At 38.4% G+C, this 72,089-nt stretch overlaps 1 protein-coding gene, 1 long non-coding RNA gene and 1 pseudogene across 2 annotated transcripts; 1 reads left to right on the forward strand and 2 right to left on the reverse strand.

Moving 5' to 3' along the window:
- Nucleotides 1-1,182: 1,182 nt before the first annotated feature.
- Nucleotides 1,183-21,946, reverse strand: Tra2b (transformer 2 beta homolog). Its single transcript, XM_027951455.3, has 9 exons — nucleotides 21,748-21,946; nucleotides 10,590-10,723; nucleotides 9,439-9,601; nucleotides 7,605-7,793; nucleotides 6,093-6,208; nucleotides 5,014-5,097; nucleotides 2,894-2,953; nucleotides 2,205-2,278; nucleotides 1,183-1,588 (listed from the first exon to the last, which is right to left on the reverse strand). The coding sequence occupies exons 1-9, from the start codon at nucleotides 21,781-21,783 to the stop codon at nucleotides 1,578-1,580; spliced, it is 867 nt and encodes a 288-aa protein (XP_027807256.1). The 5' UTR covers nucleotides 21,784-21,946; the 3' UTR covers nucleotides 1,183-1,577.
- Nucleotides 18,105-21,741, reverse strand: LOC139706704 (uncharacterized). The gene is made up of 2 exons (XR_011708320.1): nucleotides 19,590-21,741; nucleotides 18,105-19,540 (listed from the first exon to the last, which is right to left on the reverse strand). It is a non-coding gene; the product is annotated as an uncharacterized lncRNA (long non-coding RNA).
- Nucleotides 21,947-44,429: 22,483 nt separating the features above from the next.
- LOC114105153 (nmrA-like family domain-containing protein 1) lies at nucleotides 44,430-64,473 on the forward strand (annotated as a pseudogene).
- The last annotated feature ends 7,616 nt before the right edge of the window (nucleotides 64,474-72,089 follow it).

Genomic DNA, 72,089 nt, shown 5'->3' on the forward strand with positions numbered 1-72,089 from the left:
TTTGTATTATTAACAGATCAACCCAAATACTTTTGTAGGATACATCAATGAGACATGGTTATTCCCAAGGATGCTGTATACCCTAGGCCAATAAATAGGCTGGTAAATTTTTTGTCCTACCAACAAAAAACAAACAAACAAAAAAGAAGAGCTGGATTGAGACCACCTAGGCCCAAATGCCACCTTAGCAGCCTTTTGATCTGTTACTTTACATCATGATTGTTAAGTGAAATTAATGCAAAACACATACATACTGGAACATACTGAATTATATCTAAGTGCTATAAAAGCCAGTAGCATAACACCATTACCTATGACATTCTCAGAATTGGTTGTAAGAATAAATTAAATGTAAAAGAACTGATACCAAGGTATTCTAGGTAACCCTCAGGATGTGTGTGGAGGGTAAAGTTATATAACTTCACCCCCAAATCTACTTATCCACTCTAAATGTACTTCTGAGAAACAATCTTAAAACAACAAAAAAACAAAGTATAAATCTCAGCCCAAGAAGCATACATCAGGGCCTAAACAACTAACCTAATTACCACAAGATCAAAAGAAAACCAACACTTCTTTGTAAACTGAGTTGCACCAGTATTTTTGTCTCTTCATTTGCATTTATTTAACACAGTTCTCAAAACATTTGAGTGAAATTGGGCCTCCTTTGGTAAGCAAAGGACCTGAAAATATTTAAAAAATGAACAGGCAATGTCTTCAGTTCATCCATGACACAGGTGTAGTGTTCCCTTCTCTTACCCCACATTCTGAAGCACCCAGTTTTCTCATATAGTCTAAAAACTATAACAAGAGTACATTTGTGGTGGAATGTATTGTTACTTGCTGATAACTAGATGACATACCATTATCCCCTTGTAACAGCTTTTAAGAAACAGCCTTAAGGGATACAATGTGTAACTCTTCTTATTCCTCTGCTATGATACAGATTACATAAAAGCTGACAAATCCACATTTATAAGCATTAAGCGCTTGCTGTATTGAAAGATTTTTAGTTCTAATACTAGCAGTACAGAGTTACAGAGCATATTTTTAACATTTATTTGCAAGTATATTAAATATGGTTTATGTTTCATGGATTGGAGTAAAATGGGCAGTTTTGTCTTTAAATTTACTACTGACAAATTGGAATAGTTCTAAGCACTGATATGTTAGAAAGAAAAGTAAAAATCAAATTGTTTATTGTTGCTTTTTGCCATTTGGTAGCATTTTACACACAGGCTTCGATCTTCAGAATACCCTGGATTCAGTAGAAAAACCTTTTAAATGAAGTTTTGTACAATAGAAACTTCTCAGCAGTCAAAATTTGGACTGTAAAAAAATACATGCAAAACATACTTTTCTGAAAACACTTAACTTTGAACAAAGCACCGAACTACACAAATGCAGAATGAAAACAGCATTTCAACTCCACCAAAAGTAGTCATCATAAAAGGTGTAAAAGTCACCTAACTTCACTAGGCACTGTTCACTTTTTAAACATGAGACAATAAAAAATATTGTCCACAAACAATATCCCAGCTCTATGGCAGGTTTCAGAAAATCTTCAACTTCATGCTTTAATAGCGACCTGGAAAGAAAATGAAAAATAAACATGCTTTAATGCTAAGGGAGCAGTATATCAAGCTTATTTGAATGCTAAGAACTTTATTAGACTATTCTACGATTAGGAAATTTCTAGCAGATTCCCTTTGTGGGAATAACAGGCATGTGTGTACAAAAAATAGAAATGAGATGTTAAATACTAGATATGAGAGATTAAGAGTCTAAAAACCCGAACTGGGAGGGAGGGGATGAGTGTTGGGGAATGATACAGGCCAACTTATGTTGTCATACTGCATACATGACTATGTAACAATGAATCCCATCATTAGGCACAGCTATGAGGTACCAATAAAAAAATGTGGAAAGCAAAAAAGTAGATGCAAGAACATATAAAGGACACAATTCCAGTTGTACAAAATTTGTAATAGTTCCCAAAGCAGAAAAAACAAAATGGTGACAGATTATGTTAGGCTTATTTAACAAATAAATGGATCCTAACGTGGATATAATAGATATACAATGATAATACGTGGATCAACCCATTATTTGCAAAACGATCACTCAACTACCTGTAGATGCCAAGTCAGAAGAAGTCATAATATTATAATATATAAACAATATCATAAAGATAAAAAACTTACGAGGTGAGTAGGATCGAGATCTGGAACGTGACCTGTATCCTCCACGACTGTAGTAAGGAGAAGGTGACCGCCTTCTGTAAACAAATGTCAAGGATGTCTAAGTCTCTACAAATTACGATTATACGAAAAAAACTAGAAGGACCTAATAAACCTCTAATTTTTTTTCATTAGTTAGGCTTCAAAGGCTAAATTTTCAGAATGAACATCATACTGGGCCCTAGTGTACTGGAATCCATAAGCATCTCCAAAAAACTATCAGGTCAAATACTCCTTGTTATATTCCATCAATAAACAATGTGCTTAGTTTTGAATATAATTAATTATTAATTATACCATTAATTACAACCACTTGTATGGAATAACACCATAAACAAAATTGACTAGTGTTTCAAGTAGGTTGTACTTATTTAAGAAAGAAAAACTGAGAAATTAAGACTCATAAGCAAATGACTACAAATCTGCATCCATATCCATGACTTAATTGCTTCCCTCATTATTTATGAAATGACACCAATTACTTATTATAAGTCAAATTAACTTTTATGAACACTACAAAGCCCTTTTTATTGTTAAAGAGTATTTTAAAACTAAAAGAAATCCAATTTTGTGAATACACTTAAAACTACCTATATATATCACTATCTAATGTTTTCTGGTTTTGTCCAGATTTAAATTCTTTCCTGACATACCTGTAAATCTGATCCCTGTCTTGAGCAGCTCTCCATCCACCTCCTCCTCCACCTCCTCCTCTGTGAAGACAGAAAAGCAACATTTAGTTTTAAGGTAAAACGAAAACGAAAACGAAGTGCAGCAGTTCACATCTCTAACCTCAGTGTTTCAAGGGGCTGAGGCATGATGGCAAATTTATAAGGCCAGCCCCAGCAACTTAGGAGGGATCCCCTCCCCCCAAAAAAAGAAAAAAAGTGTTTGTGTGGGGTCAGGTATGGCTCCACAATCCCCAGTACCCCACAAAAAAACCTCATGAACCTTGAGTGAAACTAGTTGGGGGTGGGGGCACAATACTGGAAATAGAACCCAGAAGTATTCAACCACTGTGAGCTATATTCCTAGCTCTTTTTACTTTTTGAGTAAAGTCTTGCTAAGTTCTCCTGGTTGGCCTTGAAATTTGAAATTCTGCCTTAGCCTTCTGAGTCACGAGGGATTACAGGTGTTTGGCACTGTGCCCAGTGAATACTAGTGTTGTATAATAAATAGTCCATTTTGCCATCCTTTTTAGAAAATTGCACAGTGCTCTCTCTGGTGGCTAAAATGAGTATTAACACTACAGAACATTTCCAAGTAAATGCTACCAAGTGAATGAAAAATGAAGACTATAATCTTAGCCTCTACTTTTAAGTGTTATTTAACATGTATTTCTTGCTTAGAAAGAACAAATTTTTTTTTTTTGAGTTTGTGTGGGTTAAATGTTGGCAATGTCAAAAGCATACTTAAACTCACTCCTACAGACAGCGATATATAAACAATTTAATCGCTTTTTCTTTTTTGGGTACTGGGGATTGAACTCAGAGTTAAATCCCAAGACAGGTCTCAATCTGTGAACTCTGCCATCTTCTGAATCACTGGGATTACAGGAATGTGCAAATAAACCTGGCTAGGACAACTTCCAATTTCTTAAAATTTATCGAAGTACCATGCAAAAAGACATCCATACCTCAAAGCCACAAACCCATCAAGGTTAACTGTTATAGTTCATATCTAATCATCACATAAATTTACATTTTTTACTTGATAGCTAAATTACCCAACCACTGCCAAAATGGAAACACATGCCAACTTTCAGGGAATTCAGCTGATTCATATACAATGTTTAAAATAAAGTTTTATTATTATTTTTATTATTTTATTTATTATTTATTAACTCTTGGTAAAGCTCCCTTTAATATTTTAGAATAATCATTCAACAAAAATGCAAATACAGATACCAAATTAAAGACACATAAACCTAAAATTTGATTTAAACTCCAGCTTTTACAGTTCACAATAGCAAGACTGTGGAACCAACCTAGATGCCCTTCAGTAGACGAATGGATAAAAAAAATGTGGCATTTATACACAATGGAGTATTACTCTGCATTAAAAAATGACAAAATCATAGAATTTACAGGGAAATGGATGGCATTAGAGCAGATTATGCTAAGTGAAGCTAGCCAATCCCTAAAAAACAAATGCCAAATGTCTTCTTTGATATAAGGAGAGTAACTAAGAACAGAGTAGGGACGAAGAGCAGGAGAAGAAGATTAACATTTAACAGGGATGAAGAGGTGGGAGGGAAAGGGAGAGAGAAGGGAAATTGCATGGTAATGGAAGGAGACCCTCAGGGTTATACAGTGGAGGAGGTAGAGAGAGAGGAGGGGAGGGGAGGGGAGAGGTGGGGAGAGGAGAGGGGGGAGGATGGGAAAGGCAGCAGAGCACAATAGACACTAGTATGGCAATTTGTAAATCAATGGATGTGTAACTGATGTGATTCTGCAATCTGTGTATGGGGTGAAGGTGGGAGTTCATAACCCACTTGAATCAAAGTGTGGAATATGATATGTCAAGAAATTTGTAATGTTTTGAACAACCCACAATAAAAAATTAAAAAATAAAAAAATATAAAAAAAATAAACTCCAGCTTTTATTTCTTTTTGGCACTGAGGTCAAAATCAAGACCGTGAGCATGCAAGCACTCTGACACCGAGATATGGCCCCAACAGTAAAGCCTTTACTAAAAACTAAGCTTTGTGTTGCTTTAAATAATACCTTACAATTGAGACTCAGAAGGGTAATGGCCTTCCATATAACATACCTGTATGATCTGCTATAGTAGTCCCGATCATCATAGCCTCGATCATATCCTCTGTCATAATAATCCCGACGGCGTGAGCTGCCACTGTGAATAATAATACACATTTTAAAAAATTCAAGTAGTCTTTTCTATCTTCCCAGATAAGACTTATGCTATTAAAAATCAGTACACATATATAGCAAAATACTATGCAGTGTTCTGGGTTTTTTAGTCAAGATCTATGTACACAACTGGATCTTTTTCTCCTGTACAAAAATAGTGGTATCTACAATATGTAGGTCTTCTCTGATGTTAAAATATAAAATGAATTTTATTATAATCCTCACCAATATCTGCCTTTCCCTTTTCTCATCCCTTGTAACAATATTTCATCTCTTTTGGTTAAGGAGGCTCACAGGTCCTAATCACTCATTTATTAAGCCAACTCATTGGGCTGGAGTTATGGCTCAGTGCTCAGTGGTAGAGCGCTCGCCGGTATATGTGAGGCACTGGGTTTGATCCTTAGCATCACATAAAAAAATGAACAAAATAAAGGTATTGTGTCCATCCACAACTAAAAAATACTTTATAAAGTTAATTCACTAGTTCACATTTCTAAGGAAAAATAAAATTTTATTTTTCTGAGTAGGCTAAGGTTTAGCTGGTCAGGAGAATATGGCAACCATAGAACATAGTCATAATTCTCTATTATATGGAACATTATATTTAGACTTAAATGAATAAGTTTTCTGTCAATATGGTACACAGCTGGTGAGTCATGGTAAGTATTTTATACTTCAGTGCAGTAACTGGAGCCCATGTATTATATTCTAAAAAAAAAAAACAACAAACTTGATTTTATCTACAACGGTTTGAGATTCCTATTATAGGAAATGATTTAATGATGGCAAACAAAATTTGTGATACAAATAGAATGTTTCCATCACATACAATCTACCTAGTTTTAGCTAGTTAAGAGATAAGAAAAATGATTTACGAGGTCACAGGATTTTATGTAGGTGTCACTTCATCAAGTGTTTTCAGGAAGAAATTAACAAACTTCACTGTCAATCACACTTTTATCTTCAAAGTAAACTTACTAGGTTGGTCTCCCCATGTAAATTCCTGGTGTTGGGGTATGTGGTCTTTTTGTTATAGAGAAATCAACTCTGATTCTACGTCCATCAAGCTCCATTCCATTGGCACGTTCTTTAGCCTTCAAAAGATAAATAAACTGGTGTATGCATTTTAGACAAAAATACTAAATTATCCTATAGCTTTAAAAATAATAACCTAGTGGACGCTTTCAGTTAGTGTCAAACATTTAACACAGGCTAGAACATGAAATCTTAAAAACAAAGCTGGTCGTAGAAACTTTTACTACAATTTAATAATATTTCCAGCTCTAAAGTGATGCATGGTTGATAAACTACATTATCTGAGAGCCAAATATGGCCAGATGCCTGACTCTTAATGATCCATAAACTAACAATCTAAGTGGCTAGGAATCAAATGAAATCCATAAATGATTGAACACAGTGCCACACTTTCCTTTACATATGGATGCTTTTGGTTGTAAAAGCAGAACTGAGATCCTATGATTTTACAAAGTTTTATTCACATATCCTCCTATCCAGAGTATACACCAACTGAAAAACTCTGCATTTAAAAACAAAAATACCCCATTTCAAAGTCTTAGAAGTTTGATAATTTGAGGAAACAGCCTTTAACCTAAGCAGAATTTAAGTTTCTAGTTCCAATGTTACTACTTTAGCACAGATTTTCAAGCCAGTGTTCATATAGCTGTAGCAAGTGAATCAGAAAATTCAGAAGCCTACTACACTGTCAGTGAGATTGGGCCAAATTGTATAACTTTTGGCACCTACAACTAAAACAAATAAATAAAAAACATTAACCAGTAGGTCTGTATTGCTTCTGATTTTCTTGTTCCTTCCCCCTTAAGATGATGTCACAGCTACCACACCTTTTCATCTAAAGTCTGAAATGTAAATGCTGTTTGAATCTCACACATGAAAGTTCCACTACATCCTGCCTCAAGTCAAATAAAAATCCAAATAAACCACTCACTTGCCAATATACTTCTAAAAAATTAAAACATTAAGTTATAACCATCTCTTCAGATTATTTTCCACCTTAGAAAACAGCTCAATGTAAACACTGATACTCTAAATCACAGAATTATTAATATTCCTGTATTTTACTTATACATGCCAAAACAGTAATACGTATTTACAGAAATAAGCGACATGTTGCAATCATCTCAAAATTATATGGAAAGAACAGATTTGCAGCACAGCTAGCCATAGCTGAGAACTATTCAAACTAGGTGATAGAACCAAATGTCTTAAATCATTTTTCTGTTAATCCACATGGATTTGAAATTTCCCCACAATGAAAGTTTGAAAAAAGAATTCAATGTATAATTTGATATCTGAGGCTAGAAGGATTTACCTAAAACTGTAGTTACATATCTCCTATTTATACCATAAATAGCAAAAACTGTCCTTGTCTAAGCACTTGTCCATTAGTACTTGGGAGTTAAACAGAAATCCTTTTTTTTTTTTTTAATACAAAGGTAAATGTTTACTTACTTCCTTGGCATCATCTACATTTTCAAAATACACAAAGGCAAATCCTCTTGAACGTCTAGACTGCTGGTCATATACAATAGACACATCAGCAATGGGGCCATATTTAGAGAATACTTCTCTCAGATCTCTTTCTGTGGTATATAAGCTCAACCCAAATACTCCAAGACAACAGTTGGGGTCAGGATTTGCCTAGAAATAGAAAAAAGGGTATTAAACTTAGAAAACCTCTTTAGAAATAATGTGAAGGAACCCGTAAGATATATAATTAGACCAAATATCATTTAAAAATTACAAAGCACTGCAAATATTTTAAAGAATGGGCAGAAAGACCACAGAAGAACTTGTTGAGACCCTGTTTCAAAAGGGAGGAAAAAAGAAAAACAAACAAACAAACAAAAAAACAGGGCTGTAACTTAGTGGTAATGCAACCTGGATTTAATTCTCTAACAAAAACCAAAAAAGTAAAAAAACATTCAGGCTTTCACAAGAACACACATACCCATGCTATAGTTATCACTTTGTCCATAGGCATTATTTCTATTGGCCCTGCCCAGATACTAAAGCTGGATGTTCAAATTGCTAGCACATATTGCTCCTACTATGAAAAACTGTTTGCACATAACCTTCTTGTATACTTTAAATCATTACTACAAGGGCTGGGGCTCAATTCCCAGCACCAAAAACAGTATCAAAAAACACCACTATATTTCTTAATTGCCTACTAAAATGTGTGTCATGATGAAAAAATGGCACTAAAAAAAATTATAAGTCAGCCCTCATTCATCGGTAGGTAAAATTTACAACTGTAGGGCCGGGGTGGTTGGTGGCTCAGTGGTAGAGTGCTTGCCTCACAAGTGTTAAGCACTGGGCTCAATCCTCAACACCACATAAAAATAAAGTTTCGTGTTCATCTTCAACTTTAAAAAAAAAAAAAAAAAAAAAAAAAAGTTTTTTTTTTTTTAATTACACCTGTACTAAAACAGACTTTTCTATTATTATACCTTAAACAATTCAGTTATGTGCCTATGAAAAAACTTGACTTACAAAATAGGCACAGTAACAGTAATTATATGAATATGGTCTCAGCTGCTTTCAGATGGCTAAGTGAGTAATGGTGGGGGTAGCATATGCGGTGTAAACATGTTATACAAAGGGATGGCTCACGCCTTGCCTAGGAAACAGCACAGCACCTGATTTCATCATACTAGTGATGGAGTGGAAAGTTATTATGTCCAGACATTCCATTTAGTATTTTCTGGAAATCAGCAAATAAATGCAACCCAAGAAGATGTATACCAAACCATTTTTAACACGTATTAAGCAATCAGCATTGATACAACAAAAGGACCATGTTATTAACTTTCCAGTTTCCACAATGAAGTTACCAGGTTTCACTTTTATATCACAATTTACTAGGGAAATTACATTCCATTTTAAAAACAAACTCCTTATACCAAAAATAAGTTTAAAATAAGTTTGAAAAAACTTAGGAGAGCACCTTTTAAAATTTATAAACCACACCCCAGAATTATGAGTAACATCAGTATGGAGCTGTATGTTATACTGCTAATAGCTCCACTGTCCTGTTAGTTTTTTATTGGGCAGTGATAAGGTACTGGGGACTGAACCCAAGAGTACTTTTACTAGAGTACTTGTTTTTATTGAGACAGGTTGCCTTAAACCTGGGGATCCTCCCACCTCATCTCAAAGTCACTGGGATTATGATTATAGGCAGGTGTCACAGGCCAGCTATAAAAACCAGTTCTTGGTTGGGGGAGGGAATGAGATGGGAATAAATTTAGGCAGTACTGCTTAAAAAAGTTTTTCATCTTACCCGATTGCCAACATGGCGCCTTCGAGTAGACATGGGAGAATGACTGTGGCTGTGTCGTCTGCGATAATCTCTACTGTAAGACCTGCTACGGGAACGTCTATGGGAGCGAGATCGGGATCGGGACCTTGTATAATGCCTCCGAGAGCTTCTTCTGGATCTAGACCTGTTAAGACAAAGGCTTAAAGGTTATAATAAATAACTGAAATAGATATGACTTTCAATGCTTTTATTACTGGAGGTTAAACTCCCAAAGAGGGATACAATCTGGATGTTAACATGATCATCAATTTAAGCGGAGTCCATTTTTTCTTCTCTCATTTCAACTTTGCTAGAAGTGTTGTCAAAACCACAAGCTATACCAACATTTCTTCAAATTAACAAAAGATGAAATCAAATTTATACTCATCTTCTGAAAAATCAAGGCATGCAGCACTCTACTTGCTTAGTTTATGCACATCTTTTGCTTTTAATACCACTCTATTTCTGTCTCCCACTACTCATTTTAACATAATTATAAAATCACCACCACAGGCAGTTTTTTCACCGGTAGTTTATTTTTTAAAAGATCAATAAGTGGCTCTCGACTAGCATTACCACTCGATCCAGGACACATTTGAGAAAAGAGGTGCTGTTAATTATGCCTGAAGAGGCATTAATAACTTGCGACTGTTCCAAGCAAAGCAGGATGCACAGCCTTCTCTTAACACACACAAAAAAGCTCCCAAACCCCTCCAACACTGTGGTAAGTTTTTTAATCCACACTGGACTACACCTATTTAAAAGAACTGCAATTAATGAAAACTAATGTTTTAATATTTGCCAAACTAACAGTTTGCTTATAGTGAATCCTCACAACTTCAAAAAAAGCTAATATAACTTGCCTTTTATAGATAATAAGCTAACGTTGAAAAGGTTAAGTAAGTAATCTGCCCAAGCCAGCAAAAATAGAGGTAAGATTTGAACCCTGACTCCAAAAGCCCAGGCTCTTAACCACTTAAAGTCTCTCTTCCACAACTTAGGTTCGTTTCTAGTACCAATATTAAATAAGCCAACAAAAGATCTAACCCTCTCTATCTTCCTAGTTTAACAAAGCACACACCAATTTCAGAGCTAAGAGAAACAGAAGAAAATCTCAAGATTGTCTTTCTTACCTAGATTCAGATCTGGACCTGGACTTTGATCTGGAACGCCTGGAATCTTCCTTGGAGCGAGACCTTGCAGGGGTATGCCTTGCAGATTTCCCAGATCCGTGAGCACTTCCACTTCTGGAAGCAGAACGGGATTCCTACACGTAGATGTCAAAAGTTTAATTTGTATACTTTCTGGGCAACTTCAAAAACAAACAAGCTGCTGTGAGGTAAATGGTGAGGAGAGCAATCCTCTTCCACAGATAAGAAAACATAGGTAAGGGCAGGAATTGCATATACCTGGTATAATAGTTTCATTCCTCCAACTGACATAAGTCAATTAATTTGTCCTTTCTTCCACCTTTCTGGAGCAGGGATAAGAGTTACCTGATCCCACTCCCTGAAGAAAGGGTGGTTAAGGGAACTGTCCAAGGATTGTATTTTGGGAATGTTACTCCATAAAGACCAGGGTGAGAAAGAATCTTATTAACTATGAAATCTATAACTTATAACTTTCAGTTAAGTTACAATCAATTTAAAAACCCTACAAAATTTGCAAAACTTACTTTTAGAATGCTTCTGATAGTTTTCATTAAGACTTCAAATTTTCAAGAGTTGTATTTATTGTTGAATGCGGAAAGATACAAGGACAATGATCTCATTTAAGTCCTAAAGGTGGAAACCTAGTGGAAGGCAAGGACCAGCCATATAGACATTAAATAAATTCTATAAGACCCTAGGTTCATCTAATGGTGGGAGGCTCCTAAGAAATTCAACGTAATCAGATGGAGCTTAAGTAGAAAGGCAATGGCCTGTTAAGACCTAGATTTCTCAGCTACGTGGAGACAGGTCAGGGTAAACTTATAAGAAACTGAGAATAAGTAAACTAGAAATGTTATATAAAAAATACATATTGAAACCAAGACAGATTAAATCATCAACTACTAATCTAGGGTCCAGGAAGGAAAGGTGATCAGGAACTACAAGCAAAAACTGAAGTCTAGATAATCTGTGTACTCTAAGCTTTCTCAATCAAAATTCAAGTAGCTGGCAGGCGAGTAGCACAAAAAAGATCTCAAAAAGAAACCAGCAAAGCATAATGTCTCAATAGGATATTTAATTCAATGAGTTAACGACACATGTCAAACAGCAGAAGAGGCATGTGCAATATAGCTAGTAACAGAATTAGGGAAAAGTTCTGCAAATGGTACCAAGAAGATAAGAGACTCCAAGTCTTTGATAACTAAGCTCTCACCAAGCAAGACAGCATTCATTGTAGGTTTTCCAATTTAAGACCTAGAAATCCAAAATGAAACTCTACCTGAGACACAGCACAAATGGCCAGGTTGAAAATGAAGCAATTTTACAGTATCAAGTCACTGTAAAGTCTGAATCCAAATATAAGTTATCACAAGAGATCGCCCCTCTGCCAAACTTCAGAATATTCTGGCATCTCTAAAAGGCTTAATTAATTACAGTTTAAAAACCTTTTAGAATATAAACTTTTTTTACAGGATAGTGGAAAACACTCAGAAGATCCTTTCTATGATGTCTTGGGGGAGGGGGGAATCAGGGGGGTAAGGGGTGTAGATAGCACCAAACAGATAAGATCAAGTTTAAGTTCAAAAATAAGAAAAGTCTAACAAAGAAAACGAATTTGGGTCTCTATACCACAAACAACTTTTTGAAATGCTACACAGGCTTTCCTGTCTACCAATCCTCCTCTTCAATAAATGACTGCAAAGACAAGAAAAAAGAACCTCAGATTGTTTTTGAGAAATAGATACCCTCAACGGAAAGAATGGTTTAAAGATGTATTGCTATACTGGAAACCACAATTTACAAGCCCTTAGATTTCTGTATTCAATGTTCCAACAAACATTTAGAAAGACACTTTTATCTCTACTCTCAATACGCCTCAAAAATATGAGTGCAAATTTTACCATCTTCACTACAAGCAAAAGCTAATCTAGAAGATGAGGAACAAGTTATCTAAATGCTTCTATTCCAGTGCTAGAAATATAACTTAATGGAATAATTATAAGCTTTAATAGAAACCAAATAGAACTACTTGCTCATGAAGGAGAGCAGAACACCAATGCCTTACAGTTAACAGTTAAAATCTCTAATGTTATAGCTAACAAATTTTTAACACTGGAACTTGAATATAAAGGAAGATCAGGTATAGAGAGGCAAGAACCCTTTTCACAAATTTCTCGGCTTCAATCAACAGAAAAGCTTTATTCCAAGCTGAGATGCTTTAGTCTATTTCACAAGCACTAGTCTAGGAAATAAGTCTTTATTTATTTATTCATGAAATCAGAGCAGACCAAGAGCCAGACAGTGTATTTATAAAATCAGAGTTCACTCAGCCTCAGAATCTAACAGGCTATGCAAAATTTCATATACCAAGAATAAGGGGAATACCCTGTCTACTGCCATCTGGTTAACACCTAAATAGTACCTCTACTTTCTTTCCTATGAGGGATATTTTCTTAGGAAAATTAAAGCCTTCTGCCACTTAGCTGGTTGGGAAGATATATGTAAGGAATTTAGTTTGCTTAAAAGAAATGAGACCTAAAAGATTAGCCAAATCCAAAGCATAAATTAAGTCTTAATACACAGGCAAATCTATAAAACCAGTTGGGGAAAAGCCCCTACACAGGATACTTCAAATTCCACACCCAGGGCAGACAAAGTAATAGTAGTAGTAAAACCCTACCAAAAAGAACTGCTAAGGACACATGCCTTTAGCATCAATACAATAAAGCCAAAAATTCCCTGAAAAATGCTCAGAGAATCCTGGTTCTTATTGATTGGCTCTTAGTCATATGTTAATATACAACCTACAAGGAATACAAATTTAAAAAAAATAATTTAAAAAATAAGCCTTCCAACAAAATATGATGACATCTCCCTATTGAGAACAGTGATAATCTCAGAAATTATTTGAAAGAGATGATAAAAGCAGAAATAACCATCCAATCCCTATATTATTCAAAAAACTAGATGCAGTATATTAGAACAGAGGTATCCACTAAACCTCTTTAATACTTAATAAGTCTGGAGTTGGGCACCCACTCATTAACTTAAAATCAAAGTACACTTGAGTATGATGCTTGATTAGTCTTACTGACTCAATTTCAGAAGTTATAAGCTTTCTATTTGATCCCCCCGCCCTCCTGGAACCATGTTTCTATCCATCCCTAACATTTACCAACACTCTTGATTATTTTTGTCTTCCTTATACTGCCTGTCCCAGGACAAAGGCCTGTAACTTCCCTTGTCTCCCCAATGGCCCAGGGAGAAGCCACCCTAATACCCAAAGATGACTTGGCCAAGAAGGAATGGATGTTGACAATCCACCAGCATTCAGCATCAACATTTTTACCTTAAGTCTTTCCAGTTTGGGCCACATAATTAAATTTCATACTGGTTCCGATAGATTATGGGGCTAAAAGGCCCTTTTCTCTAGACCTTTCAGGTCTCTTGATAAAAGAATCCAAGGGCTTGAACAGAAATATTCATAATTTTTACCTCTGCTATGTGCAAAATCAGCATTATTCATGTCGTTATACTGGTTTATTTATAGCAAGTTTTACAAAGCAACAATTAAGGCAAAATGAATACAAAAACTTTATAAATGGGAATATTTTTCTTCTGTTTACAAAATGCAATAATAATATAAAAAGTACAACTTTCACACTGTGATAATAGGCCCCAAGTATCAAAAAATGGATCCTGTAAGTTTCAGGGGTAAATTACTTTCTCCAAGAGCTTTAAGACCTACACCTGAGAGAAAGTTTTAAAGCTGCCTTCAGTTTACAAAAAAAAAAAAAAGGTATATTAAGATGATACCCTTGGCATTCTAAATTGGGTAGAAGACAACTGTTGGGGGTTACTAGTTATTTTGATATGTGTACTTGTCCCATCCAACCAGGGGCAACAACATCACACCATCATCTGACTCTTCTTGGCTACAATGAAACACAGAAAGAGAAAAGACAGAACTCTGAGTTGGTATCCTCAGGAAGTGATAGGGATAGCAGTCTAGAAAAAAACTATTTTAGAATCTGTCTTTAATATCATAATAGCTAAACATTGATAACAGAAAATGGAACAAAGCACCTATTACTACTATTACATTTTGAATTAGCTATCCTGTTTCACTTGTATGACCCACCTCTTCCAAGGAAAGGTATTGTATTTTAGCGGAAACCTTAGTCATTTGGCTGGAACAAGCATTAAACAAAATTTGAAGAATCGTTCCTATTTGGCACATATGCATCTGAATATTAGGGCCTAAATGGTTGCAGCTTTCCACTAACACCATTTGGGAAAAAACTAATGCTTTCATTCCAAAATTTTAACTATCCTGGTTCAATGCTTTGCTTGGATTTTGGGGGTTTGGCTTCATAACCATCTTGGTGACATTCTTTTGAAAACTTCCAACAGAAAAACATTATAATCATATATTATTTAGTACTGAAGGATAAAGGTCAGTGCATTAAGAGTTGGGAGGATGGAGGTGGCATATACCACCAGCAGTTCCAACCTCGGAAGGTACTCACTCATGTCCCAGAACAAGCTTAGTTAGATGAAAAATCTAAGGGACAACAGGAGGCCAACTGTTACCCATGCTGGAGAGCTTATCACTGCCTGGTATTTGACTACAAAGGGTTATTTTTAAAGAATTGCATTTCAATCATTTGACTAAGCAGTTAAAATTAGAATTACCTAATTTATACGTTTCCCTTGGAAGGCACTTCGTTACCCTGTATATATTTTCTTCTATTAAACAAATAATGCATGCATGTTTAGCAAAATATACAGGGACACATAAACAGACTAGTAATTACTTAGCGTAGTGCTTTCTGATTCCAGATTACTTCTTATCTTAACTTCATTTTTATTTCTTTTCTTCATTCTTCCGTTTCAAATTCTGACTTCTTTCATCTTCCCCACTTCACACAAATTGCTCAATATTCTACAAGTGGGACTTCTGGTCTGATAATTAGCATGCATTCTTTCTTTTATTTTTTCAAATTTCAGCTTCACTTATTCCTGAGCTTCAAATACTCATTTATAAAACTTGTCAAATGACGACTTCCGCATTTTCCTTCTTCAACATTAACCTTAATAGAAAAAGAACAGGATGAAGAATATTTTAAAACTCCGGGATAAAATCCAGTGCCAAAACTGAAACTAGAAAAAAAAAATCCCTTGTCGTTTTGGATTAAAAAAAAAAAAAAACTAGAATATGCAGTTCAAAAATCAGAAACTACAGTTTTCTGTTGTTTCTAGTATGATAATCTCATGTCTACTCCAAATAGACTTATCATGCGTTTTAAGTTGAATGTGAAGTGCGCCACTGAACATTTACTGTTCATTTAACATTTTAGAACTGTTAATTACATTTCACACTTCTTAAGATTGTATTCATCAAGAGAAAATCTTAAGTGTCAAAAGCACATCTCTAGTCAAAAAGTGACACATTAATACAAAAGTGCAAGAAAGGAAAGCACGGACAATTCATTTGTACAATGATGACAAAGGCTCAGGGTTGAAGAGGTTTACAACATTGTGACTTGTCTAGATAGGATAAAGAAACGTATCTTATGTCACACATTTTTGTACTGTATATTTTAAAGAGCACTGTTAGACAATGTCAGGGAACCTGACAATTTGGAACTATAGTGTTCAACCCACCCCTGGGAAAGCTGCTCTATTGAAGTTTTATAGTATGAATGGTGTAATTACTAAATTTACAACTAAAATCAGCAAAAATTAAGTCAACCTACTACTATATGCCAGTAGCTATGAAGGAAAAGAGCAAACCTGAGTCCAACAGTAGTATTTTCAAAGATTTTTCTGGTAATGTTTTCCCCTTGATGAACAAAGTATTAAAGTTTGGAAATCACAGGGAGCAAAATTCTACTTTATAAGGTGGCAATATAGAAAACTATAGCTCACCTCCACAGATAATGATTTAAAAGACTCAACTTAGCAGATTAGAAAATACTAATACTGCCTGCATGAAACATTCTGCATTATCATATAATCTTTCATTTAATGCCATTCATTTCCTCTCCTATATTTTCCTTTTGGAAAAAAAATTCTTAAAAGAAAAAAAATTATAGGTAAGTCTTTACACCTATCTGGGTATAAAGATAACCATGGCTATCCTGGGAAGTATTTTCTAAAAAAGTAAAAACTATTTCCAGTCTAGTTTTACAGTCAATTATTGTTTATTTAATCTGGGAAAAGACTTAAATAGCTTTTTATTTAAGGGAATCATACTAATTGGTTTTCTTTTAATATCCATCACTAAAATGTAATGGGAAATGTTTGCTGGTAACACAAATGTAATCGTGGAATCAGAATGCCCAAGCAGGTTTCCTTAGGGCCTCCTAAAGATTATGTACAGATACAGGGCTTAGATGCTGAAAATACTGGAACAGAGGCCAAAGATCTAGGTAACATAACTGTTTACAATACAGGGACACCTGGCTCTTATTTCATTACCTCTTTCCAATTTTCCTCCTTCTATATTTTAAGAAACCAGACTAAATAACATAAATATTATGCTTATTTCAACTCAGTTTCTAAGTTCAAGTGGCCACTTTATAAGCCTCCGAAGGGCAACAATTAGGCTAATGTTATATATTTGGTTAAGAGACCCTACTTAGAAAATAAACTTGTCCCATCAGCAATACAATTTGTTACAAAGTTTCTAGAGACTACAAACTGGAGTCCATTTAACATTACACATGCACAAACTCAGCAAGCTGACAAGGTTATATTTTATAATATTTTAATAACTGGAAAGGGCATTGGCAAAGAAAATCTAGGATCTTGCTAAAAAAATAAAAAATAAAGACTTGCCTGAATCTTTTAGAAAATTTCTTGCAAAAACAGACAACCCTTAAATTTACATTCATTAAAGTACATTCAGCACAAGCAAATACAAGTATGCTTTTTGTTGTTTTATCTACAAGCACAAAAATTTTAATGCAAAAGAGCCTCATCCAAGCTGCAGTATGTGACAATTTAGACTGACAAAAGTAACAATCTGAAAATAATTAACCTCCAAAACCCAATTCAAAGCAAAGATTTTTGGGGACTTTGAAGACTACAGTTTGCTATGGTGAATTTTTTTTTTTTTTTTGCCTTACAGTTTAAACCAATAAAAATTGATAATATCTAATTCTATGACATACCCAGAATACTAACCTGGGTAAACACTTAAAATTCCTGAACATCAATCACCATACTTTGTAAGAAAATAATAGTTATGTATAAGCTCTTGTCAACATTTACAAATTATTTCTAAGGCTCAGATGTACACACCTGTAGCTCTCTCCTTGTCTTGGGTAAAATATGAACAACTATAAAAGCATTAATGTTTAGGTTTGGGGTCTCAATAAAGGGGAAATGCTGTATAAACAAAGCAAATACCATTAAAACTTCTCTCATCATCTGAATTCCTCTTCACTTTTCACAAAACCAGCAGTACTTACCTTGTAAAATCACTTGTAATTTCAGTTTGAAAATGTCACCTTCTAGATCCAGACATTATTCACTCTATTAAAAACATTCTTATTTAAACCAAGGGAAAAGATTTCAACCTGGTTTCAACAGACATATCTAACCAGTCACAGTGATACAAAACAATGCAAACTATTTCCTCACACTTATTTTTAATTCAATTTTTTTTAAAATTATTTTTTAGGACACAATACCTTTATTTTATTTACTTATTTTTATGTGGTGCTGAGGACTGAACCCAGGGTCTCACATGCGCTAGGTCACAACCCCAGCCCCTTAATTAAACCTTAAGTAAAAGGAGTTTGGTGTGAGGACTTTAGACTAAAGAGTCTTCAGGAGATGTTTCAGTTTTGAAAATGAAAATTTAGAGCCACAGGTTAAAAATAAGGAACAAATATATCCCAAGATTAAACAGAAAAACTGTAGAATTTGAAAGGCAATGTGATGGGATAGAATCCAAACTATTCATCTCTTCAGAGTTAAGTGGCTGTCTCAAATACATTGCTTCTAACAAAGTAAATATTCCATCAAATTATTTGTTGGGCCAAAACATTAAAGAGACTGGTTTGGCAAAAACTTAAAATACCCAGTCTACAAATAGGATACACTCCTTAGTTTCTGTATCCTTGATGTAAAGTTTCAAACTAGCCAAAATCCCAAAGAGGGGAGAATACTATACTGTGTTGCTACCAAACATGCAAACATGATACTGTGATCATTTCTAGATTTTAAACTTACACCTCTAAACTTAATAACAACTCAAGTGTTCTTATATTCAGAATTATGAAGGGATGTAAATGTTAGGCTTGCCTTTTTAAAATGTAAGCCATTTTTAATAAATTCTGGAAGAAACTTATCTGGAGATGAAAACAAGATTTTACTTTTTCATATGGTCTGGCCAGATCAGAGGTCACATGATTTCCTTATAAATCAACTTTTGAGATGCATTAAAAAAAATTTCCAAAGTAGGGATATGGGATACACTGAGCCACAGTTCTAAGTGTAAATACATTCACCCATTCAATATCTGTGACCAAATGGGAGAATAATTTACTCCAAACACAAACCTTAAATCTTTAGGAAAAGAAGAGCTTCTAAAGTCTAAAGAGGGTGGAGGAAAAACAGTACTAGGGAGGTTGGGGTGTTGAACATAGGAGTGGCTGGATGAGACAAAAAAGAGAAAAGATTCCAGTTGATTTGAAGAGATTGGTGTTATTTACATTAGTTTACAATGTTTAACAGCCAAAACCAGAGGTCAATGAAAAAATGAGGCCATTTTTCCCCCCAGGCTTCAAAGATGTCATTTATACTGAACATATCCAAGATTAACCCTGAACATGTTTTTCACTGCTCACTTCCAAAAGGAAAGGCTAGTCAATCAGACTTGACCACTATTTCTTTGCATCACACAAATACGTATATACTACCTACGTGCCCACTTTATTTCTTTGCATCACACGAATACGTATATACTACCTACGTGCCCACTGACTGGGGCTTGAACAATCAAGTATTACTTTTATATTATGCCATTGAATTTTATAGTTTTGCTAAGCTTATCTTGGTGCTCCAAATGTGTTCCAGGCTTCCAATCATTTAAAGGTTCTAATTGGAAAGGAAACACAAACATACAACAATGTGGAAGTATTTTTTAAACTTCAAAACTTAGAAAATCTATTTTAAAAAGCAAAGGCTCTTATGTAAAAGAGGTACCAATTAACACAACCTTTTTCTCCCCTTCTTCATTTTATCAAATACTCATTCGGGTTTGTGAGAAACACCAGAAAGTAAAACTTTCAAATTAAGAGGCACAGTTTCATTTGAGCCGGCTCCGTTTCAAACTGGGACTGATTTCTTCCTTCAATCATTTCCTTCTCCATATATTTACTAGTTAATTCTTTGAACAATTTTTCCCACCTCAGGAGAACGCTATATTTAACTTCTTCAAATATTTTCAACTGGGAACTCTCATCAGAAATAAATCATTTGGTACTCCCTGAAGAGTACAAAGTATCCAGTAATTGGTGTTAATAACTTAACACTTTAAAATCATTTGCTCTTCAGGCCAAGCACCAGCAAGAGTATATCCAAACAGTGTATTCTGGTTGGCAGCAACCACACATAGTCACAAGCCACACTGACGACTTGTGGGTTAAAATCAAACTTTCTTAGCCCAAGGAAGAGCTTTAAAACAAAAACGCCCTGGTGACGTTAGTCAACAATATTTTGGGGAAATATCAAAATCTAAAAACCTAATATTTATTTATCTATATGTATAAGCAAGGTCTCATTAGTTCAAACCAAATTAATCAGATTTGGTTTCAAGTTCACTGTCATACAGCAGTTCTCTAAAAATACTTTCTACTAAACCATCTAAGAAAATCTTTTAAATGTTAAAGAGTTTAATAAGATGTTTAAATAGGATTTATTTGACCAATGGTATTCAGACTTTAAGGCAGCTTTACAAAAAAAAAAAAATTAACAGTAACAAAGTGTACTAGAAAAACAAATACCAACTCATAACCAACCAACAAAAAAAAGCCTGCTCAACTTATTCCTGTAAGTCTCAAAAGATGATTTCTATGATACTTATTACCTTTCTTTCAACAAGTTTTCCTTAAGCTCCAAACATTTTAGCAAGCCCCCCCGCCCTTTACCGCCATTCGGTGGTTTCCGAATCTCACATCCAAAGCCCCACAGCTAAGCGATGCTGTTTAAGCTTAGAAACCATCTCATTCTCCCAATCTAGGAACGTAATCAACGCCCACCTTTAGGAGATGTAAACAAAGAGTACCAACACGTGGTGGTTCTCGGGATCAGAACGTCCCAAAACAAAGGAAACAACGGCGCCATAAATTGTTGCCTGCCAATTTCTCCTTCACAATCCCATGGGGAAAAAAATCTCCATAAAACAATCTTGGCGAGCTTAAGGTTCCGTTTACTAGGACACCGACGACGGTTTTTGCCCGGAACGCCCCTTCGATACAAGAGCGGCATTCCTTTTAGGCCAAACACAAAGCCCGCACGCCGTTCGCCCAAAACTAACGGGCCCAGCATTTACGTCAGATTGTTTCCAGCTTAAACGAGGCCAAGTACACCCTAGATACTGTGCTTTCCATTGCCATAAAAAAAGACCTTCGCTGACCTAAACACTGGGCTAAAGGCCCTCAAAACGTCTCCCCGCGCCCCACGCGGCTCTCCGAGGCGCGGCCCGCGGTAAGCCTTGCCAGCATCGGAGCGCCGCTCCTCCGCCATTTTGTGCCTCTGGCTGCGCGCCCGGACCGCCAGCCCAAGATGGCTGCGGCGAGGCTTCGCAGGGAGCAACGGCGAAATAGGATACCGCTCCCCTCCCCCAACACCGAGGGGACACCGCGGCCATTTTTAATCTCTCTCCCCCCTCCTTATAACGGAAAAAACGGCCGTCTCGGGAACGAAGCCGCATAACCGGTTGGCGGCTTCCTTTTCGACCAAAGACACGTATACACAAAGGCTTTTTAAACGTTGTCACCTATCCCTCCTGGCTTCAGGCTTCGGGGCCTAATACGCCTCCGACTCCAGGCCGAGGCCGATGGGCCTAGAAAGAGATGCAAGAAGCTGGGACCACACAGCCACCCCCTACACCACCTATACGTACCCGCTCGCCGTAATTCTGCTCGCCGCTGTCGCTCATGACTCCTAGCTGACGTCGCTGCTCGCTGGGCTTCAGTCGAAGCTGCCAACCTCTTGCGCCTTCTCGATAGAGGCTCCGCCGCAGCCTCGCAGGACGCACGGGTTGCCGAGCCGCTCAGAGCCGAAACGCTCCGTACCACCTCCGCTCGGGCTCTAGCTCTGCCGGACGTGACGCGGCACTCCTTAACCCGGCTCCTCCCTCTCAAGAACGCGCGCTTTCTCGGCCCCGCCCCTCCGCGCCAGGCCCTCACAGCTCAGCGGTGGCGGGTTCCGAACCGGATGTGACGTCGGCCCCGCCCTCTCGTGCTGCTCCACCCCTGTCTCTCCGCCTCTGTTGGGCGGGAAAGTGAGTGTGTCTCAAGGCCTCAGGGGTTGTAGCCTCGGGACACAGTGATGTCACCAGCCAGATCTGAATCACTTCTGAAACTCTCCCAGGAGAACACTGAAGGTGGGAGTTGGGAGGAAAGAGTCACCATTTACCCCGCCCTTTATTCCTTTCTTCCGCCTGGTTTCCTGTCTCATTTTGTGTTTGCCATCATTGAAAGAGGCGGAAATCCATGCACTAGTTTCCTACTTTACTTTGAATGTAGCCCTTAGCAATTGGTTTTTCCTTCCTGAATAAACTTTTTTTAAAAACCTAATCTTTATACACAGGAATTAAACAAAGTCTCTGTTCTGAAAATAACAATCGTCTAAAAAGGGAGAACACAAATATTCACAAACTATCATTTTAAGTGCTAGAGCCAAGTACGACTACAATGGTGTCACAAGGTGGGAGAGTTAATTTTGCCATTGTGGTGAGCAGACCTTGACCTCCTTTGGGTTACTCTTTGGTGCGTAGCACAGTCGTTTTCAGGCTGTGCCTAAAACCTGAGTTTGCCATTAACTACTCCATTTACAGATTAGGTGCCGAGTGGAAATGACTAACCTTGTTTTTACAAGAAAACAACCACCCTTAAGGCACAAGTTGTTAAGTAATTATCACGCTAATAATAATGACCATCTGTGAACATCAAGTTAATCAGAAGCTTATAGATGCATAGGTGTATCAAACCCATATCTGGAGGAACAGACCCAGCTGGGGGATGGCGGGGCAACTCAGGAGGCTGAGGCAGGAGGATTGAGGCCAGTCTCAGCAATTTAGTGAGGTCCTAAGCAACTTAGTGAGATCGTGTATCCAAAAAAAAGAGGCTGGGGATGAAAAGTGCCCCTGGGTTAAATCCCCAGTACAAACAAAAAGAAGAAAAGAAAAAACTAAAACCATAAGTTTATTAAACACACCAGACACCAAATGATACAAACCCCTCACTCAAGACCTGTAAAAGGAGGAGCGCCCCAAGAATGGACATGGTGGCACCTTGACCCTGTCACATGGTCATTCATCATATCTTGCCCAGGAAAATTGCCAGAGCAACAAACCTCTGAATCTCTGTTTTCAGGCTTTAGAAGAGTATGTTTTTTTCTTGCCTGTGACAACCGTATAAGTCCCACTCCAAGCTGATATCTCAAGCTGACACTGTGAAACTATTGTCCTTCCAGAACTTCCAGACTAGAATAAGTTCCTGTGCTTTGACAGCTCTGCTCCCTGAACAAGCTCTTTGGTTGGTAATCTTATTTGACCATTTATAGTGACTTTTTAAAAATGTTTTAGTTATAGATGGACACAATATCTTTATTTTACTTATATGTGGTAATTGAGGATCCAACCCAGTGCCTCACACAAGCTAGGCAAGTGCTCTACCTCTGAGCTACAACCCCAGCCCCTGACCACTTATAGTGACTTTTTACATTTGTATCTGTTCTCTGCCTTTGCTCTCAGGTCAGCCTCCTGAACCCCTATAGCTGCCCTAACCCTTTCATAGCTTTTCTGTAATATATGTGTACTATATGTCTCTATATATGCAATATATATACACACATATGCATACATATATATAACTATGTAAAGTATGATATGTGACTTGAGTGTTATAAATATTAGAAATTCATTGGCTATGACTACCAGGTGATCCACAAGCATTCAGTGAACTGCCACAGATAAAAGTGGTGTAGCCTGTAAATTTATTGCTATTCAATACATTCTGACATTAAGACACAAGGTGTTTGGTCTATGTTAATGACATAGCACACCCAGTACAGCCATTGCCCCAAAGCATATATTGGGTTTAGTGGGAAGAGCCCAGTTTTGGAAGTAGGTACCTGATCTCAGCTTCTGCACTTTAGTGATCCCCATCCATTAAAAGAAAATAAAAAAGGCTGATGAGGTACTTTAATACTTATTTGTAAAGAGCATTTGAACTTGTAAGAAGAAAAGCAAAAATTTATTAAGATATAACTCACACAAAGAAACAAAAAAAATTAAGAAAGATGTAACTTACCATGCAATTCCCCCCATTTAAAGTCTATAGATCATGGTTTTTAGTATATTACAGAATTGTACAACCATCATCAAAATCAATTTTACAATAGTCTCAAACACTGAAGTCTGTACTCAAGTAGTCATTTTCTATCCCCCTCAATACTTACATCCCTGGGGAATCTTCTCTGTAGATTTTCTTTTTTTATTTTTATTGTTTCTTTTAATTATACATAACAGCAGAATTCATTTTGATATGACTGTACAAGCATGAGTTTTATTGTATGCAGTTAGGACCCCATTCTTATGAATGTACATGATGATGGGATTCACTATAGTATATTCATATAAGTACATAGAAAAATTATTTTGGATTCATTTCACTGTCTTTCCTTTTCCTATTCCCTTCATTTCCCTTTGCCTAGTCTACTGAATACCTATTTTCTCCCCTTTTTGTGTGTTAGCTTCCACATATCAGATAAAATTTGACCTTTGGTGTTCTAGGGATTGGCTTATTTCATTTAGCATGGTAGTTTCCAGGACCATCCATGTACTTGCAAATGTCTTTATGGCTGAGCAATATTCCATTCTATATATGTATCACAATTTCTTCATCCATTCATCTATTGAAAGGCATCTAGGGTTGGTTCCATAGCTTAGCTATTGTGTATTGAGCTGCTATAAACATTGATGTGGCTGTGTCACTGTAGTATGCTGAATTTAAATCATTTGGATATAATGAGGAGTGGGATAGTTGGGTCAAATGGTGGTTCCATTCCTAGTTTTTTGAGGAATCTCTATACTGCTTTCCAGAGTGGTTTTCTCAATTTGCAGTCCCACTAGCAGTGTTTATATAGATTTTCTCTATAGATTTACCTATTCTAGACATTTCCTATAAATGGCAATTTGTAGTTCCTTGTAACTGGCTTTCTTGACTCAGTATGTTTTCAAGATTCATCCATATTGTAGAATGTACCAGTAAGTCATTCCTTTTTATTCTTGAATTATATTCCGTTATGTGAATATGTTCCATTTTATTTATTCATTCATCTTTTAATAGACTTTTGGATAGTTTCCACTTGTTAGCTAGTATAAATAATGCTGCTATGAACATTCATGTATAAGTTTTTGTATGAGCATGTTTTCACTCTGGAGTATACATCTAGCAGTGGAATTGTTAGTGTAACCGAACACAATAGTTTTACCCCTTGGTGAGTGCAAAGGAACTGCTAAACTGTTTTCCACAGAAGTTATCATTCATTTTTCATTTTACCCTGCAGTGTATGAAGCTTCCAACTTCTTCAAGTCTCACCAGTACTAGTTGTTTTGCACTTTATAATTTATATGTATATATTTGTACATATATATCCATACATACACACACACATCCCTATCTCCATCCTAATGAATGTGAAATGCTATCTCATTGTGGTTTTCATTTGCATTTCTCTAATAACAATAATGATTATCTTTTCATGTGTTTATTGGCTATTTGTAAATCTTCTTTGGAGAAATGTCTATTCTGATACTTGCCTAATTTTAAATGGGTTACTTATCTTTTTATTATTGAGTTATAAAAGTTGACAACTTGATTCTGGCTTGGTCATCTGGAACAGTATCAGTATTTAAGGTATATGAGAACCAGAGATTTTGTGATGACTCAAGGTGACAGTTGTCCTCTCTTCTTACATATTTTACAGAGCACACCTTATCTACTTTCAGTTTTAATTAGGGACCTATTTCCTTTGGTTTATATTTATATTTACAACTTTGAACACCCTCCTCAAATTCATGCTTAATTCCAGTTGTCACCGAGCATGGTGGCACACACCTTTAATCCCAGCAACTCAGGAGGCTAAGACAGGAAGATCACAAGTTCTAGGTAAACCTGGGCAACTTAATGAGTCCCTGTCTCAAAGTAAAAAGTTTTTAAAAAGGCTGTACATAGTAGTAGAACACTCACCTAGAATGCACAGACCATAGATTCAATCCCTGGTACCAAAAGAAAGAAAGAAAGAAAAAAAAAATCCTGTTACCTGTTGGAATATTTACCTGGACATTTTAGAGGCTTCTAAAAATTAACTTGTTCAAAATTAAACTCTTTTTCCCCCTCTGATACTGAGGATTGAACCCAGGTTTCATTAACTACCAACTATAGAGTCACACCTCCAACCCTATTTATTTATTTAGCAGCAAGGTTTCGCTGAGTTGCTCATGGCCTTGCTAAATTGCTGAGGCTGGCTTTGAACTCATGATCCTCCTGCCTCAGCCTCCCAAGCAGCTGAGATTACAGGTGTGTGTCACCGTGCCTGGCTCAGCACTTTTTTGTTGTTGTTGTTAGTTTGTTTTATTTAATTTTTATTTTGTTGATACAGAGGATTGAACCCAGCTTTACCACTAAGCCACATCCCCAGCCCTATTTATTTTTATTTGGAGACAGAGTCTCACTAAGTCCTTAGGACCTGACTAAGTTGCTGAGGCTGGTCTCAAATTTATGAATCTCCTGCCTCAGCCTTCTTAGTTGCTGGGATTACAGGCCAGCTCCTTGTTTTGGTTCTTTGAAATAGGGTCTCCCTAAATTGCCCAGAATGGTCTGGAACTTGTGATTCTGTTGTCTCAGATTGGCAGGGATTGTAGATCTTTACCCTGCAGCCCAGTCCAGAAAATTCATGGTTTTAAATTTACTCCACCTGTGCCCTCCAAAAGTCTCTGCTTGAAACATTCTTCAACATTCCCTTCCTTATCTAATTGGTTAACACAGGTCATGTTTTTAAAATTTGGGTTTCCCTCTTCCATCTCTCATTTATCTGTGGTATTGCAAGTTCTTGCAATGTTTGGGGGTTTTTTGGTGGGGTATGTACAGGGATTGAATTCAGGGGCACTTTATAACCAAATTACATCCTCAGTCCTTTTTATTTTTATTTTTTCAATATTATTTTTAGTCGTAGTTGGATATAATACCTTTATTTTATCTACTTTTATGTGGTGCTGAGGATCAAACCCAGGTCCTTGGACATGCTAGGCAAGAACTCTACCCCTGAGCCACAACCCCAGTCCCCTTTTTATTTTTTGACACTAAGTTTTTATTTATTTATTTTTCTAAGTTTCTGAGGGCCTTGCTAAATTGCTGAGGCTGGCCTGGAACTCTCAATCCTCCTGTCTTAGCCTCCTGAGTCACAGGGATTACAGGCTTACACCACCACAACTGACTGCAAAGTAAATCAGAAACTAAATTAGTGTTTGTAGAGTTTTTACAACTTGAAGCACTTTATTTAAAATTCTAATAAGAGAAAATAGGGTTATTAAAAGATTCAAACCATTACTTTAGAGATGGAATCATAATTCACAAAGGTGAAATGGGAAATAGGGTGTGTCTGAGAAAAGAATTCTGGAACCCTTTTCTTACAGTTGTGTTTGGAATTTTGCAGCAATCCCTTGTGCTTCCCTGCATTTATGCTTTCTTAATCTTTATATTAGCTAGGCTGTACCATCTCTAAAATTTTTTGTATTCTCTCTGGGAAGAAAATATTATATTTCCCCCTTTTTAATGCCTAGACAAATGTCATTGTGATCTAATTTAAAAATTAAGTCAGGAGCAAAATGTTAATTGTAGAATCTAAAAGATTTTAGAACATCTGCGTTCATTGTTTGCCTCTCTCCACAGGGCTTGAATATTTTCTTGATGTTGATAGAAAAAAATGTAAGTCAGGTCATGGTACCACATGCCTTGAAATCAACAATGGAATGGCTTTCCCTAATTTTTAGGACAAAGACTAAATGGACAGGCGTTACAGGATGAAAGGATTTACTTCCTGGTTCTAGTGTGTATCTTCCAGGGGTCTGCAGCAAAGAGGCTTCCCCAAACTCCAGCACCAGTAGTGAGCACTTCTCTCTACAGACCTGAGCTTCTAAGGTCTGCTGACAGTGTCTCCGGGTTCCCACTCACTCCTGCAGCACCTGCGGCCAGTAGCACCTAGCTCCCAGCAGCTTCCTCCAGATCAGCCATCCTCACTCCCAGCCAGGTTTTGTAGTAGAAGCCTCTGGCTCCTGCAGCATTCACAGCTTCTCCATCGTCCAGCTCCTACAGTATGCAGCAAGTACAAGCACCTAGTGGCACCCAGCAGTGCCCGGTGCAGGGGCAGCAGCACCAGCAGCAGGCAGCTTCTCCTGGAACTACAGCACATGGCTTTGAAGCTGCCCCATGAATAGCTCTCCCAGGCACCCTGGAGGAAAAATTTCTGGAAAACTCCAAGGGGCTGATTCAGTTCTGTCAGAGTGTAACCGGAGCAATTTCTCAATGTTCCAGTAAGCCAGGGCCGTGCTCTCTCCAACAGGGTCTGGATTTCGTATCTGGAGGAGAAAGGAGGTCCTCCTTCAAACACTAAATCTCAAAGCCAGGGGGAGGGCTCCTCCTTATATCCACTACTCCCACATTGTTTTGCCTTCTCTTTACTTCTCACTAGTTCCTTATTACCTCTACCCCAGTTATAGTTAGTGATTATTTATATCAGACTTTCCCTGTTCAAATTATTGTGTAGCTGATCTCTCTTGACTGGACTGCTGCTAGAAATGATCCCTCTAGATACTAGCTAGGATGTGGAGGTGAAGGAGAGAGAGGAGCTGGAGCAACTTCCAGGTTCTGGCTTGGAGGAACAAGGGTGTCATTATCTAGCAAGGGAAGTGAAGGCAGGTGGGACAGAATGAGGAGTTCAGTTTGGGGCCCACAGAATTTGATGTGTGATGGAACATCCATAGTAGTGGTTATGGCTCTCTCAGGAGAAAGCTGGATGGAATATACAGATCTGGAGTGGCCAGTATAGAGATTGTCAAGAAAGGCTTATTTTGAATAAGTGGGATCTTCAAGGCAGTGGTGGTGAGGGGTGTCTTCAGAGAACAAATAGCACAACCTTTCTGTACATAAAGTGTACACTTTATGTCCACTCACCGGTTGGAATTATGAAGGTGGAAGTTAAAACTTGGAGACTTAGTTAAGGCAGATGTTCATGAGATATTTTAGGATTGAGAGGAAATGAAGAAAACATTTAGTCTGATGACTATGGCTGGATAGTGTAATTAGGTTAAAATAATCAATCACCTTGGAATGTCCCAGCACTTCAGAAAAACTCAGCTTAAAAAAAAGAATTTTACTGTGTCAAAATGCATCCTATAACTAATGTATAACTAATGTACATATAATGTATAACTAATTAAACATGTATAACTAATTAGAACAAATAAAAAAAGTATTTTTAAAGAAAGAGAAGTAAATTGAATGTATCTAGAGATATCTATGAAAGAGACGAAGATAGCAAAAATTAGAATATCAAAGTCATAAAACTTAGAGCTCAAGCATTTAACACAGACCAAAAATACTTTATCTTAGAATTATTATTATATTACTTATATCAACTGTGGATTAAAAATTCAGACAATAAGAAATGTGCAAAGCAAAAAGTGAAAAAAAAATCCTATTTCATACCCTTCTTTTTTTTCCCGTCTCATTCCTTAGAGGTCACTCAAATTAAAAATGTTGTATAACCTTTTAAACCTTTGATAGATCTACAAATTAAATTATTTTCACAAACAGAATCATTCTATACATATTTATCTTTTTATATATATATACCAGGGATTAAACCCAGGGGCAATTAACCACTGAGCCAAGTCCACAGCCCTTTTTTTGTATTTTATTTAGAGACAGGGTTTTGCTGAGTTGCTAAGTACCTTACTAAGTTGCTGAGGCTCACTTTGAACTTGCGATCCTCCTGCCTCAACCTCTCAAGCCGCTGGGATTATAGGTGCACACCACCACACCTGGCTATACATATTGATTTTAATACGTTATTCTGCAACTTGCTTTCTTTGCTCAGCAATCTAAAATATGCAAAATGAGGGATGGGGGATGTGGCTCAGGTAGAGCATTTGCTTGGTATGTATGAGACCCTGGGTTCAATGCACAGCACCACAAAAAAAGCAAAATTTAAAAAAATGTGCTAAATATCTTTGTATATCAGTGCACATAGATGCATCTTAGTTTTTAAAACAGTTGCATGGTATTCCACTGTAAAAATGTACCATGACCTATTTTACCATTTCTTATTTATGAAGAAAGACATGGAGAGTAAGATGAAACCAGTCCTTTAAAGAGCACAGAACACCCATGTTCTGGGCATGGGATCAGTGGGATCACAAAGGCACTGAAATGAGAATGTATGGCAGGTTCTATAGTGGCAACCCCCTCCATCCCAGAAAATCTTAATTAAACTTCTCCAGAGACCCTCACCATAATTGCTCTTAGACTATCAGCAAAAATTTCTACAAAGAGTTTTTAGGCAGGAAATATGCTTGCAGAAACAGTATGATATAAAAGACTAACCCAAGTCCTGCACAAAGGCGTTTTATTTCAAAGGACAGTAGATAGGTCCTTGAAGACAAGTTAGCAGGCAAAGGGGAGGGGAACTCTCCCTTTTCCAGGCACTGCTTTTCACAGAGAGTGTCCTTGATTTATTTTTTTTATCCAGGCTTGGGTTGTTTGCCTAGTACAAAAAAAAAAACTACTTCTGCAGATTGTGAGCCTGTGAGGTCCCTTCCCCCCTCCCTCCCCACCATACACTGGGTTAAAGTTCTAAACACTTCTGAACTCAGGGTTTAGAAGAAGAATTTTTAGGTGAGAGCCACCTCTGAACCTGGCTGCAGCCAATAAACATGTACCCTGCTAATCTCTCAATGTCTAGCCTCATCTGACCCTACCACATTTTCAGAAGTGAGCCCAGATGCTGAGATTCTAGTGGCACAGCTGGTTTATTAGAAGGGATTATAGTGCAGACAATAGGGCCTGATCTGCCTTGTTGTGGAATCCCGCCTCCTGGGGTTTGAGAGACCTGGGCCAGCTTAAGCTCTATGTCTCAGTGGTCTCCTTTATAAAATAGGAATAATAATAACACCTACTTCCAGGATTCAAAGAATTAGTAAATATAAAACACTGAGAACCAATCCCTAAAAAACAAATGCAGAATGTCTTCTTTGATATAAGTGGGGGGCGAATCAAAACAGAGCAGGGAGTAAGAGCATGAGAAGAAGATTACCATTAAATAGGAATGGGAGAGAGAAGGGGAATTGCACGGAAGATGGTAGGAGACCCTCATTGTTTATGCAAAATTACATATAAGAGGGTGTGAGGGGGAAGAAAAAAGAGAGAGAGAGAAACGTGTCACAGTAGATTGGGTAGAAAGAGGGGAGGGGGGATAGGAAGGGCAGCACAATACAATAGACACTAGTATGGCCCTATGTATAAACGTGGCTGTATAACCAATGTGATCCTGCAATCTGTACACGTGGAAAAATAAGATTAAGATTACGTACCCTATTTGAATCAAATGTATGATATGTCAAGATCATTGTAATGTTTTGAGCAACTAATAAAAAAATTTAAAAATAAATAAATAAATAAAACACTGAGAGCATGATCTTGCCCATAATTAGTTAGCAATCATTTTGTGGATCTTAGAAAGGATGTCAGATGTTATTTAAATGTAGTAAGAATCTCTTGAAATGTTTTTGTTAGGGAAAGTAGTGGACTCATTTTGATTTGTGTACCGAGTATTCTCCAGTGGGTTGGGAGGAAGTAGAAGTCAGGAGCAGTTAGGAAGGTGTTGTGTTGATCCAAGGAAAGACCATTACCCTATGGTAAGACAAAGGAGATGAAGAAAATGGACAGATTGTAGATCCATTTGGAGACAGGAATTGGGCAGTTTTCATCATGACAACACAGAAAACAGGGTTTGGTTCAGGGACAAATCTTCTGAAGTGGACAGGAGATAAAGAGAACGTGGAAAATCTGTTGAGAGATTTTCTTTTGCTGATTTGCTATATGTAAATGGAATGTTTTAATGTTAATATTGTACTTTTCAGAATATTTATAGGACTAATATCATTAAAAGAAGTCTCAAAGAGATGGACTGAGCTAACAACAACAAAAAAAAACAAGGTAACAAAATCTCAGATCACATCTTCATGGCAATGTAAGAGGTCCCATTATCAATCTCAAAACAATTTTTGATATACAACCAGCTAACACCCTCCCTCCCATCTCCTCAATTCCCCTGCTTAGTCCAGGAAGTTCCTAGGAAGGTGTCACTTAGTTTGTTTCCTCCTTATAACACTTCCCCACCATTCCCAGCCAGGGTCACAGGAATTGGGGGCTGTGATTTAGACTTGCCCCCCAGCCTCTCATTTTCTGATGCAGACCCCAAAACACTTCTTTTATTTCCTTTCTATAAGACCTTAAACTGACTGTCAGTGGACTGAGAGATCTTGTTAATGAAGTCATTTCTTATGCATAAATTACAAATATATTCTATAGTTTCTTCTACTTGCTATTTCGTCTGTCACATTCAGGATAAATTTTACCTAAAGTGATTTTTTGTGTGTGATTTGAGATAGGGATCATTTTATTTTTCTCCATGTATATATCTGTTTTCTCAACATTGGATAGTAAATAACTTGTGTTTTCTTTTGTGATGCCACTTTTATTGTGTATTAAGATTTTTTTTCTTAAAGAGAGAAGAGAGAGAGAGAATTTTTTAATATTTATTTTTCAGTTTTCGGTGGGCACAACATCTTTATTTTATTTTTTATGTGGTGCTAAGGATTGAACCCAGTGCCTAGTGCATGCCAGGCGAGCGTGTTACTGCTTGAGCCACATCCCCAGCCCTGTGTATTAAGATTTTTAAAGGCTGGGGCTGTGGCTCAGTGATAAAGCACTCGCCTAGCATGTGTGAGGCACTGGGTTCGATCCTCATAATATAAAATATAAAATAAAGACATTGTGTCTGCCTATAACTAAAAAATAAATATAAAAAAAGGAAAAAAAATTTTTTATATATTTAAGATATGCACAGTTCTATCTCTGATTTTTCTTGTTCTGTGTATCTTAGTAACCTTCCAACAATGTTGCTTGAAATACTTTTATTAATAAGGGTTTATAGTGGGTCTTTATAAATGGAAGGAGAACCTGAGCATGGTATTGCATACCTTAATCCTGGCTACGCAGGAGGGTGAGGCAGGAGAGGGAGGGTGAGGCAGGAGAGGAAGGGTGAGGCAGGAGCCAGAAGTCAGGAGCATCATAAATTCAAGGCCAACCTGGGTGACTAAATTTCTTACAGTATATTTCCTTTCAGTTCTGTTTCTCTAGTTTGATACTGACTGATACAGTGTTCTTTAAAAAAAAAAAAAAAGATTGAATTATTTGTGAAACTTTAATTGTTTATAATTCTAAAAATAAATAAATAAATAAATAAAAGCAAAGTCGGTATGATGGCATACACACCAGTAATCCCAGAAATTTGGGAGGTGGAGACAGGAGGGTCTCAAGTTCAAGGCCAGCCATAGCAATTTAGTGAGAGCCTAAGCAACTTAGCAAGATCCTGTCTTAAAATAAAAAAAAAATAAATAAATAAAAAGAACTGGGAATTTAGGTCAGTGGTAAAGCACCCCTGGGCTCAATCCCCAATATAAAAAAATGAAATTTACTTTTAATTGCATCAAATTTATAGGTAACCCTAACTTGGGGAGAATTGAGATCCTTATAATCTATGCCCTCTATTCCAAGAGCATAGCTGTTTCTGCATTTATTTGGATCATCTTCCATGCCCTTCATCAATGTCTTTTAACATTGAGGATTCAGGGATGCTTTTCCAGGACTCTATCCCTGATCCTTTTAAAATTTTGAGACATGGTCTTGCTAAGTTGCCAAGGGTCTTGCTAAGTTGTTGAAGCTGGCCATGAACTTGTGATCCTCCTACCTTAGCCTTCAAAATCACTTGAATACTTTACGTTTTTTATTTTATTGAGAAATAGTATTTTGTTTTGAATTATAGTTTTTAGTTGGCTATTGATACAAGAAATTGGTTTTTGTAGCTTGATTTTGTATGCAACAAAACTTATTGAACTGTCTTGTTGGTTCTAATAGTTTATCTTGCTTTTTCTAAAAAGATAAGAATTTTCTTTGTGAATAATGATAGTTTTATCAATAATTAGCTATCAATTTTTGGACCTCTTATGTCTTGTCATTACTTGATACAAGTAAAAAAAGGAATCTAAAATTTTGCAGAAATGAGAACATTGTAGTATGTTTCTCTTTCACAGTCTCTTGCCTGTTATCTACTATGGACTAGAAGAATCCAGAAGACAATTCTCTGATAAAAGCACTGAGAAATATCTTCATGAAATGAGTACCAGTTTTTAAAAATGGAGCTCTAGTGACTGTTCTTTGTCAATAAAAAGCTTCTGTGGATACTACTGTTCTTTGTCAATAAAAAGCTTCTATGGATACTGTGTGGTAGAGTATAACACATTGTTCCTGGTTTGGGCCAATAAAATAATTGATCAAGATTAAGAAATTACTGGAATTAGTGAGTCGTTCTGGGTGTCCCAGCCATCCCTGGAACTCCTGTCAACGTTTAAACCAGAACAGGTTGTTTCCACCAGGTGGTGCCGAAACTCAATCTGAGCAGATGGGCTTGGAAAGTGCCCTGTCTGGATCTATAAAACTACACCCGCTCAGCTCACCCCAGTCATTTTATGAGTTTCTAAATAAAATGTTCTTGCATTTTTGGCAGTTGATATTTGGGAATCCATTTATTGCTGGGGTTTTACTGTTGGAATTTTACCATATTTAGCAAGTTAGCACTGAAGTCAGTATTGGCTTCCTGACCTATAGATTAAGGGTTATTATAGCTGGAGCCCCTGGAACTTTCCCTTCATATAAAAACAGTGGAATTTTATTAAATTTAATTAATTTTTTTTTGTGATACTAGGGATTGTATCCAGGGGCACTCTATTACTAAGCTACAATCCCCAGTCCTTCATCCCCCCAAGTTTTTATTGATGCAGTATAGTTGTACATCCTAAAGGAATTTTTTGTTACATATTTGTACCCAGTTCTTTTTTTTTTTGAGACAAGGTCTGACTAAATAGTGGAGGCTGACCTGAATGTGTGATCCTCCTCCTCAGCCTCCTGAGTAGCTGGGATTGAAAGCACAATCCACCACACCCAACTAAAACAGTGAAAAAAAAAAATTTTTTTTTTTTTTAAGAGAGAGTGAGAGAGAGAATTTTAATATTTATTTTTTAGCGGACACAACATCTTTGTTTGTATGTGGTGCTGAGGATCGAACCCGTGCAGCAGGCATGCCAGACGAGCGCGCTACCGCTTGAGCCACATCCCCAGCCCAAAACAGTGAAATTTTAAACACTCAGATAGTGCCAATATCAAATCTTTTGAATATGCAAAGATGGCGATTTCCCTTTAAGGTTCATTTGACTCACCAGTTGGATATAATAAGACAAATAAGTTTTAGAGAATGACAGTGGGTTATCTTAATTAGATGACAAGCCTGATTACATTTGTTATTCCATATGGTGTCTTTTATTTGGGGGAAATCAACCTAAGCCCCAGTAACTGGAATGCACTTATTGATCTAGCAAATTATATATATTCTTGATTTTAATAAACTGAGAACTTTTTTTTCCAGTACTGAATAGTGAGCTTAAGTGTGCTTTACCTCTAAGCTATACATCCAGCACTTTAATTTTCTGTTTTGAGACAGGATCCCACTAAGTTGCCCAGGCTGGTCTTAAACTTGGGATCCTTCTGCCTCAAACTTCCAAGTAGCTGGAATTTACAGGTGCGTACTGTTGGGAAAACATATAACGGCAGCAGCACCCCAGAGAAAAACCCCAGCATGGCGTCTAACGACCCTTTTTCTCCTCTTTGTTTCTTTCACTGGCGCCAAACGTTCCCGCCAGCGCCAATGTTCAAACCCTGCTGGTGGGAAGCCTTAGCCCCAATTAGAATTAACTTCTTGGGCTCCAGAACTGACATATGGAAGAGCTTGCCAATAAACGGGTGACCTGTTATCTACCTCAGCCCTGCGACCTCTCCTTAGACCTATATAAACACACAGCCTTTTGTAATAAAGTGGAAACCTCTTTGGTGATCTGTGTCGTGTGGTGCGGCGTTTTCCAGTCTTACACGTACCTCTGGGCACATGAAGACATCTTTATTGTAGATGAGATAGCAACACTCTTCATTATCTCCCATCAAGGTTAAATCTCTGGTTCTATGTAACAGGAACTTTTATTCTTTATTTTTTTTTCCTTTTTCCCTATTTTTGGTACTGGGGATTTAACCCAGGGGTGCTTTACCATTTAACCCCAGCCCTTTTTATTTCATTTTTATTTTTAAAATTTTTTGGTAGTGAGCATTGGACCCAGGAGTGCTTAAGAACTGAGCCACATCCTCAGCACTTTTATTTAGAGACAGGATCTTTCTAAGCTGCTTAGGGCCTCTTTAAGTTGCTGAGGCTGGCTTTGAACTCACAATCCTCTTGCCTCATCCTCCTTAGCTACTGGGATTACAGGCATGCGCCACCCTGCCCGGCTCTTGGTGGTTTGTTACACAAATAAGGACAATATTATCATTCATGTATTTATGTATTTGAGACTAATTTTTATTTTTGTTTTTTTCTTTCCCTCTATATTTTATGTGGAACAAGATGCTTGTTAATTTTATAATTTATGAATAATGGACACATTTTCAAGATGAAATTTAAGAAAACTAAGGGGGGGATGAAAATCGTGAGATTCTGGATCCTAGATTCAATAATGAATGAGATTTAGATTTAGCCATCATGGGGAGATGTTAAGGATATAAGACATAGTTGTATTATGTTAGATGTTACTGTTTTAAAACAGTGTAAAAAAGAAAAATGTATTAAGTATGGGAAGAAAAGTGTATGTTAATTTGGGGAAGCCAACAGGAAAGGCTCTGAGGAAGTTTGTCCATCCTTATGGTCACTTAGCTTCTGAACTCCTTCCCTGTATTTGAGGGAATGTCTACTTGTAGAAGGCCTGCTTTCCATTCTAGAAAGCCATGGATCCTAGGAACTTGTTTTCCCAGCTTTGCCTGAAGCGAGGTGATATCCCAGTCTCAGAATGAGAAGTTAATGTTTCAAGGAAACCAAGATTGCACAGAATACAGTCTGGAAATGGGTAGTGGTTGCAGCAGTGGCTACATGCAGTTACCAGAGGCAGCAGGGCAGTAGTTTCAGCTGCAGTTGCAGATCTCCAGGATCAGTGGTGCTGAGGTCCTGTTCAATAACAGCAGCCATGGTGTCTTTGCCAGAGAAGTTCTATGGGGTCATTTTTAAGCCTCCTGGCTGTGAGGCCTCTGAGCTTTGTTTGCATTTCTAAAGATCTTAAAATGACCCATATCTCTGAATAATTTCCATAATCAGAGTCTAGTGTTTCAAATCATTCTGACAAATAAAACCTTGAACATACTAATATGTTTTTATTTTCAGTTTTATTCATCTTTATTTGTGTTTGTTTTTAATTTACTTCTCCATAGATATGAAGTTGTACATAAACAATAATCTTAATTATCTTTACAAAGTGAAAAAATAGGGGCTGGAGTTGTGGCTCAGCGGTTGAGCGCTTGTCTAACATGGGCGAGGCCCTGGGTTTGATCCTCAGCACCACATAAAAATAAGATAGAGGTATTGTGTCCAACTATGACTAAAATAAAATATTAAAAAAATAAAGTTAAAAAATAAAATATATAAGACCCACTATGTTAAGTGTTCCTTCAGGGTGGGGACGTTATAATGAAAATGGTCCTAAAACTTCACACTTGATAGAATTTTCCTTCATTGATTAACAAGAAAAATCAAAATGAAAATCTGAGAAACAAAAGCAAAGAACTTTAAGTAGTGTTTTTTAGAGGGTTTTTTTTTGTTTTGTTTTGATGCTCAAAACAGGCAGGAGGATTGCAAGTTTGAGGGCAGCCTCAGCAATTTAGCAAGACCCTGTCTTAAAATTTAAAAAATAAAAATAAAAAGGACTGGGGAATTAGCTGAATAGTAGAGCACCCCTGGTGTCAATTCCAAGTACCAAAAATAAAAATTAAAAAATTAGTAAATATTTCCTTTGTCAGGAACATCTTTTATTATTCTTCTCTACATGCTTATTTCCTAATGAAACTAGAATGCTAGGGCTTTTCTGAGCATTTCTCTCTGGGTTCTCTCTCTGTGATATGTGATTTTCCCTTTTTCTAGACATCAATAGTTTTGCTAAATTTACTATAATATTGAGAAATTATTGAACAGTTACCATGTTCCTTTTATAATAGAGAAGGCAAGAAAAGAGTATGGGGATTTGCAGCTAGGTAGAAGAAACTAGGTTGTGATTCTTGTTTGTCACTTACTATTTGTGTAGATTTGGATAAGTCCATGTAATCTCTCTGAAAATGTTTCCTCATTTGAAGAATGGGGGCAATAATATCTAAATTACAGGGTTATTGTAAGGATTAGATATTTTGACTAGCTATTAGTTACCTAATAAAATGACTGGTACAAAGTAGGCATTAACTATGTGACAATTTCAGGTTGATAGACTTAATAAGTCCACTATCTCAGCTGAGTGGATCAAGGATGGGTACTTTACCCAGGGTAGGCCAATTGAATTCTCTCTCTTGAGAATTGTCCCCTGCATATATGCTCCTATACATGCACTCACCCCTCTCTGCACCTGTTCTGAAAATGGCAGGTATATCAAGACCCAGTCTGCTCCAAAGGCAATAAGGATGAAGGATTCCTGGGCCAGGCTCCTGCAGAAAGGGTATCATCTAGTTGTTATGGTTTGGATGTGAGTTGTCTCCCATAAGCTCATGAGTGAGACAGTGCAAGAAGGTTCAGAGAAGAAGTGATTGGTTTACAAGAGCCTTAACCCAATCAGTGAGTTAATCCCCTGATGGGATTAACAGAGTGGTAACTAAAGGCAGACTTTGGGCATATATTTGTATCTAGCGAATAGAGATCTTTCTCTCTCTCTCTGCTTCCTGATAATCATATGGGCTGCTTCCCTCTGCCACACTCTTTCACCATGGTGTCCTGCCTCATTTCAAGCCCTTAGGAAAGGAGCCAGCCTTCTATGGACTAAGACCTCTGAAATAGTGAGCCCTCAAATAAACTTTTCCTCCTGTACAATTGTTCTGGTCAGATCTTTTAGACACAGTGGCAAAAAAGCTGACTAAAACACTACTTAAAAACACTGGCTAAATTACACACATGCATTTACTATATCTGAGAATCCAACAATCTCAGGAATAAGAAACTTAGTCTCATTTATTTTACCCTAATCCTGGCCTTTAAGGATACTGTCTTTATTTAGAATTATTATATATTATATATACAGGGCCACCACTCCCAACTAAAATTGTGATTTTTTTTTTGTACTAGGGATTCAACCCAGGGAGCTTAAACACTGAGCCATATCCCCAGACCTTTTTACTTTTAATTTTGAGACAAGGTCTTGCTAAGTTGCTTAGGGTCTCTCTAAGTTGCAGAGGCTGACTTTGAACTTGTAATCCTCCTGCCTCAGCCTTCTGAGTCACAGGCATCACAGTTGTATGCCACAATGCCCAGCAAGATACATTTCATCATGGATATTTGAGCATTAATTTTTATTTTTTAGAATAATGCATTAAAATATTTGTCTTGCTGGCTGTGGTGGCACACACATGTAGTTCCAGCTACTCAGGAGACTGAAGCAGGAGGATTACAACTTTGAGGTCAGTCTTAGCAATTTAGGAAGACTCCACGTCAAAATTTTAAAAAAAAGAAAAGAACTGGACTAAGACCTCTGAAACCATGAGCCCTCAAATAAACCGTAGTTTAATGGTAGAGCACCTCTGGGTTCAACCCCTAGTACTGCAATAAATAAATAAGTAAATTAAAAAATTAATTTTTTTAATCTTGATGATTGAGTTCTTGGTCATCCTTTAAATTGTGCTACAAGGTGAGTGACTCACTTGCTCTCTCTCAGTTCTGCAGGACAGCCTCTCCAGATCTCAATGTTTCTCTGATTTCTTGGATGTTGCTATTGAGACTTGAATCAAAAGGTAGAGCCAAGGTGATATTCATCCTGTAAGGGTGATTGCAGTGTAGGGTGAGAGCGTGTGAATACCTAGTCTGGATAGCCCCAGATCCCTTCCTTTACCATTGGAGTCTGCTGTGTCTCCTCCCCTGGCTGAGTCATTCTCTTCTTTCTTTCTTCTTCTTCTTTTTTTTTTAACTAAACCAATCGCTTTTCTCTGAGTACCTATTAGTTTAGTGGAGTGGGAGAAAAAGTGTGAGAGGCTGGTTAGGAGAAGAAACAAGGTTGGTAGTTAAAAAAAAAGCATTGAAAATAACAACTGTTAATTTCTTCTAAATGTTCCATAAAAACTAAATTATTTAATCCTTTCTATAACTAGATGAGGTAGATACTATTATTACTCCCATTTTATAGGTAAGGAAACAGAAGCTTGGAGGAATTTTAAAATTTGCCCAAGGTTTTGCCTAAAAAGTGGCAGATGTGGGTGTTAAACCCAGGACTGTGTTATTTCAGATTTTTTTTTTTTTTTTTTTTTTTTTTTTTTGGTGTTGGGACTCAAACCCAGGGCCTTCCACATCCTAGGCAAGTTCTGCCTCTGAGCTGCATCCCAAGCTTGAATCATTATGTTCTACAGTTTGTTAGATTTCTAGTGGAAAATGGAAGAATGGATTGGGTTGAGCCAAATACACCCACAAATAAGAGGAAAGATCATACAATGGGATGTGGGGAGCTAAAAATCCTGCTCATTCTCTTCACTACGTGGACCCAAAAAACAGACTCCTTTTATCAAAGGGACCTTAAAAAAGTGGTTTGACATTAGCCGAAGATGTCTTCTCTTCCAACTAAAAAAAAAAAAAGTCAACATTAACAGTTCTCTGTGAACCCATAGGTTTTTTATTGTTTTGGGTTCCTGTTTTTTGTTTTTCTATAGTACTAGGGATGAAACTCAGGACTTCACAGTGTTAGGCAAACAAACAATATTCTAAATGGGTTGCTACTTTTCCTGTAGGGATTAAACTAGTTAAAATAAAGTCACAGCCTTTTGCTTCCACCCAATATAAATATTTGCAGGCTGGTGCCTGCCCATTTTTCCTTTATAGATTCAGTCACTTACACTTTTAATTTTTTCCTTAAAATTTATCTTTAAACATTTTATATATGTTTAAGATACATATAAAGAAATAGCGACACATACTAACTATAGAGCTTGATACATTTTTAAAAAATCACTCACACCTGCAATCAAGACCAGGTCAAGGGTGGGGGGGGGGGCAGTGGTGCAGGTCTGTAATTCCAGTGACTCAGGAAGCTAAATGCAGGAGGATTGCAAGTTTGAGGCCAGCCTCAGTAATTTCAAAAGACTCTTCTTGAAAAATAAAAAATAAAATAAAATAAATTAAAAAATTATAAAAATAAAATAAAAGAAAGGAGATGTTACTCAGTGGTAAAGTGCCCCTGGGTTCAAACCCAGGTATCAAATAAATAAGAAAAAAGAAAGATCAGATCAAGAACTAGAACATCATCAGCTCCTCAGAAGCCCTCTTTAAATTCCTCCAATTAAAAACAGTTTACTTCTGGCTTGGACTGAGGATATAGCTCAGTTGGTAGAGTGCTTGCCTCAAATGCACAAGGCCTTAACCACACACACACACACACACACACACAAAATTTACTTCTGACTAAAAAAAAAAAAAATCCTTCTTACAAATTGCACAGTATTTCTTTTGTTGTACTTTATATTTTGTTTACAATAAGGAATTTCTTTGGGTGTAAAAAATAAAATTAACTCCTCCAATCACTACCCACCAAAGTAACCACTATAGTAATGTTGATTGCCATAGATTAGTTTTTCCTGCTTTCGAGTTTTGTATTAATTAAGTTATGTAGTAGATACTCCTTTACTCTATTTTTGTTTTTAACCCAGGACTTCACATATGCTAGGAAAGTGCTCTACCACTGAACTACATTCCCAGTCCTTTTGTTTTATTTTGAAATAGGGTCTTGCTAAGTTGCTGAGGCTGATCTTGAACTTGTGATACTCCTGCCTTAGCCCCCAGAGTAGCTGAAATTACAGACCTGCACCATTTTACATGGCCAGAATCATATTTTTAGTACTTTCTCTTCTTTACTGTCCCTGGGCCTACATCCAATAAATCACAAAGATCTTCTTAATGTGCTACTGAAATATCTTTAACTTCATCCCCACTGTTGCTGGCTGTATTTGATTGTGAAGGTTGCCATAACAAACTACCTCTAGAAAGTGGGTAGATTGAACAACAGGAATTTGGTATCTCACAATTCTGGAGGCCAGATGACCAGTTATCAAGGTGATGGCAGGCTTGGTTCTTTCTGAGGCCGTGAGCGAAGGATATGTTCTTCTTGGCTTATAAATGGCCATCTTCATGTTCATATGCTGTCCTCGCTGGATCTTCACATTGTCTTCCCTCTAGTTGTCAGTGTGCAAATTTCTGCCCTTTTTTTTTTTTTTTTTTTTTTTAAGACACCTATTGTGGTCTGGGGTTGTGGCTCAGCGGTAGAGAGCTTGCCTAGTAGTGCGAGGCTCTGGGTTCCATCCTCAGCACCACATAAAAATAAATAAATAAAGGTATTGTGTCCAACTACAACTAAAAACAAATATAGTGGATTGGATTGGGAAGCATTATAACAGCCTTACCTTAACTTGATTACCTCTGTAATGACCAAATGAGGTCTCATTCTGAGGAACTGGGGGCTAGGACTTCAAGATGAGTTTTCTTGGGAAACACAATTGAACCCGTCACATCACCTCTGTTCAGGCCTTTAAATTTCTCACAAATGTCATTGCTGTATCTTCTTAGGCATGTCCCTGCTTCCAGCATTGTCTTGTTTTAACCCAGTCACTCCCTGCTGCCAGAAGATCACATAAAACCTGCTGTGGCATTGGTTTAAACCAAGTCCCTTGTCGTGCCTAAGCCCTTTTTGTTGTGGCCTCTGTCATCCTTCCCAGGTTTGTTTCTGTTGCTCACATAACCTTGCCATAGCCTCAGGAGTCTTGTAGCATGATCAACGTGCCTTTGAGCTGAATAACTCCTGGGGTCTTCAGGCCAGCTGTTGTATTATCTCATCTGAAAAACCTTTCCTAATGTTAGCCTGTTAACATAACTATGCATTAATTTAGAAGTTAAGTCAAGCTGACCCCATTTCTGCCCAGACACCTTTCTCTGCTTCCCCTTCCTTCCCCCTCCTGTAAGAACCCACCCACCCAGAGGCTGGCACCTGTACCCATCTGCACCCTGACCACCGTGCTCACAGACTTTCTCAGTACTACAGGGGCCTGCCAGTTCCAGAAGCTAATGGCAATGTACTCGCTCCTCCTGCCCCCTCCCCTTTGTGGTTCTTGAAGTTTTGAAGCTTGTTCTCCACCTGCAATAAATAGCAAGGGCTAAGCCCACCCCCAATGCATAACCCCGGCTCTGATTTATAAAAGTTTACTTCAGAGGAAGTCTGTTGCTGTTCTCTCTGCGCAGATACAGCCTTGTCAGATTTCCTGACAATAAACTTGCTTCCGCTTAGCTTTGGTGTGTTCAAGTGATTTAGTCCTGCACCACTTTCCTAACACCTAACATACCTGGTCTCTCTTTTTTTTTTTTTTTGTGGTGCTGGGGATTGAACCCAGGGTCTTGTGCATGCTAGGCAAGCACTCTACCAACTGAGCTATATCCCCAGCCCCCTGGTCTGGGTTTTGTGCCGCTCCTCCATGACTAGATTCCCTCAGGTGTCCTCTGCCATTCCTCTGTACTATAAGTTTATTTATTTATGGGTTTAGCCTCTTTATAACATCTGGATTCTGGGGATTTCTAATTCAATGGCTCATGTTTCAAAAACACTTATTACACTTTTGCTTAATGAATGAGTGAGTGAAGGAATCAATCTTCATTTGGAAAACTGCAGCATCACAATGAGTAAATGAGTTGATGTAACATGGAAAACCGTTCCAAGGAGGGGGCAGCATATGGGGTGTGGTAATCAAATGTAGTGTGTAATTCTCACGCAAACATTCCCTATTAGTGTGCAAAACTAATGTACTCTAATTAAAAAAATAGAGGGTTGGAAAAAATTGCAGTGTCAGAGTGAGTAAGTCAGTGGGTTAACAAGGACAGGGAGGGGCAGCATAAGGGGTGTGGTTATGGTGTATAAAACTTTCACGCAAGGAAACCTCATTAGTATACAAAACCAATGTGCTCTAATTGAAAAGATAGGGGCTTAGAAAAAATTGCAGTGTCAGAGTGGGGTGTAACAGGAAAAGGAGGAGCAACAGAAGGGGTGTGGCAATTAGCTGTGGTCTAAATTCTCACACAAGGAACAAAAGTGTGTGTGCTCCAGAAGAAAGCTCTGCTACTCCATCAGTTCTTTTCTTTGCCCAGGAACATGGCCAACAGGAAAGTAATTGCAGTGTTCGGAGCAACAGGTAAAGAAAAAGTTCTTCTGTTTAAGTGCATGCTGATTTTGCTCAATCTCTCTGATTTTAACTTCAGAGCCTGTAAGTGTGGGCTGAACAATGAGCCTTTGGAGAAAATTAAGAAAGACATCCTATTGCTTGTGCTGTTGTGTTTGTGTGTGTGTGTGTGTGTGTGTGTGTAACTGGGGATTGAACCTAGGGCATTGCTCCTTGTTTTGTGTTTTTGATGTGGGAGGGGGCAGATTGATTTAACTTGATTTGTAAAGCATGACTTCTGTGGGACAATGGCAACTGACATAGTCTCCAGATGACAAATGACATCTTCTCCATCTGGGGCTATCCTCTGGAATTCTTTCTCCACTCAATTCCTGATAAATGGCAAGAGCAAGTGTGAGAGGCCTGTGGGTGTGTAGACCAATACTCCATGGGTTCTGAAAGGGTAGAGGGGTTGGGAGCATGCCAGAAGCTTGATGCCAGAAAGCTCAGTTCTTATCTTCGTTGCCTAACCAATAATGAGGACAAGGATTTGAGAAAAAGCAAAAAGTTTTATTGATTTGCAAGCAGAGGAGAAACATGGGACTCCTGTCCCAGAGGCTGTGATTCTCTCTGCCAAGGGGAATGCAGGGCTTTTAAAAGAGGGATACAAGGGCTGGGATTCAAATATTATCAGTACATATAATTAATTAGAGTCCATCGGGTGTCCTTGAGAGAGCCATTCCTCTAGCTTCCAGGCCTAGCATTTCTTTACTATTGTGGGCAGTGATGTTCTTCTGGGTAGTAAAGGACATGGTAGCTTTTCTGGGACAGGAAAAATGTTAGTTTTGTTTCCCCTACATTTAGGGAGGAAGAGAGGGTGAAGAAGAAGAAGAAAAAAAAATTATATCAGGGCTAGGGATGAGCTCAGTGGTAGAGTACTTACCTGGCATGTGCAAGGACCAGGGTCCAATCCTCAGCACCAAAAAAAAAAAAAAAAAAAAAAAAAAATCAGTTTTAAAATAAGTCACCTAAGATCAAGTGGCAAGGTTTGTATTCAAAGCATAAAGTGGAACCCTGTTGCATACATGAGGGACCTCTCTCACCTGGGAAGATATTGAATTAGCCTCCCTAATCCTATTCTGGTCTCCCTTAAAGTCTGTTCCCTAATGGAGTCATCTTTGCAAAAATGTTAATCAAACCAGATAATTCCCCTTCTATTCTCATTTTAGCCTCCTGATGATCCATTCAAAATCCTTGGATAATGCATGTCCTGTCCCTGCTCAAAAATCTCCCATCACCTGCTGCCTCTCTCCAAGGAAAATGCATTTCTGCTAATGGCATGCAATACCCACATCAGTGGGCCGCCTATTCCTCTATCCTCCTCCTTCTGCTCCAGTTACTCTGGTTTTCTTGCTGTTCCTCAAGGTGTTCCCACCGCAGAGCCTTTGTGCTGGCTGCTCCCTCACTGAGGATGATCTTTCCCAGGTACCCATACTGTTTTTTTCCTCCCATCATTCAAAGCCCTATCAATGTCACTTTCTGGGGCCAGGTGCAGTGGCACACGCCAGTGACTCAGAGACTGAGGCAGGAGGATCACAAGTTTGAGGCCAGCCTTGGAAACTTAGAGCTGGGGATCTAGCTCAGGGTTAGGCCCCCCCTTGGGTTCAATTCTCAGTTCCACAGAGAGGAATAAAAGATGTCACTGTGAGGAGTTTCCAGACTTTCATTTTAAAAGTTGCAATCCTATTCCCATCTGGTCACCATCTGGTTCCCTTCCCTGCATGATTTATTCTATTACTATCTGCCTCTCCACATTAGTAAACAAGTTCAATGTGGACAGAGATTTTTGTCTGGAGGAGGGCAAGCACTAAAGCAGAGAGAAAGGTGAAATAGGTCCTCAAAACCAACAGCCAGGGTGGGGGCCCACTGGCAAACACCAGTAATCTCAGCTACATGGGAGGCCAAGCAGGAGGATTTCAAGTTCAAGGCCAGCTTCAGCAGCTTAGCAAAACCCTGTCTCAAAAAACAGACACATAGTGGGCTGGGGTTGAAGCTCAGTGGTAGAATGCTTACCTAGCATGAGTGAGACACTGGGTTCTATTCTTGGCACTGTACATAAATAAACAAAATAAAGGTCCAAAAAACAAATAAAATTTTAAAACACCAACTTTGTGGAAGCCACAGCTTTTTTTGTTTGTTTGTTTGTTTTTTTGTTTTTGTTGTTGTTGTTTGTTTGTTTTGTGGTGCTGGGGATTGAACCCAGGGCCTTGTGCATGCGAAGCAAGCACTCTAGCAACTGAGCTATATCCCCAGCCCCTTGAAGCCACAGTTATTTAAAAGAGAGAGAGAGAGAGAGAGAGAGAGAGAGAGAGAGAGAGAGAGAGAGAGAGAGAGAAAGAAAACTAACAAAAAAGCCCCAGCAGTCAGGCAAGTTATTGATGTTAAAAGGAAAAGAACAAAAGTCAAGGGGTTGGGGTTGTGACTCAGCTGTAGAGCACTTGCCTAGCACTGTGAGGCTCTGAGTTTGATCCTCAGTACCATATAAAAATAAATAAAATGAAGGTATTGTGTCCTACTGCAACTAAAAAAAAAAAAAAAAAAAAAGGCAAGAAGTTGGGAGAATAACTGTATTAGACTTTCCAGTGATGGCAAAGATTTCCATCTTCCTTGAAAGAGAAACCATTGAATTCTGAGCAGAGTAATGACATGAGTTCAGTATTGAAAGGATCATTTGAGCTTCTGTTTTGTGAAGAGACTATAGGGAGCAAATGCAGGAGCAGAGAGACCTGCTAGGAGGTTGTTCTCATAAACCAGGCAAGATGACAGTGGCTTAGAACACAAGCAGTCATGGGGTAGTGGGGAGTGGTTAGAATCTGGACAGGTTTGGATATACCAAATGTCAAGAGTAAGAAAAGAGGAATGGAGGATATCTTCAAAGTTTTCTGGCTTGAGCAACTAGAAGAAGAAAACTGAGATTTACTTAAGTGTGGAAGACAGCGGGGAGGTGCATTTCAAGGAAATCCAGCAGCTCAGTTTTAGTGTCCTTAAACTTGTTCAAACAGGCTTGTTTGCACAAGCAGTTGGCTAAGGTCCTTGGCTTTGGCTACTAAAGGAATCAGGTTAGATGTATCAGAATTGAAGTTTGATTCCTAGTTAGTGAAGGAATGGGCTGCTTACCTTCTAACCCAGTTCTTGTCCTTAGTTGTAAATTCTGGACTCTGGGTGTGTTTATATATTTGAGATTGCTAGATTTTGCAGATAAAAAACATAAGATGCCCAGTCAAGCTTGAATTTTAGATAAACAATGAATCAATTTTTTTTTATAAAGAATATCCAAATATTGCATGAGACATACACTGAATTTCTTTACTGTTGATTTGAAATTCAAATTTAACTGAGTGTTCTGCATTTTATCTGCTAACCCTAGTGTCAAGCCTTTCTGTGCCAGACTTGAGAGTGGCTAGGTTCAGGCGCAGTGGCGGCTGCTGTTGCTGGTTTCTAGAAGATTAGGAACTCCCAAAGCTTTGGTGCAGATTTAGGAAGTCTGTTCTATACTTGTTCCTAATCAAGGGCTCTACCCAAACCTATGGGCCAAGCTGTGATAAAAAGCATTCCTTCAAGGTACCAGGCCCTGAGCTACACTTATTTCACTAATAAAAACTCCCCATGGGAATTACTGGCCTCACCTTATGGATAAGGTCATGCAGTTGGTAAAAGCCTTCCAGTCAAACCCCAGTGGTTTTATCTTTTCCACCACTTAGTTTATACGTTACCTTAGGCAAGTTACTTAATTTCTCTGAACCTTAACTTTCTATTTATAAATTGGAAATTGTCATACAGTTTTTTTTGTTGTTGTTGGTTAATGGGGATTGAATCCAGGGGTGCTTTATCATTGAGCTACAATCCCAACCCTTTTAAAAATTTTAAATTTTGAGACAGGGTCTTGCTAAGTTGCTTAGGACCTCACTAAGTTGCTGAGGCTGGTCTCAAACTTGAGATTCTCTTGCTTCAGCCTCCCAAGTCTCTGGGATTACATATGTGCCTCAGCACACTGAGCAGAAATTGTAATTCTGTCTTAAAGGCTCACTGTGAGAATTGAGATGAAGTATGTTAAGTGATCTGTCCAATGCCCATTATTTGCTAAGAACTCAAAACCAAAACAAACTTAGGATCTATCCATCTCTAAAACATGTATTTGAAAAATAATATCTTTATGTGGTTTCTGAAGATCAAATGGAAATGACATTTAATGGAAAAAGTTGAAGTACCCATTTAATGCACATAAAGCCTCTACTCCAGACCTTGGGACTTGTGCAAAAGAAAAAAATAATAAATAAATGAGGGACGGGGCTGTAGCTCAATGGCAGAGTGCTTGCCTCACGTGTGTGAGGCACTGGGTTCAATCCTCAGCACCACATAAAAATAAACAAGTAAAATAAAGGCATGCTTTCCATCTACAACTATAAAAAAATTTAAAAATAAATGAAAGAAAAGTCCTCTTTCAAAAGGAGGTAGTGACATCAGAGATGCAAGGATACTGCACAGGCTAGGGAAGCTGGGGAACCTGAAGGGCCTGCTCTCCCTTACCTGGGCTCTCATCTCAATCACTTACTTTTTCTTTTTCTTTTTCTTTTCTTTCTTTCTTTTTCTTTTCCTTTCTTTTCTTTTTTCTTTTTTTTGGTGATGGTACTGGGATTGTATTCAGGGGCACTCTGCCTCTGAGTTACAACCCAAGTCGTCCTTTTTAAATTTTTTTTTTTTTTTTTAATTTTGAGACAAGGCCTCACTAAGTTGCCAAGGCTGGCCTCAAACTTATGATCCTCCTGCCTCAGCATCTTGAGTGGCTGTGATTACAGGCATATGTCACCATACCTGGCCATCTCAGATACTTTCTGCCAAAGTAAGGGATATATGTTTGAACTCAACTATCTGGAAGCTCCCCATTTTGCAGATGTGGAACATTCTTACCATACTCAGCATAGGTGTTAAACCTATAGCGTATGCACTTGAACATCACACTCTTAGCAGTATCTCTAGTGCCTGCCAGCCAAATGCTACTCTCAACGTGAAATCATCTGGGAAGGAACTGGATTCAACAGGCCACAATCCAAAACAAGCAAGTGGGACATGGGACAATTTTGTCTGACATGCATTTGTACTGTGGAGGCAGCTTTTTCAGACCAACAATCTTATTGGTATATTCTGTTGGGTTAGAGAATGGGGTAAAGTAGATGAATTTCTCTCACATTTTGCTTATTGAAACATGAAGGTATGAGTGGTTAGGAGAGCCTTGCTCCAGCTCTTCTTATTTTTACCTCTTGGTCTATCTTATTGGCTTCTCCATCTCATGCTGGTCCAGATAGGATTGCCCACCACCAAAGCTGAGCATTGAGAGGACAGAGGTTTCAATCTTTCCACTAGATTCATTCATTTAGTGAGTAGTATTGAGACCTTATGATGGACCAGTCTCAGCACTTAGCTGGGAAGCAGGGATAAAGAATGAACAGTTTTGGGGCTGGGGTTGTGGCTCAGTGGTAGAGTGTTTATCTAGCAGTGGTAAGGCACTGGGTTCTATCCTCAGCACCACATAAAAATAAAGGCATTATGTCCATCAACAACTAAAAAATATTTTTTTAAAAAAGAATAAACAGTTTTTATCATAAAGGATAGCCTGGTTTACTAGGAGGGATGTAAGGAAATAATTATACTGGTCAATGTTATGAGCTGATTTGTGCCATTCTTTCCCTCCAAATTCATATGATGGAATCCTAACCCCCAATACTTCAGAATGTGACTGCATTTGGAGAAAAGAACGCTTAAAGAGATAATAAAGTGAAACCATTAGGGTAGAGTCTAATCCAGTCTGATTGGTATTCTTGTAAGATGAGAAAATTTGGGCCTAGATATCAGGAATGCTTATGGAAAGAAAAGACCATGTGAGGATCAGTGACAGTCAAGGAGATAGGGCTCAGGAGAAACCAACTGGAATTAAACCTTGATCTTAGACTGCTGCCCTTCAGAACTGTGAGAAATTTCTGTTATTTATGCCATCCAGTCCATTATGGCAGCCCTAGAAAACTAACAAATATTTTTATTAAAATTTAATGGAAGTGCAGTGGATGAATGGATAAAAAAATGAGGCATTTATACACAATGGAATATTACTCAGCAATAAAAAGAACAAGATCATGGCATTTGCAGGGAAATGGATGGCATTAGAGAAGATTATGCTAAGTGAAGTTAGCCAATCCCAAAAAAACAAATGCCGAATGTCTTTTCTGATGTAAGGGGGATGACTCAAAATGGGGTTGGGAGGGAGAGCAAGGGAGGAAGATTACCTAGATAGGGAATAGGAGTGGGAGGGAAAGGGAGGGAGAAAGGGTATAGCATGGATGGTGAAAGGAAACCCTCATCATTATACAAATTACATGTATGAAGATGTGAATTTGGTGTCAACATACCTTATATATAATCAGAGATATGATAAATTATTGTAGAATGGTGTATTAATAATTGTAATGCAAAAATAAATAAATAAATAGAAAGTAGAAAACAACAACAACAAAAAATTAATGGAAGTGCATAATCTTAGTTTTTAAAAAGTCACTAGTCCTTCAAAGCTTACAAAGAAAATCAGCACACCCAGCCCTAACCCTGTCCACATTTGACTCTTCTGTTTATACTGGTATTTGTCCCATCTCCATATTTCAAATTAATAATACAAATTGATAATATTGTTATTCATTTTTTACTTTTAGATTGTATCCATTGTCTTTAGCTCTGCTTCCAAGCACATGTTTTCTTTTCTCCATCCTGCCCACAAAGTTTATAACAATTTGTGTGTATATATATATATATATATATATATATATATATATATATCAATCATAGACTATTATTATTACTACTGGTGCTAGGGATGGAACCTAGGGCCTCACGCATACTAAATACATACTATAGGCCAGGCATGGTGGCGTATGCTTATAAATCTATCTACTCAGGAGGCTGAGAGGCAGGATAATCTCAAGTTTGAGACCAGCCTCCACAACTTAGCAAGAACCTATCTCGGAATAAAAAATAAAATGGCTGGGAAAGTGCCCCTGGGTTTAATCCCCAGCACCAAATAAATAAATAAATAAATATTATATATATAAAATATTTATTTATATATAATATTTATTTATTTATATATAATATTTATATAATCTATATAGCATATTATATAGATTGTATAAATATTACATATTTATATAATCTACATAATATTTATTTTTTAGTTGTAGCTGGACACAATACCTTTATTTTTTTATTTTTATGTGGTGCTGAGGATTGAACCCAGGCCTTCACTTGTGCTAGGTGAGCACTCTACCACTGAGCCACAACCCCAGCCCCTGAAGTATATATATTTTACCACTGAGTTAAACCCCTAATTTTTATTCATACTTGAGCCAAATGTACACTACTTTACTTCTTACACAATTTGTTTTCTTTTTTATTTTTATTTTTTACAATTTGTTTTCTCTTAAATTAATTGCCGTTATTTCTATTTGCTTAATTTTCTTTACATGTACCATTTTTCTCTTATCTCTTTAAAACTGGAAGATTTCTCTGAAAATGATCAAGCACATCATTAATCTGTTGGTTCTGTTTCTCCCAGCAACACTGTGGAGATCTCCTTCCTTAAGTGCTCATTTTTCTGTTTCGGTCTTTCTGTCTTCCTTTCTTCATTATTCTAATAATTCTCTTTTTCTTTCTCCTGAGTTTGGTTCCTGGATACTTTTTTTCTTTCTCAGTATTGGGAACTGAACTCAGAGCCTCCTGCATGATGGGCAAGTGCTCTACCACCAAGCCAAACCCCTAGCCTTCTTGGTTTCTTCAGCTTGCTTTACTTTCTCATCTTGGGCAATCTCTGGCAACTTACGTACCTTATACAGAGTGCATGGGAGGGCTGGGGTTATAGCTTAGTGGTAGAGTGCTTGCCTAGCACGGGGTTCCATCCTCAGCACCACATAAAAATCAATAAAGGTATTGTGTCCATCTACAATTAAAAAAATTTTTTTTGAGATGCATGGGAGTTAAAAATTTGAGGATGTGTCTGAAAATGTCTTCATATAAAATTTTTAGAATTGATCTTTTGTCTAGGCTTAGAATTCTAGATAGAAATTTATTTTCCCCCCTGAATAGCCTTGCTTTGGCTCCTGCTCTCTCAGTCCCGCACCACCACCGCTGCTGATGGTCTGGGGTTTGAGAGCTGATCTCCAGAGCTCACCATTGGCTCATGTAAAACACAAGAAAGGAGTCAAGACTGAGAACACCATTTAATTCATTAGAAGGTTTGTGGGGCAGTTTAAGATTAACCGCACACTCCATCTACTAAGTAACTAAAGAAAGCTTATTGTGAACCACAGATTCCAAATCAGATTCAGATTTGACAGGGATCCATGAAACACACACTCCAGAACTCTGTTCTTATGATGTTAATTAGAAAACTGCAATTTGGTTCTATCACCTCCTGACTACTCCAGTAAAAAATTCTCTCTTCTTTCATTTTCCTCTTCCCCATTCCTCTATTGGTACATGAATGATTGGTATATGTGCACAAGCCTATTGTGCACCTATTACCTGCCTGCTAATGGGTAATCCTCAGAGTTGCTTTACCATTGAGCTATATCCCCAGTCTAATTTTTTTTAAACCAGTCTTGTTAAATTGCCCAGGCTGGCCTTGAACTTGAGATTTTCCTGCCTCAGCCTCCAGAGTCACTGGGATATAAGCATGCACCACACCTGCCAGCATGTGTGTGTAAAATATATGTATTCCAAATAGCCAGTGGTATGGGTTGTTTGTTGACTGTGCTGGAAATGAAACCCAGGGCCTTGGGAATGCTAGGCAAGCACTCTATCACTGAGCTTCGTCCCCAGGCTTGCCAGTGGTATGTGTTGGTCAACATCAAATGCAGATAACAAAAGAAAAATATCAGTACTGTGAAAATACCTTTTTGCCCATAGTGCCATGATCATTCAGCACTCATCTTTATAATCCAGTAAGTTATTTTGTTCTTATTGTTTTAATAACATAAAAATTACTCATATACCTTGTTCTACTGGAGAATTTTAATTCTTTTTACTTCTCATGTAAAACCAAGAATAATTTTATAACTTTTGTATGTAACTGTTACTTGTAGGACAATCTGTCATTAAGTAGGAATAAATTACTCTAAAAAAGAATCCAAGTTAGTTTTCCCTTCAATTTAACCATGTTGTTGTTTCAGTAAACTTGTTTAAAACAAACAAATCCGGAAATCTGATGCTGTTTTTATCCCATGTTTTAGAGTTGATTTTCCTTTCCCCAGAAATCAACATCCTTTTATCTCCAGGGTTCTGAAATTTCACATTAAGGGATAGTGATGTAGGTCAGCGGTAGAGCACTTGCCCAGCATGTGTGAAACCCTGGGTTCAATTTCCAGTACCGTGAAATAGAAGAGTAAATAAAAATTTGAACCAGAAATCTCACTGTAATGGGGACATTGTCATTGTATTTGGCCCTCACTGACCCTTCAATCTGGGAGCTCAGCCCATCTCCTTGGACTCTGAGATATTATCTCTGATTAATTATCAAATAATTATCAAATAAATTCCACACTTCCATTTTCTCTATTATTTCATTTTGGAATTCCCTTGGCTTGATCTTCTAATTATTTTCTCTCTCTTATTTTCTATTTCTTTGCTTGTTTCTTCTAATCCTTGTAGAGTTCCCAGACTTTTTCTATTGAAATTTTATTTCTGCTCTAATATTTTAAATTCCTCAGAGCTTCATCTTGTGAATGCTTTTTCTCTTTGCCTTTTTTTCCCTACTAATTCTTTCCCCCTTTTGCAGACGTAGTGTTTGGAATGCAAAATCTTCATCAACCTTGGAGAATAGTAATTATTTTTATTTTTCCCCCCTATGCTTTGCACTGTTTCCTTTTATCAGTTTGTTTATTTTGGTTTTGCCTTTAATGTGGAGGCTTTCCTTACACATTTGGTGAACTTTATGGTACCTGTTCATACTTACCACTGAGCAATTTGCTACTTTCATTGATTGAAGCTCTTGGTGCAAAGGGAGAACACATGAATGGTAGACCTTATTTTAGAGTTATCAAGCATGTATCAACTGGCATTTCATAAGAAACAGGTGCCACATATTCAGAGAAATTGCAAAAAAAATTAATAAAGTTTTACAGGGAAGAGAACAATAAGGAGTATGTAAGCAACAGAAGGAGGGAGAAAAGGATAAAAGAGATGACCAGAACCTGAGACAATAGTGATATGAAGATGGTCAACTTTACCTTGCCCTTGGGTCTTCTGCTGACCCTTCCCATTGCTCAAACCCAACATGAGGTCAAGAGAACCTATTGATGGAGTCTATCAAGATGAACCTCCCAGGGCACTAAACAGGATGGAGAAAGTCAATGTAGATTTAAAAACACAAAAATCATCTAGGACAGATCTGGCCAATCTGATGGAGAAACTCGAATCTCAGTAACCCAGCACAGCACCTGGCATATATCAGAGGGCTTTCGGTAAGCATGTCCAGAGTAGATCAACTAGACAAGTGACGATCATATGATCATATTGTGATTGGTCTTGAATGTGATAAAAAGAAACGTGCAAGTTTTCAAAATGTTTACAAAATATAGACTAAGCTAATCATGTAGCTTAGTGGAAGAGCTTGCTTAGCATGTGCAAGGCCCTGCATTTGATACCTAGTCCTCCCGAAAAAAAAAAAAAAAAGTGTGCATACTAGGAAGCTTTTTTTTTTTTTTTTAAATAAAATTGTCTGAGGAACCCCCATATAAAATCTATAACTGAATTATATTATAATTGCCCTTGTTGATTCTGGGATAGAGAGGCAAGCACCCTGTTCACCTGGACTTCTTGTTGTCTCAAGCCTTTTCCAATCCTGTTCTCCCCTTGGCTTCTGCAAAGGCACCTCTGAAGTGCTCAAAGAAACTCAGTTGGGGGCTGGGGCTGGGGCTGGGGCTCAGCGGCAGAGCGCCTGCCTCGCACATGTGAGGCACTGGGTTCGATCCTCAGCACCATATAAAAATAAATAAACAAAATAAAGATATCACATTCATCTATAACTAAAAAAATATTTAAAAAGAAACAAAGATACTCAGTTGGGAACTACTGGGGTTATCTCAAGTATCATGTGGGTCCCCAAAGTAGGTTCTACAGCAAGCCTACACTGAGCAATGAAACTTCCTGACCATTCCTGAACATTCTTCCTGATCTTTCCTGTGTTTCCTCTTCCCCTGACTCTACAGGATCTCAGGGTGGCTCTGTGGCCAAGGCCCTTTTGGAGAGCAAACATTTTGCAGTGAGAGCACTGACGAGGGACGTGACTCGACCAAATGCCCTAGCGCTCCAGAAGCTTGGCGCTGAGGTGGTAAAAGGTGACCTGAATGACAAAGCGTCAGTGGAAGCTGCCTTAAAAGGAGCCTATGGGGCCTTCGTGGTGACCAACTTCTGGGAGCATTTCAGCAAAGACAAGGAAGTGTGTCAGGTGGGAACCAAACTCTTTCTTCTGTCCCCTTTGAGCCTTTTCCCTTTCCCTCCCTACCTATTTCTGTCCTCCCTGGCAGGGAGAAGGACTTCAGTCTGGGCAAAATTATAAGCTTCACTCTACAACATCCCTCTGACATTTATGGAATACATGTACTTTAGGTACTTGCTCAGGGAGTCTTTGATTATGAAATTAATGTTATGTGCACCTAGGTGAGATCTTATATATTTGAGAGTGACTTTAATATAGTCAGTCAGTCATTTGATTCCCTGCTTCTCACCATTTGTTTCTAGATGGCATGTGGGGTGACAGCAAGTTTCCCCACGTAACTTCCACTCAGAGAGCCAAACGGGGAGAATAAAGTATAAAAGAGCATATTTACACTTCAGGCAGAGAATTGGGGATGAATTAGCAATGGGCATGTAAAAAAGAGACTAGCAAGCAAATAATCCCACAATAGTAACTTCAGGAAAAAGAGTGTGTAGAAATAGTAAGGATAGAGATGATCCCAAGGCTCCGCTTAGCTGTGTGTAAGCATGGCACATTGATCTGCCAGAAACTTTTTATTGGGATGATGAAATAAAGGGAATTGTGTAGATGTATGATGTTGGTAGTGGAAAAGGACTGAGAGGGAGAACGCATCATGGATATGCACTGAATTCTCATCTTAGTAGGAGTTTAGTGGGTATAGCAAACTGGAAAAACCCAATTAGTGGCATAAACATGTTTTTTAGAAGTAAGGAGATAACTAAAAAGGATTAAAACAGTTACTTCTAGAGAGCAGTAATCAGCGTGAGAGCACAGGAAACTGTTTTTATATTATAAGATCTACCCCCTATGACAGTACTATTTGGGAATTTAAAACATGTATATGTATGAGTTTGGGAGAAAAATGAAGATTAGATTTAAAGAATATGATGGATGGTATCAGCCACTTACAGATATGGCACAATTCTAAAGCTTAAGAGCAGGATGGAACTGTTTCAGGAATGTCTATTGAATTGATATTTATAGATAGCCTTTTATTTTTATCTATTTATATCAGCACATCTTTTAGTGTTAAAATCTGGAGGGGTTTATTTTAAGAGTTCTGGGTTCTAATGCTGGTATTCACTCTCTATGGAACCTGGAGGTAGAAGTCATTTCTCTGCTTCGCTTTCTTCTATCTGCTAAACCAAATTATGTCTTCTCTGCCTGCTGTATGAGGAAAATGAGACAGTGAAAAGAAGAAAAGGAAAACAGAAAGGGGTGGGGAAGGAGGGAGAGCCATATGAAGGTACTTTGGAACTAAAAACAAAGAAGAGAATATAATACATTTGTGTTGGTGTGTATGTATGTGCCCATCTCTCATACCGTAATATCCAAATGATGTGCATATATAATCCATTATCAGAAAAATTTATATAATGCTGGGTTTCTGTTCACGACTAAAACACTCAGGGGTTACTCCAGTTGAACTGGGCTGACTGAGCTGCGAGAAATAACCACACAAGAGACAGATATACCTTTTTCATTTCAGGTCTCTGTGACGGCTCCTCTGACCTTAAGGGTCCACAGGAAGAGAGATAGAGAGAACATGTGCTGACCCCTTTTACTGAGGAGAAGGTATTCAAATGAGGCAAGGAGTCAGGTTTCAGGGAGCTGAGTCTATCTTCATGATGTCCACTGTCAGCAGGTTGACTGACATCTAGGTAAGCCACACCCACGGGCACAGTAAGAGAAGGGGACACACACAAGGCACTTCCATGGAACATTCTATCCTAAACAGGGCCAGGGGTAATATTACAAAGGAACAGGTGAGCATAGCTCCACCCATGGGGGCTGTAGCAAGACACACCCATGCACGAGACACCGACCCTCGGACCTAGGAAGGGTGGGGAAAGCTCTGCCATTTCTGCGACTGAGCGCCTCAGCACCCAGCTGGGGAGTGTGACTCAGTCACGTGCAAGGTTGTTCTCCCACAATATAATATATACAGATGTAGAAATTGATCACAAAGATACTGAGGGCCCAGAGGAAGAGGGCGACTGTTCCTTGGCTATTGCGTCTCAGCTTCATTCGGGTCCCTGGCATTCGCTTCTCTGCTGCCCTCCTCTCTTTCCTGTTCTACTCCCCCATGCCCTGGGTCCCTGCCCTTGCAGCCCCAGGGGGAGCAGGCTGAGGGTTCAGCATCTTGGAGGGGAGTCTCTGCTTGCCAATGCTGATGGCCCCTCACTTTTTAACTGATGCAGAAATGTCCTCTTCACAGTGAAGACAATAAGTACAGAGGGAGTGGAGGAGACCCAGCACCTTCCCTTTAGTCTATAGGCAGAAACAGTGGTCCACATAAAGGATTTATTATCTTCCCTCAGGGAAAGATGGTGGCAGATACTGCCAAGCACCTGGGGCTGAAGCACGTGGTATACAGCGGCCTGGAGAACGTGGAGCGGCTGAGTGGGGGCAAGTTGAAGGTGCCCCACTTCGATGGGAAGTGAGAGGTGGAGGAGTATTTCTGGTCCATTGGCGATCCCATGACTAGCGTGTGCTTGGCAGCTTATTTTGAAAACTTTCTCACCACTTGGAAGCCGTCGAAAGCCCCTGACGGAGATTTCTACACCTTAGGTAAATGGAAGGCTGCGGTGAAAGGTAACCAGACACCTGGTTGCCTTCCTCTCTCTCTATCCCCACTTTCCTGCTCCTCGTCAGTGGACCCATCATTTAAGCACCTTCTGTACTAAGAGGGATATCAAATTGTCCTAAATTTACTTGCAGCAGTTACACTATAGAGGGAAGAGAACTGGATCTGAGACCAGAAGCAGAAAGGGTTGTCTTAGCATGCTGACCCTTCTTATGGAAGTAGTTAGCTCTGTGGCTTCAAGCTTCAGATTCCTCCTGTCTAATGGGAAAGTTGGACATGATGTCTGCTAAGGGCCCTTCTAGCTCATCCATCTGACCTTTTGTGACAACAGGGGAGGACCTGGATTTTATGGTCAGTATTAGAATCTCAAGGGACCAAGACTCCAGGATACAGCCTCCCAGGTCCTCCCTACACAGAATCAGTAGAGCCTATAATCTATGGATTAACTAGTTCTGGGTGAAGAGGTGATACCTTCATTTTCTCTTGGTACCTAGAGCCATCTGGGACCCACAAATCTGGAAAACCAGGCCTTGAGTACCGTGAATGTCATTCTCCACTACAGGAACAGCTAATTTTTACTAAGCGACCACTAGGTTGCAGTGTGGGCTGAGTGGGGCCAGCCTTGTTCCCCACCACCCAGCAGCATCCATTTTCAGGGCTAGTAGATTCAGCAGATGAGTTATTTATTACACACTCCTTAGTGATTCTGACTTACATGGCTACTGTCCTGCTCAGTCTCGTTCTTTTTATAACAACCCTAGGAGAACTAACCTGGGGTCCCACAAGAAAGATCTTAATTCCTTCCAAAGGCATTGGCTTCAGTGATCTCTGGCTAGGCTCCACATCTTAAATGCCACCTCTTAACATTGCCACACTGGGAAACAGAATCCAACACAAGGACCATTGGGGGACAGACACATGGCAACTGCCTTTCTACTCCTTTTGTTTAAGTGGTGGTTCATTTGTCTTGGTGGATCTATGAAGGAAGTGATAAAATGAGCTATCTTTATTTTATTTTATTTTTTTAAAATCTAGCACTGCCCATGGGGGATGTACCAATGGATGGTATCTCTGTTGCTGATGTTTCTAGCATTTTTAATTCTCCAGAGTAGTTTATAGGCAAAGCTGTGGGCCTCAGTGCAGAAGCACTAACAACACAGCAATATGCTGATGTTTTCTCCAAGAGTCTGGGCAAAGAAGTCCGAGATGCAAAGGTGAGTTCTTAGGATTATGAGGGGCTACCTTGGTTAACATACTATTAACTCACAAATTCACTAGACTTTCAGTGGATTTAGGTGGGGTTTAAGAAATTGAAGAGGACTGTGATCACATGAACCTATCTTCATTGATTAATGTGGTTGAATCCTTCCCATAATGGCTTTATTTCTTTGACTCAAGATTAATCAGCTTGTTAAAGTAAAATTACTTTTGGGTGGAAGGAACTTAGAATCTGAAGACTGAGGTACAAATTTTCTCTCACACACCATCCTGACTCCTCTCCTCAGCTCTCACTGCTAAATGCATCAGAAAAGGCTGATGGGGACAAGGCTCTTAGTCCCCCGCTAAGCCTCAGTTTCCTCATTTTTTGAAGTCAAGTGTCTACCTTAAAGTGCTCTTGTGAAATCAGGATATATTTAGGACCTACCTTGGTGTTTGACATGTAGTAGGTTTGTATCAAGAACTTATTATGTACCAGGCTAAAAATGTTGATGCACATAAAGAAAGTCACCGTGAGCATCTCAAAGCGTAACACGGGTGCTTAATTGTGTTGTCCAGACTATCTGGACAGAGGACAGTAGGAGAAGACTTCAGGAGAGAAGGGGGCTTCAAAAGAGGTCCTTGAGGAGGACAAGATTTTGTACAGGTAGAGGGTAGCAATAGGGCTGACATGTTAAATTCTGCAATAACGGTCAAGAAGCCAGTGGCTGTTGGGGAAATTGACGTGTTCTAACTCTGCGTGTCTGTGTGTGGAATCTCTGCACCTTACCCTCTCTCAGTCTCAGTTTCTGGGTGTTTAAAAAATATTATTATACCTCCATTGTGGATTGTTGTGAGGATGAACTGAGATGTTATGGCATGTGCTTGACACTGGCTATGATGCTTAGTAAACCCTCAATAACTAAGGTGCTATAAATCATAGAGGAAGGATTGTTATATGGAGAGGACAGATCTTTTATAGCCAAGTGAAAAGGATTGGTGATATTGAGCACTACAGCTATTTCCCCAAGCAGGTTGTTGATAAGAGGAGAAAGAATGAGCTGTTTTGATGATACACTGAGACCATATGGCCCACAAAACTTAAATTATTTATATCTAGCCCTTAACAAAAAGGGTGTGGATCCCTATTCTAGGATGCTTCCTGAAGTTAGGGGTGGAAGCTTGGTTCTTGTTTACATAAGCAGCTCTTGGTCCAGTGAATCTTGAGGGGATGTCTAGATTCCCAATTCAGCCTCAGGTATTGGGGTTTGAAGAGACTGAGACTGGTAAAAAATATTGTAGGTGTCAATCTAGCCACAAAATAACATCTGAGTATTTCATTGAAACCATATAAAATTTCCTAGAGAAAAGTTATCCCCAAACTCATGAAGGTCACTCACTCAACCATGGACTCACAGAAAGTCTGCTCAGTCTCTTGTCGCTGAGTGTACATTGTCTTCTTGGTGATCCCTCTCCTGGAACATTTGCATTTAAGTCTTATATTCATTTTGTCTTGTGGGATTTGAACTTTTTAAGAAAGAAGGAAAGTGGGCTGGGGATATAGCTCAGTTGGTAGAGTGCTTGCTTAGCCTGCATAAGGCCCTGGGTTCAATCCCCAGCACCACAGGGGGGTGAGGGGGGAGAAGTAAAGGGGAAGGAGTGTGGGCATTCTATTCTTGGAACATTATGTTGTTTCCTAATTCAGCTAATGCTTCTCTGGCACCAAAAGTTCTAGGGCAGTAGAGGCACAGAGTTCTATGGAGTGGTTAATGCTGTTATTAGTAACTAGTCTCACTTGAAGACAACACCATCTATGTGTGGACTGGGAAAATGCTTGGACATTATCATTTTTCTGGGGAAGGTACATGTGGCCACAAGGTGGCGATCCAGTCTTCCTTGTCTGACACCACTACACAACCTGTCCCAGCCCCTCCACCCACTCAAGTCTGGCCAAAGGAGGCTGTTGAGGTGTTTTGGTGAATGCAGGCTCCAGACCAAACTCCTACCAGAAGTTCTGGATTGGCTGAAACTATCTAATCCCCAGAGGAAACATGGTTGTCTTACAAAGTGAGACATAACAGAAAAAAATCTCAAAAGATTCTTCAAAAATCTACAGTAAAAAATTCCTTATTTTATTGAGGCATGTTAGTCGTCAGAGTTACAGCAGAAGAAAATGACTTGAGGTGACAGATTTTAAGCCATCTCCCATGTTTCTTACATAGAGCCTTCTTTTTCAAAGTTTTTAGTTTTTTTCTGATTTCTAAAATAATGAATTCTTATTGTAAAAAAACTCCGGAAATTATGAAAAAGAATATAAAAATCGCACACAGTTAAATTTCTCAGAGATAGTTACTATTCAGATTTGGTTGATTTTCTTTCTATCTTTTCCAGTATATATAATAAGTATATGCACATATACTTAATAAAATTAAAATAACATTAAGTGTGCCATTTTGTATCTGGCCTTTGAACTTGACATTAAATTAAGAACATTTTTCTATTTTGCTAAATTCCTTCAAAACAAATTTTAATATTCTTAGAGTAGATATACCATAATTTATTCTACTATTCTTTTATTGCTGGACATATAGGTTGTTCTTGAATTTTCATTATTGTAAGAGGCATGTGAAAATCATGGTTTTACATAAGTTGTTATGTCTGTCACATTTAAAATTTTTTTCATTTAATTTTATTATTTGGTACTGGAGATTGAATCCAGGCATGCTTGAGTTATATTCCCAGTTCTTTAAATTTTTTCTTTAATTTATATTTTGAGACAAGGTTTTGCTAATTTGCTCAGGGCCTCACTGTGTTGCTGAGGCTGGCCTCAAACTTGCGATCTTCCTGCCTCAAACTCCTGAGTTGCTGGGATTATGGGTGTGCGCCAGGCTTGTCAATTTTTTTTTAAAGGCCAAGTGCAATTGTAAGGTCAAAGTTCATCTCTGGAGTCTAAAGACAGATTATACTGGATCAGATAGTTAGAAATGAGCTTTGCTTATTCAGTGGGAACAATTATTGATCTAGTTAGTGTCAGAAAGGATTGGAGAAATGAATTTCACTGAAGGCAGTTCAGTAGGTATAGGATGGGCTCTACTTCTATTCAGGCCTGTGTGGTTCTGGCAGAGGCTATGATGATTGAAGGAAAAATGCAAATGTCTAACCAAGAATGGAGAAAAGATGAATGGGACATCAGCCATCTTTAAGGAGAAAGCAGGTTCAGCATTAGGGACCTTGACTTTTACACGGAGTCCCAGGTGGGTGGAGTATACCAGAGACCAGCTGAGGAATCCTATGAGGAAATTCAGACAAAAGCACTATGAAATGCCACTCAAGTGAAGGGTGGTATACATATCTAGCACCTTATCCAAGGTACTTGGGTCCTAAAACAACGTGGCTTTCAGAATCCTTCAGCTTTTATATGGGGTATGGTCTACATACATCATGTAATATCACCAGCAGGGGCTGGGGCAGGAAATTGTAATCAAATATACCAGTATCACTGTGGTAAAGTATTGGAATATTTCAACTAAATGGGATAACTAAAGACTATAAATAGTTTTTACATAGTTCAGATCAGATTTGTCACTAAATTAGTTCAGCAAAGTCAGTTTCTTGCCTAATTACATGTGAAACACATTTGAGTTTCTTGGATTTTGGAGTTGAGCTAAAAAATTGTGGACTTAGATCATCATTACGGTGAATATCATCTTTTTATCTTACTTTAAATGGGTTATAACATTTTCTCCTTTTTTACTTGTTCTTAAAAGATCACCCCGGAAGCTTATGAAAAGTTGGGATTCCCTGCAGCAAAGGAATTGGCTGATATGTGTCGCTTTTATCAAATGAAGCCAGACTGTGATGTCAAACTCACCCACCGTCTAAATCCCAAAGTCAGAAGCTTCAGCCAGTTTATCTCGGAGAACCTAGGAGCCCTTAAAGACTTATAGAAAAATCAGCTGTTCAGACAGGCTTCGACCTCACAGCCTCTGTAATCCTGTTCCTATCTGTAGCACAACATCCACATTTATTGAACAGATATGTTAGAATGCAGTTATTTGCAGACCCCTTTAATCCTCTTTTTAGTAGGAAACATTGCTTTAGTGATTTGGCACAGTATTGGATTCACATAAAATTTTACAGCTTGTGATTAAGGTGGTCCAACTATTTGGTTAAATGAAAGCACTTTCTTTCTTCCTTCCCACTGGGAATGGAACCCAGTTCCTTGTGCATGCTCAGCATGCATTCTACCACTGAACTATCCCTCCTGCCCCCATATCACCTTCTGTAGCTTTCTCTTTCCAACAACCAAGTCACCTCAAAAAGCTCTGGCCTGATGAACTTGGAGCATCATGAATGGGAGGCCACTCAGCTTTCCCCTAGGAAGAGTGATCTCAAGGGTCAGTTCTGAAATTCCCCTAGGTGGCTCCACCTTCTCAAGTGTATCACAAAATTTTCTGTGAACTTTGAAGTAACTTGAATTTTGAAACCAACATCTTTGTAGAGAGTCTTCTGGGGAACATGGTGTTTCATGAACAAGCACAAGCTTTGGAAACTGAAATTCAGTGTTGCTTCAGGGTTGGGAGTTTATTCTCTGATTCACTCATTAAAGCCTCTATTGCATCATCACTCAATTGTTTGTCTATTCATTCATCTATCCTTCATTTATCCATCCCACAACAGTTTGTTTTTAAACCTCCAGAACTGGTGGGATGTTTGCGGACTTCTCTCCCAGCCTCTGTGTTTTCTTATTGGTGTTGTCTACTTGCCAAGGATGCTGTGGTTCCTTCCCAGTTCATGGCTGGGTTTGTGTCATGCCAGAGCTAGAGGAACCCTGCAAATGAATTTACTGCAAATGAAATGCAGAGGATCTGCAGTGGGTGAAGGGCAGGAAGCTGGACTCAAGGCCTAGGAAGGGCATGGAAGTGGAAAGATGATGTGACAGAAGGGCTCCCGGAGTACCTTTGTGTATCACTGGATTAACATTTTCTACGCCGTATTGTAATTGCTAGTCTTCTTCCTGGCTATGAGTGATTTGTATTCCTCTTTATCCCAGTGCCTTCTATGTAATAGGTGACTAATAAATATTGATTGACTAAATGAATGAATAAGTTAATTGACCATATAATGACAAGAAAAGAGAAATAAACAGGCACATAGGTTAGAGGGGTGGTAAGAATTTGCAACAGTTACTTTGAAGCCTAGGGATTATCCACTTCTGGAAGTCAAGGGGACCACTATCCTGAGGCAGACATTGCAACTGAGTAAGGACTGAGCGGTGGTGCGTGTATGAGAGGATATCATGGCCTGGGATCTGACTTTGGAGATAGTCTTTGTGGTGCCAAACAGTTTTTTTTTTTTTTTTAAGGCATTAAACGGTGTTTGTTGAATAAATTATGTTGATGTTATGTAGACAATTTTCTATTATTGGGGCAAAATCACAAAGTACATTTGAGGACAACTGTCCTTTTCAATGCAACCTTTCATGCTCAGCCCTAGAAAATGGGCCTGGATAAATTGCTAAAAAGAAAAGATAAAGAAAAACCCTTGCTGGGTGTGGTGATGCACACCTGTAATCCCAACGGCTTGGGAGGCTGAGACAGGAGGATTGCAAGTTCAAAGCCAGCCTCACCAAAAGTGAGGTTCTAAGTAATTCAGTGAGATTCTGTATCTAAATAAAATACAAACTAGGGCTAGGGATATGGCTTATTGGTTGAGTGCCCTTGAGTTCAACCCCTGGTACAAAACAAAACAAAAATTCCTTTAAACTAAATATAGGTGGTTTCAGGACCAGATGGCTTCTCAGCTGAATTCTACAAGATCATCAAAGAATAACATATACCAATAGTCCTCAAATTATTCTATGAAATAGAAAAGGAGGGAACCCTTCCAAACTCATTCTATAAAGCTAATACCTTGATACCCAAAGATGAAGACATATCAAGGAAAAGAATTTAGACCAATATCCCTGATGAACATAGATGCAAAAATTCTTAATAAAACATTGGCAAATCACATACAAAAACATATTAAAAAGATAGTGCATCATGATCAAGTAGGGTTCATACCAGGAATGCAAGGCTGGTTCAATATATGGATATCAATAAATATAATTCATCACATCAATAGATTTAAGGACAAGAATCATATAATTATCTCAATAGATGTAGAAAAAGCATTTGACAAAATTCAGCATCCATTTATGCTCAAAACACTAGAAAAACTAGAGATAGTAGGAATACACCTAAACATTGTAAAAGCTATACATGCTGAACCCAAGGCCAACATCATTCTAAATAAAGAAAAACTGAAAGCATTCCCTCTAAAAATTGGAATAAGACAGGGATTCTCTCTTTCACCACCTTATTCAACATAGTCTTGGAAACCCTAGCTAGAGCAATTAGACAAAAGAAAGTAACTAAAGGGATACAAATAGAAAAAGAAGAGCTCAGACTATCCCTATTTACCAATGACATGATTCTATATTTAGAAGACCCAAAAAACTCCACCAGAAAGCTTCTAGAACTCATAAATCAATTCAGCAAAGTAGTGGGATGTAAAACTAGCACCCATATATCATTTGCATTCTTATATACCAATGACAAATGAGCTGAAAGAGAAATCAGGAAAACTATCCCACTCACAATAACTATCCCATTCGAAAAAATAAAATATTTGGGAATCAATCTAACAAAAGAGGTGAAAGACCTCTACAATGAAAACTACAGAACACTAAAGAAAGAAATTGAAGAACACCTTAGAAGATGGAAATATCTCCCATGTTCTTGGATAGGCAGAATTAATATTGTCAAAATGGCCATACTACCAAAAGCACTATACACATTTAATTCAATTCCTATTAAAAGTCCAATGATATTCTTTATAGAAATAGAAAAAGCAGTCGTGAAATTCACTTGGAAAAATAAGAGGCCCAGAATAGCCAAAGCAATACTTAGAAAATTGATGCAAGAGGCATCACAATACCAGATCTTAAATTAGACTGCAGAGCTATAGTAACAAACACAGCATGGCATTGGCACAAAAACAGACATGAAGATGAATGGACAAATTAGAAGACACAGAGTCATACCCACATAAATACAAGTATCTTATACTAGACAAAGGAGCCAAAAACATACATTGGAGAAGAGATAGCCTCTTCAACAAATTGTGCTGAGAAAACTGGAAATCCATATATAGCAAAATGAAAGTAGACCCCTATCTCTCACCCTGCACAAAAATCAACTCAAAGTGAATCGAGGACCTAGGCATTACACCAGAGATCCTGTGCCTACTAGAAGAAAAAGTATTCCCAAATCTCCATCATGTCAGCTTAGGAACCAGCTTCCTCAATAAGTCATCTAAAGCACAAGAAATAAAATAAAAAATCAATAAATGGGACAGTAACAAACTAAAAAGTTTTATAGTGAAGGAAACAATCAAGAACATGAACAGAGAGCCTACAGAATGGGAGAACATATTTACCACCAGCACCTTAGAGCATTAATCCACAAGATATACAAAGAACTCAAAAACTTAACACCCCAAAAACAAATAACCCAATCAATAAATGGGCTAAGGAACTGAACAGGCACTTCACAGAAGAAATATGAATGGTCAAAAAATATATAAAAAATGTTCGACATTTCTAGCAATTAGAGAAATGCAAATTAAAACTACACTGAGATTCTATCTCATTCCAGACAGAATGGCAATTATCAAGAATACAAGTAACAATAAATGTTTGTGAGTATGTCCAGAAAGAGGTTCATTTATACATTGCTGGTGGGACTGCAAATTGGTGCAACCACTCTGAAAAACAGTACGGAGATTCCTTAGAAAATTGGAAATGGAACCACCATTTGACTCTGTTACCCCACTCCTCGGTTTATACCCAAAGGACTTTAAATCAGCATTTTACAGTGATGCAACCCATCAATGTTTATAGAAGCTCAATTCACAATAGCCAAGCTATGTAACCAATCTAGATGCCCTTCAACAGATGGATGGATAAAGAAAATGTGGTCTATATACACAATGGAATATTACTCAGCCATAAAGAAGAATAAAATTATTTGCCAGTAAAGGAATAGAACTTGAGAATATCTTGCTAAGTGAAATAAGCCAGTCATACACACAAACCCCACGCCCCCCAAAAGGCAGAATGTTCTCTCTGATAAGTGGATACTAACCCACAGAAGGTAGGGAAAGATTAGAAGTTTATTGGATTAGACCAAGGGGATGATAATAGGAAAGATAGTAGAATGAATCAGATACATCTTTCCTATCCTCATATATGATCAATGTAACTCCACATCTTGTACAACCACAATAATGGGATTCTAATTGGAATAAGTTATAATTCTTCTATGTATATATAATTCAAAATATACTCTACTGTCATATGAAAATAAATAATTTTTTATATTTTAAATCATAAAAAAAATCCAACAGGAAGAATGGCTGCTATTTTCTAGATAAACTTCAGGGTTCCAAAATGGACACGGGCTATAGACAGAGGGTCTCTTGGTCCAGTTGTGTGTTTGCTGGGGTGGCAGTTGATTATTTCTGTCCAGAACAAGGGTGGAGTAGCCCTGGGCTAACTTCAACCTTTGTTCCTAGAAAGCCTGAGAAGTCCTTTCAGGATTTAGAATAAAACATTACAGTGGCTGATCTGAAGTGACCCAGTGCATTTTAGAGACCTCGCTCTTACACAACCAAGGAGGTAAAAAGAACTTCAGAAGTTAGTCCAAGAGAGTTTGATATTTGTTGACAGTGGACAGGGATTGCACCACCACTCCTCTACCTGCCCTCCGCCCCCCGCACTGTAACCTCCAGGACAAGGGAGAGCAAAGCTTCCCCTTGGTTAGAAACCTGGGGTCTCAAGAGAGGAACTGAAGGAGAGGAACTGAAGTCGAGCTGTGCACCCCAGTGAATGAAGCCATCCTCTGTGATTTGAGAGTGGGGGGGTGGGTTAGTGGTGGTGGTGGAATGGAAGGGACATGGAAGGAGATTTATCTCCATCATTCTAGAACTTTCTCTAGAAACCTGGGCTATGAAGTCAGGTAATGCTGGATTTCATTATCTCTGCCACAGACTAGTTGAACTTGGCCAGGTTATTTGACCCCTGGGCTTTGGTTTCCCCATTCCCACCAGGATTGCTGGGAGGAAGAAAGAGGAAAGGCCCTTGGCACCGTCTTTCACACAGGAAGTGCTCATGAAACAGCTGTTACTTATTCTTGAGAGTAGTTCCTGCCCTGGCCTCCAGCATGTTGCTCCTAAGTTCTGAGGGGCCCCCTAGACTGCTCTTGGTGACCCCTGACCTGTCTCCTGAGCCCTGGCCCCCCTGACAGTCCCTTCATCACTTACTAACCACCCACCACCCAAGGTGCTGTCCCTTCCATCTTCTTCTGCCTGCCACTAGATGGCAGAATAAGCCTAGCATGAGAAAGGGTGGCGCCAGCCTCACCCCAGGTGGATTTTTCTTGGGGCTCTTTTGGGGACAGAGACAAAGGAGATAGTTATAGGGTGTATATTACAGCCATTTGGCCTCTTGCTTTCAGCCTGTCAGTCACCTTCCATGGTCATTTCAACAGACATGCGCTGGGTACCGTCTCTGGGCCTGGTGCTGGGATTAGGTACCTTCTCTGTCCCTTATTTGGGGTTAGGCAGAGGAAAGAAGGAGCCAGGGCATTACCCAAAGGCTTCATCCAGACTCCCTCCACACCTACAGAGAGAGCCCTTCCGGCCAAGGTGAGCTTACTAGGTAGAGGGCTCCCAGGCCTTGCCCCAGGAATGCAGAACACAAGGGCCTGCTGACCACCTGGGAGCTGTGGACCCTTATTCTTGCAGCTGCTATCTCTACCTGCTGTGCTCCTGTGATCCTCCTGTGATCCTTGCAACTTTGAGGTCCCATCAAACTACCCAAGGGACAGAGACACACTACCCAAGGGAATCTGGAATGTGGTTAGGAAAAGGAAATGCAGTCTGGGCATGCCCACTCTCCAACACTGGCAAGGCAGTCAGGTCTCAGACCCCTCGCAGAAGTGAACAGGAAGGCAAAAACATGGGTTTTGAAACACTTTGGAGTTCTTACACTATGACTGAAGAACTCCCCAGCTGAGTGTTGCAAGATGATTAAAATTTTGCTCATCATTGCTGAGGATGTGGCTCAGTGGTTAGAGCACTTGTTTATCAATCACAAAGCCTTGAGTTCAATCTCCAGTTCTGGGCAGGGGGGTGGAGTGGGGCGGGGAGTGTGCAGTCTGTCCTTGGTTAATTCTCTAGAGAAACTGTCTTAAGTAAACAGCATAAATAGAGATAAAAGTGAAATTCCAAGGATTTAGATTGGAAGTGTTGTGTTTGAGAAAGATGACCACCACATAAACAGAAGTAAGCAAAATGTTCAGCATTGGAGGAATGGGCAGTTCATTTAAGTTTTTAAATTCCTTTCAATTTAAAACTCTTTAGAACTATCATTTGTGAAGGATTTTTCCTGAAAAATAATTAATAAAATTATAATGAGAAATACTGAATGTGAAATAACATTGTAGGTTGGGATGTGGCTCATTGCTGTCCTGGATTCAATCCTCAGCACCCAAGATAAATAAAGTAATAAGTAAGTAATAAATGTAAAAGTAATAAGTAAATATAAAATGGCATTGTATCTATTCTAAACTCAATTGTGTAAATTACACACACATGGTAAGATTTTGAGAGGAATATACCAAAATGTTAATAGGGTTTTCATTTAAAAGCAGAATTGTGGTTAATTTCTATTTTCTTCTTTGAAGTTTTTCCTTTGCCTCAGTTTTTTTTTTTTTTTTGTACTGGGAATTGAGCCCAGTGACGCTTTACCATGAAGCTGCATCTAGTCCTTTTTAGCTTTTGCTTTGCTAAATTGCTGAGACTGGCCTTGAACTTGCAATCCTCCTGCCTCAGCCTCCTAAGAAGCTGGGATTACAGGCACATATCACTGGACCTAGCTGCCTAGTTTTTTATAATAAAAACATAGTACTTTTAGGTTGAACTTTTATATAAAGCAATTATTTTAAAATTATAACAAATATTATAAATTGTCCTAATTCTACCTTATGGCAAATGTAATAATTATGAATGTTTATGTTCCAGCTTCTATACTAAGAAATGGATATGCATACTTCCATTAAATCTGTGTGCAAATACTCCAAACAAGGTTATCTCTTCATTTTACAGATAAAGAAGCATATTTCAGAGAGTTTAGATAACTTGCCCAAAGCCACACAGCTATTAAATAGCAGAGCCAGGATTTATATCTGTCTGCCTCCAGTCTGAACTTCTCTCCACATCAGAACTTTGATCAATAAGTTCTCTAGGTATGAAAGAATTGAGCCATCAGCTTTATCTGGAATTCACTTGTGTGGAATTTGAACGTATTTTTCTTAGGAACACTGTATAAATATTCACCTGCAATACTATATAAAGGTCACCCCTCCAAAAGCTGCTGAAGCCATGTCTACTTATAGGCTGTTAGCTACAACTTTCAATAGGATGTTGCTTGTGCTTGTTAACTCTGTCTCCCAGACGCACACACAGAGAATAATGAAACCAATGCTGGGCTAAGCACTTAGGGGACGGAAGTATCACAGAATTCCTGTGTGTGATTTAGACAATGGTGTGGACCTGTAGTCCCAGGTACTTGGGAAACTGAAGTGAGAGGATGGCTTGAACCTAGAAGTTGGGGAGCAACCTAGGCAATAACACCACAGACCTTGTGTTAAAAAACAAAAACAACCAGACGTGGTGGTTCACACCCGTAATCACAGCTGCTTGGGAGTTTGAGGCAGGAATGTTGCAAGTTCAAAGCCAATGTCAGCAACCTAGTGAGACCCTGTCTCACAAGAAAACATATAAGGGGTTGGGGATGTGTTTCAGTGGTAAAGTGGCCCTGAGTTCAATCCCTGGTACCAAAGATAACAACAACAACAACACAAATACCCTAAAAAATACAAAAAGTTCATGTATGTGTATAAAAAGAGAAAGCAGAGAGCAGAGGTAGGTCTCAGGGTATAGGCAGGAGGGCCAAATGGTTGTTCAGTGGACAAGACAGGTCCCAGGGTTGAGTGTGGAAGCCCAACATGGAAATCTAGAGAGCCCCCAGGAGGCCTTGCAAGTATCAAACCCAAATGCTTCCAAGTGCCAGGCTGCTAAATGAAGGAGCAGGCCAGATATCAGACAGCAAGGAGTGGCAGGGATTAAGCCAACGG

This window comes from Marmota flaviventris, chromosome 8 (assembly GCF_047511675.1).
Source record: "Marmota flaviventris isolate mMarFla1 chromosome 8, mMarFla1.hap1, whole genome shotgun sequence".
Taxonomy (NCBI): domain Eukaryota; kingdom Metazoa; phylum Chordata; class Mammalia; order Rodentia; family Sciuridae; genus Marmota; species Marmota flaviventris.

Bases quoted from the DNA above. Each gene is read 5' to 3' on its own strand.
- Tra2b (XM_027951455.3), bottom strand. From the start codon at position 21,783: ATGAGCGACAGCGGCGAGCAGAATTACGGCGAGCGG. The intron at 7,794-9,438 runs GTAAGATGAAAA...TTCTATTTCTAG, and splicing joins GGCGCCATGTTGGCAATCGG to GCAAATCCTGACCCCAACTG. The intron at 2,279-2,893 runs GTATGTCAGGAA...ATTTGTTTACAG, and splicing joins GACAGGGATCAGATTTACAG to AAGGCGGTCACCTTCTCCTT.